A 58,527-nucleotide genomic window follows, 5' to 3' on the forward strand; every position below is an offset into this window, starting at 1 on the left:
GATTCCTATATTGATGGTGATGATGTAGAAATTTTTAACAATGATGATAATGTAGATCAATCATCAAGAGAGAAGATACAATAACAAACTCAAGATGCTCTAAAGGAGCTTACATTAAAGGAGAGGGAAGCCACTCATCCAAGGGAGTTTGACTATGTAACACCCTATACTCGGCTCGGTCGCTGAGGCTGAATACAAAGATGCCACACCACCGTCTAACTAGTTGTACATTACAATGTTCACTATTTTAAAGCCGACATATGTCATTCATAGCGATTGTATAGGTTTCATGACATACATGCATCAATCATCATTCAATTATGCTGGACATACATCAATGTAACTTACCATGTTAAAAATTCAAAGTTAATCACGTAGATATTGATATTGACCCTAGGGAATCGATATTTTCTATAAGTGGTATCGATACCACCTGGAAAATCGATACCGAAGTTGCATTTTCTTTCTCGCACAAAAATCATATTGACGAAAATTATCGATACCTATCATAGAGTATCGATAAATTTACCCTGAGTATTAATACTTGAGCAAAGGTATCAATATCAAATCTCTATCCTGACTTCCTTGCATGTTTCAAGACACAGAGGTATCATTTTTAAAAAAAAAATCTAATTATCTATACCCCTGGTACGAACCTTCAAAATACAACATGCAAAAGTATTTAGTCCATTCCACTTCAGTTTCTAAACATCATGCATCAAATGCTTCAACAAATAATCATCCAAACGGCTAAATTTAATAGTTTCAAACGTCAGAAAGGTGCCTGATAAAGAAACATCATGCCATCATCAATTTTCATAAACCTAAGCATATTTATAACTCATAAACCTCATAAAAAAAACCAGCAAAATGTTCAGAACTAACTTGGATATAAATAGGTCTACCACATTGCCTTATTCCCCAAAACGTAAATAAATAAGGAACACCTACGAAATACTAGCAAGTCTTCCTTAGATTACTCCCTCGGAAAACCACACCGCCTACACTGAAATGTCATTAATCTACATATGATGAAAAGAGCAGGTGAGCTTAAAAAAGGACAGTGAATGATTAGAATAACCACTATGCAAACATGTCATCATGTATCCATCACAAAACAATATATATACAATTACAATATTCTTATGTCTAGTGCCATATAATACCTATTCATGCATAGTCTGTTAGTTCACTTACATAGCATTTACTTACTCATTCAAGCAAATATCACATAACACATACTCCATTAATCATGTAGCACATTTCACATAATTGTGTTAGATCAATTACATTCCTTAACTTAGAATTACTAAACCCATGTTCATGTTGTTACGAATATATTCACGGCAACTTGGTAATTTGTTAACTACTGTACATACATACTTACTAAATTAACCAATCTCTTGAACGTTTCTCAATGCCAATTCAAACAATTAATCAATCTTCATAAGCACATATAAGATTAAGTGAGGTAACAATATATTTATATATTGAAACAATTTAATCACAATAATCTTGCTAGTTATGCAAGGCTAATGTATCATTTAATACCGTCGCTAATTTAACCTTTAGCAACCTTAGAAGATCAAACATGCACCAATTAAATATTGTGTCAATTAATTAAAATTTCAATATGTTGAATAATTAATTCATTCGTTACCCTACATTTTATAATGCAAGTACAACATAAGCATGATTTTATTTAATTGAACAACTTACCAATGCCTATAACAATACAAACATGATTTTAACAATTTAAGTGAATATAATGGAATCAAGCTAACATGAATTAAATCTAATCCATTTTAATTAGAACAAGAACAAAAACACAAAAAATATTCATATTCATGATTACAATATAAACAAGAAATTTAAAGAGAAGGGAACTAGGAAGCAAATCCAGGATTTCTCTGAAGCTAGACTAGTGCACTCCTCTTCTTCTCCACTTATTCTGTTGAACCAAGGCCTCCACGAACAATTGAATGCTTCTATTCTAAGATTGATGAAATCTCTTTTTCAAGAGGGAAATCGGAAAGGGAATGGACAAGAAAAAGGGAAAACAAAGAAGGGAAATGAAAAGAGAAAATGAGTGAGTGAGTGAGAGATGTGTGGGAATGAATGGTCCGTTGAATGACAAGGGAAGAGGGGTATTTATAGGTGTGAATGGGTGCTAAAATTAGCAAATAAATTTCAACCATTAACTCTCCCTTGGCTGGCCACACATGGTGCAAAGTTTGAATGTTTCAACTTTGTTATAGTTAGCTTAGGGTGAAAAGATAAAAGGCACAGAAAGTGGAGAGGTTTGAATAGCATTTAAGAGAAGCTCATGGACTATTTTGCAAGTAAGTAAATCAGCTAAAATCAATTGATTGGGTCAGCCATAGGGATGGTTTTGGGCTGCCAATGTACTTGGTGGATCAGTCTTCTCTACTTAGCATACTGGGCCACTTTCTCCTTCAAGTTTTATATTAATTTTTAATCCAATTAATTTTGGATAAAAATTAAATATAAAGTAAATAAAATAATCATTATTTGGACCATCCTTGGCAGGAAAATTTTAATTATCCTTTCTCTTGGTGCACTTGATGCAAAAATTACCCCAACGGTTCAACCCTTTCGAGGTGTCTGCTAAGCCAATTTTCACCTTTTGTGCAAAACGGTCGAAAATAAACCAAATTTGTTAAAATTTGTTATAAAAATAAATAAAATTCAATATGTTAATAATTTAAGTGGAAATTAATTATTTTATAATTAAAGCATGAATTTCGACAAAAATTACTACGAACCTACATGAATTAGAGCTCAAAAGGTGCTGAAAAAATCTATATATTTTTGTGTTTCTACACCCTCAAACTTAATTCATTGCTCCTCCCGAGTAATGCAAAAACTCAAAAAAGAGATCGCTGGAAATCACAATTGAAAAATATCTTTAGAATACATTTCCCCCACAATTATAAGTTTACTGTAATTAGGCTCAAGAACAAGAAATTTGAAATTATGCAACTCAAGTATACATATTGTTAAAATTATTCTCAATCGTTATCATGATATCAAGAATAGACTAGATGCTTTCTCAATAAAGATATGCTAATTCTTACCAATTAATTTTTATTCCCTTATTGAAGACTAAACAAAATCACTAAGTTTCACTTATGTCTTCATATGTTGAACTTAGCAATTTCTCTCCACTAATGTAGGCAACATAGAAATCTGAATCGAAATGTCTTTTAAATAGGTTGTAATGTGGTTGGGATAGGGGTAGGTAAAAGATAGATAAATTTAAGTTAAAAACCCTAGACACAACTTGCATTGGACCTTCAGAATAAGTACCTTCAATACACCAACTCATTTTACTTTCAAATGCTCTTTTTTTACATCTATTTCTTTCGAGTACATATGCTCTCTTTTTTCACGAGCATTTTACTGTATGTACTACAATTTTTTTCATTAAGGTTGGCTTGAAAGGCTCAAACGGTCCAAACAAAAGTTTGCCTAAGTCATTTTAAAAATTCCATGCTTCCTAGGATTTCGTCTTAAGAAATTACTAAGTCAATTCTAGAGACTTAAACTTTCATACATGTCTAGCTCTCCTAAAGAATTAAAAATTTTATCGTATTACTTACAAACTTCATTAAGAGTAACATTATGTCATAGTTCAGCTAACATAGCAATTATTGAGATAATAGAACTTTATATATATTAGAAGTTAGCATAATTAACAAAAATTCAAATTTGTGAACAAAATATAACTTAATCATAATTATAAGAATAATGTATCTTTGAAAAAAAACAATTTTTATTTTTGGGCCCCTTACTTAAGATGAACAATGTCCCCATTGTTAAAAATAATAGAGAGAATGAAAATATAGAAGTCAATAGATACTGTACACCAGGTAGGACCCTAGCAAAAGGAGGAGAGTCAAGTTTGACTACTTAAATACCAAGCTTTTCCAAGGCATATCCAATCCTGGACATGTACATACCTGTTGCCGCACTTCTTATTTTGCAATTTGTTCCATTTTATTGATTATTTTCACCTCTTATTTTATTATGCAAGAAATAAAATCCTAAAAGAACCTAATCCTAAAAACTTTAAATATCCTAAGAAAGAAAATAAAATAAAGTAAAGATCCCCCCCTTTTTATTTATTTGTAGATCCCTCAGAATTTGACTCAATTTTTGCTCCATCATCCTTGTTTTTGCTTGAATCGCCTCGTTCCCTCTTCGATATTGGACTCCATGGTTCAAATATAAAATCAAAAAACTCAAGCACAAAAATAAAAAGGTCATGGAATATTTTTGTAAAATCACTTCTCATTGAGTCATCCCATATTTTTGAATATCTCTTGGAAACTTGTTGCTGCCACTGCATATGTTGCATTAGGTCCATCAACATTTACAGCTCATCATGAAGATTCGAACAAGGCAAATGAGTTCTGAATGTTGAGGTCACCATGTCAGGTTCGATCATTTGTTCAGTTGGTTTTGCCTTATTAGGGATTTCAGTGGATTGCATTGGTTCAATCTCTATGGGGTATTCTTCTTCTTCTTCGAGAGCCTCGCTCAATTCAACTCATTGCTACAGAACAGAATCTCCAACTACTCGGTAGAGGTCCCAATCTGTGATTGTGCCTTGGCTATAATTTGTTTTCTTCACGTTTGCAAGGATTTTAGCTTTGAAGCACAAATTCTTATCGTAAAGGGAAAGTATGCTGGTCCTGAACATCTAGCGGTACAATTTCGAATTTCCATTAGAATGATTTTTCCCACATCAATGGTCTTTGCCGTTAAAATTGAGTAACAAGACCATTCGCTTTAATGAAATTGTGGTCCCATGTGAAATTGGCATAAAGCTAAACTGAATGAAATAAAACCATACTTTCACTAGTGGTGTCAAATATTCTTTGCGACAAGTGTGAGTTCCATGCTTTGACATAGGCCACACATGGTGCAAAGTTTGAATGTTTCAACTTTGTTATATTTAGCTTAGGGCAAAAAGATAAAGGCACAGAAAGTGGAAGGGTTTGAATAGCATTTAGGAGAAGCTCAAAGACTATTTTGCAAGTAGGAAAATCAGCTAAAATCAGCTGACTGGATCAACCATAGGGACGGTTTTGGGCTGCCAATTTGCTTGGTGGATCAGTCTTTTATATTTAGCATACTGGGCCACTTTCTCCTTCAGGTTTTATATTAGTTTTTAACCCAATTATTTTGGATAAAAAATAAATATAAAGTAAATAAAATAATCATTATTTGGACAGTCATTGGCTGGAAAAAATTAATTTGTCTTGCTCCTGGTGCACTTGATGCAAAAATTACCCTAACCGATCAAGCTTTTCGAGGTTTCTGCCTAGCCAATTTTCACCTTTTGTATAAAATTTTCGAAAATAAACCAAATTTCTTAAAGTTTATTATAAAAATAAATAAAAATAAATATGTTAATAATTTAAGTGCAAATTAATTATTTTATAATTAAAATATGAATTTCGACAAAAATTACTACGAAACTACATGAATTAGAGCTCAAAAGGTGCTAAAAATATATATATTTTTGTGTTTCCACCAACAACAATGGTTTTTTAATTCATTTATGTCATCTCAGATTGCCCAGCAATGATGACCTGCCACCCCAGGCTACCCGATGACGATGGCTTTATCAAGTCTAGTGCATACCTCTTCATATCTTTTATCGAGCTATTCATTGCTGATTTTTTCCTTCCCTATTCTTTTTAATGTTCTCGTGTCATCTTTAGCTACGAATTCACATAAACATGCAAATTTGAAATTTTAAGTAACCTTTATATTTTATTCAATTTAGTCCCTAAAACCGTAACAACTATATCTTCACATTTAAGCTTCATTTTTTAAACCATTTTCAATTACACCCTTATAAAGTCCCCCAAACTAAGTAATTACAAAAATTTCAAGTTAATTTAAATTAGTTTTCATTTTAGTCCCTAAACTTAAAACTAACAAATATCACTTTACAATTTAGTCATTATTTCATCTCTAAGCTTATAAACTAGCATATCAACACTAAAAGCTTCAAAATTCATCAATCGTAACTTTTATAAACTTTACCAGTTTCGTGAAATTGTCCCTGGGATAGCTAAATCAAGCTCATGGGATTCTAAAATCATAAAAATTACAAGAAAATGAGCAAATTGAACTAACCAATTGAAGCTTTGAAAATTAGAAGCCCTAATCGTGTGTTCTCACTTCTTCTCTAATTTTCGGTTGAGAAATATGAAAACAATGCTGTGTTCTCTTTCTCCCCACTGTCTTTCTTTTATTTTATGTTTTACATTTCAATTTAATTTTTAAATTAAAATTTTCATACAAAATGCATAAAACCCATGCCACCACCATCCACTATTATTTACCTAGTGGTTTATTTTCCATTTAGGTCTCTAATACAAGTTTTACTTACAATTTAGTCCCTATACCTTAATTAACTAATAGTTCACCAAAATTATTATACCAAAACTCAATATATTTCTAATTTAGACTCGTAATTATTAAATAAAATATTCACAGATCCAGTTTACAAAATTGTAGTCTCAAAATCGCATTTTCTGACACCACTAACTTTCGGAATTGCCATAATCCTTCATTTCTATCGCTTGTGCTATAGGCTATAATGCACAATGATTTCGCTTACCCATTTTCTCTGGTCTCCTAGAAGATGGATTTTTACCACATTGCCAGCAAAACATAAGCATACTACTTTACAAATTATTATAATTGTAGACTAACGCATGGCAAATTGATTCTAGAAAAATCATGCGTGGAGATTCACACTTGGCGAGCTTTTACATACGGATTTACACATAAAGTCTTGCCTACACGGACTTGACCTTGGCGAGTACATACTTGTAGACCTTTACATGTGAAACTATATTCACAGATTTATATATGTGAGTTCTTGTGAACTCATTCTTAAATAATAGTGACTATCAGACTTTTTGTTTGGCGCATAGTCACTGCAGACTCTCAATTTAAATATAGTCATCGGTGGACTCTTAGTAAAAGAAGATCTTTGTAAAATTTGACTTGTGAAAATATTTTATATGAACTCTTATGTCTTGAACATAAGGACGAGCCCATACGATCAATTACTTGGATAATAGCCATATTGACTCTTGTGAAAGATAGCCTTCTTGAATTCTTAAGCTTGAAACATGAATATATGATTAATAGACTGTCATAGCTTGGATTATAAAGATAAATTTAGTAGACTATCATACATATAGGTTCATATAGAAGATTCATGGATATGAACTCATATATACGAACTCGTAGAAGATGATTCATAGATATGGTGGACTCATGTATGTGGATTCATAGAAGAAATTTCATAAATGTGGTAGATTCATACATACGGATATATGTGAATTCATCTAACGAACTTCACATGGTGAGATTTCACATATAACTTTGGTGTAAAACTTAAAGAACAAGTTCGACGGACTTTCATAACCTACATATGTCATGCCATGGACTTGCTTACACATATAAGGCTTTAAGCCTTAGACTCCGTAGAGTCTCATACTTAAGAGAACCCGCGTAGGGTCATCATATATATGTGCGCATATATCTATGTACAATCCAACCGAGCCTCCGTAAAACCAAATATCATGCGTATACGTTCTCCGTACAATCCACCCGAACCTCCACAAAACCAATAACATGTGGCGAAGAATGCACAACATTTCATTTCCTATTTTCATCTGCTAATATGTCCCTCATACTCCACATGTGCCACATCCCAAATCTAGCGGGTCCAAGGTTAAGGTGTGTTGTAGTGAAATAATTTATTTGTTGAGGTGTATTCCACTATATTACTACTTTTGGCAAATACATGTGGGTGTATAGTAATCCTTGTATAAGTAACTAAAGGTTCTATTTCAGATTATTCTGCTATTTGAGAAAAATATTATGTTAAGTAAAAAAGGGAATTATGGTATGAGTTAATGCTAGAGGTATAGTATGCCTTTTTTTCTAAAGTACTATGCTAGTTAGGTTGTAAAGTAACTTGGTTAGGAACCAACTAGATAGACTAGTCTGATATCTATAATGCAGGATTCTCATTTATGTTTCTCTCGAAACTTGTAGGCCATTAAGCAAGACAAATTTTGAAATATGTGACAATTGTTAAATTCCTCTAAGTAGGATTGGCCATATTTATATGTTTGAGAAGAGTTCTGTAAACATGTTCTTCCCTCTTTAATATGATAATCTCTGATTCTTTTTCTTTAGTCCAATGGCATCTTTTCCTCCTTAAGTTGGAAGCTAAGTTTCTTGGTTTAATTAGTGGTCATTCCAACTTCAGGTAAGTATTACAGCTGTGAATGTATGTTTATGGTGTAGCCTTCGATAATTTGTAGGTCGAATTGGTAGATCATGGTACATGAAATTATGTATAAGTCCATAAGGAGGAACCTTCTGTGAAAGTCCATCAGGACAGTAAACATGTGATTTGGTATGATGTCTTTATGGCATATTCTATGTGGCCCTTGTGGTATGCACTAGTAAGTTTGTTTGATACTACTATGATAGGGTTCTAAAACATCTAAGGTTAATTCAGTTGACTTAGATAAAGGAAGTTTTGAAAAGAAGTGTGTATCTGTATGTTACATAGGGTATCTGCCACGGTAATCTGTTAGTTTTAAAACTGGGCATATTTGTAGTTATGAAAGACATAAGAAATTTCCAAATTGAATTTGTTTCCATTATAGTGCTGAAATCAGAGTATTCGATATCCGTCTTATCTGAAAAATGTCATGTCTTCTTCTGACATCTCATAGAATTCGAGTCTTCATTATTTTGGGTATCCTGGGTTTTATAATAAAGTGGTAAAGAATTCATCTAAATGATCGGTGTAATACATTACTAGTATAATATGGTATGGTATCGAACAAGGTATGACTTAAGTAGTAGATTGATGGTATTCAAATCTACTTAAGTATCCACCAAGTGTGAATGTATCCTCCAGTGATTAATGTCTATGAACAACTATTCTGGAATAAGTGTGTGTGTGTATGTGAAGAGATAGTCTGTGAGCTCTGAAGGTATATTATTTGAAAAAGTATATTTGCAGTTAAGTGAAAAAAGAGATTGATGAAATGTCTGAAAGGATCCTATGTTGGTCAGTTAAGAAAGAATTGGTAAGTTAAGTGTATGGTAGTTGGCGAGTAAGAGTAAGTCGAAACTATAATAGTATCTGCTTGATACAAAAGTAAGTGGGTATGAAGGATAGCTGACACATAGAATTTCTTCAGATATTATAAAAGTATTTACCAAGGTATTCTATTTTAACTCTCACTAAGTTCTTTTAAACTTACAAGTGTTATGTTTATGTTTCAAGTAGTGTGGTACAAGATTGCGCCAAGTAGGACAATGTTAGGAACACACCAAGTAAGCGACGGACCAGGTTATTATGCATACAATGGAAAAATGGCGTATTGTAGTATCATATCCTAAGTACCAGACTTTAGTAAATGTTTGTACTAAGATGTAAATGGGTAAGATGTACTATTTTATTTCTAAAAATACTTTTCCATTTTTTCCTTGATATTAAGTTGTTAAATGATTTAAGAATGAAAAGATTATTTGAAGTAAAGAGTATTTGTCAACCATTTTTAAATCTTATTATGTATTGTCTATGTAACATTTGAGATCCGGACTCGGTGAATTAGGTCGGTTGAAGGCGTTACAACATATCATTCATATTTTTGAATTACACATAACAAGTATTCAACTAAACAAACTAATAATAACACAACACAAATCATAACAAGCATATCACCTATTGGAACCTTTTCAATAACCATTACAATAATTACTTTACTAGTGAAAGTTTATCAAAATAACGAACTGAAACATACAATCAAACATGCATCTGTAAATCATCACTTTGCGTACTTCAACCGTAAAATAAATAATCCACAATAATTCAACTCATCAATAGTGAACATGAAGTCGAACATACTACAACAACATAATACTGATATATGTATAAAACAATCACAAAGGGTTTGAATTTAGAAACTCGCCAGCAAAACACCTAAAAGTTGGTACCGGTTACACCTACTTAGCTTTCCCTTATCACCTGAGCCTTCTCCTTATCGATTAGTAGCTTACTGAATTCTCAATTTCATAAGCTAATATCCTAGTTTCTCCCCACATGCAAACCGCTCCAAAATCTCTCTCTTACAAAAAAACCCATAGAAGAAGATAGAAGGAAGAAATTGAATACAAAAATCAGAGAATGCTTTCAGAAGAATGACATCAATCTCCTTAATAACCTTACTATTCTCAATCAACGAAACCACTTCATCAGTATCAAAATTAATGTTTCCCCATCATAATGTTTTCTACTAAAGAAGGTATTCGATTCTAAAAGAATGAGGCTAACAATTGAAATCTAACTATTTGCCAAACAATCCATCAATTCACTAGTTAAACTAGAACTCGCTTAAACCAAAAGTTTTTCTAATTTAATACCCATAATTTTTGTGACACATAACCTTTAACATTTCTGAGCGTGACACTAATGATGTATTCAATTTAGTGTAGGGAGACGACAAAGGCTCCACCTTGAGGAAAACAATATTCAACGTGGGTGTTGCGACATTGATGTCATGGAAGTTGCAACACCGAGTCCTTTTTCCTCAAGAGTGCAAAACTTTAATAAGATATAAACTTAGAGTGGACTGTCGATAGAGTCGTGACAATGAGGGTATGGTGTCATGACATTGAGCTTCCAAGTCTCAATATCACTTAAGGTTGTTGAAGTGGAGAAATCATAGGCACCAATAAAGATGTCACGACATCGAGAACCCTTAAAGCCACACTTGTGCCACTTTCAGGGTATCACGACAATAAAGCCTGGATGACGCGACACCGCTGCTTGACGGGGTGAAAATTGCTAGAGGGGTAGTCTTGTAACCTCCCTAACTCGGCCTATATGTCATGGTCAAATTTTCAAGGCTACATTAACCTCGAAAATGGCCTAAATTATACTTTCGTAATTTCAAATGTATTATAAAACCATTGGCTTTTCCATTCAAAACTAGTGAAATCAAATGTTTATCTTAATTTCACAAAATCATGATTATTTTAGAAAAATTGATAGATTTAGCATTTCATTTCTAAAATTTTAATCATTATTCAAAACTAATTTGGATTCTATTAAAAACTCGTTTTTCAAAGATTGCAAATGAAAAAGTGTTTGTTTGAAAGATTTTATTTAAAAACTAAGTTTATGCATAAAAATTATAAATATCAATTTAAGCAATTTTAAAAACACTAAAATCATGCAATAAAATAATTCCAAAATAAAGTCTCATGCCACAGTCCAAATAAAAATTAATACAGTCCTAAAATTTTTTTTTAAATACTTTAATAGCAAAAACATCTAAGTAGCTCCTCCGATAGCCATCCACATCCTCACCTTGAGGATTATCTGAAATTAAATCAGAAAATTAAAGATTGAGCTAATAAGCGTAGTGTGAGTCATAACTCCAATAAAAAGTAAAATACGGTAAATATAGCATTCAAGCCAGTGAATATACAAAATATACAAAATAATACATAATTCACTGTTTAAGTCATACATGAACATGTTGATGTGATATTTTCAGAAAAGTTTGTACCCAACTCCATTACACACCATAATAAGAGTTCCCCAGAACTCATTCAGCCAATAACACACCAGTTTATGGACAAGCCACCAATATTGCAGATAAACCAGCAGTATTGTGGACAAGCCACCATAATTGCAGACAAGGTACCAGTATTGTGGACAAGCCACTAGAATTGCAGACAAGTTGTTAGTATTATGGACAAGCCACCAGTGCTGCAAACAAGCAGCCAATAATGTGGACAAGCCACCAGTGTTGCAGACAAGATGCCAGTACTTCTTTCTTACATAATCATCCCAACCTCAATGCAGTATGACATGTTTAATAATAAAAAAATAGTACATTAGGCATGAGTTGAAGATGTGATCAGTGATAAAAATAATAGGCATGAATTATGATGCGTTCAATTTTTAGTATCAAAAAACATGTTTTTATCATGTAATCAATTTTAACAGAAACAGTGTCATGCCTTCAACATGAAGTCAGATTTATCGGTCTGAGTGAATATGATTTATCATGATATCAATATCAATAACAGAACAGTGGAATGCTTTAACATTGCAAAACATTTGAAACATTACCGAATCATATAAAAACATACATAAGTATTTGGCTTGAATGCTATATTTATTTTTCACCAAGAACACTTATACTATCGATTAGTCATAATTATAACAAGAGTTTACACTAACTTTATTATTGAATAAACATTTATTCTAGTTATGGATGAAACATACACAGTTCTTAAATGGTTAGAACTCACACATTGCATAAAAGCTCCACGGTACTTGATCTAATCCTCCACACTCCTATGTTCCATATCTAATCAGATCTTACCTTGATCCAATCATAAATTGGTGGTAAATACACCAAAAACACGTGTCAGTTTCAGCTTAACAACCCAATGAGGTCTTCTTATGAAATTGAATGAAAATTAACTTACTCTATCACCCTTTCAATGAAGATCAATTAATCATTTTGCTTTAATGCAAATTCGAGTTATCCAGATTAAGACCTTCAATGAAACCACAATTTATATGAGATGAACACATAAGATTTGCCTCTAACAAAGAAAGATAAAGAATTGAGATTCGATTGGATGATTCATCACTTACGCTTTACCGTTTAGATCAAAAAATTAAAATTCAACGAAGATCTTGAGCAGAGGGAAGAATATTAGCTATGGAGAAACAAAAGTGAAGAAAATATAAGTATAAAAAAATAATATATCAACTTGGAAAAGGAAGAAAGAATAAAAGAGATTTAGTTACAACCAAATGAAAAGAAGAGAGGAAGAGAAAAAAAGAAAACTAGGTGGTGACGGCGCGACAGAGGTCCAATAGTGGTGCGATGTTGATAAAGAAAGAAAAAGAGGGGAAGAACGGTTGTGCAATGGTGGTTCATTGGTGGTGCAACGGTTTCTAATGGTAGTTAAAGTGGCGCCAAAAAAAATAGTGGCACAAGTGGTGGAGAAGAGAAAAACGAAGAGAAGAGAGAAAAGATGAAAGAAAACAAAATGGGAGACTTTTTTTGCTATTAAGGATGACAAGGATAGTCGAGAAGGAAAATTGGAAATGAGGAAAACAAAGGGAAGAAAAGAAAACGAAGGGAACAAATGGAGTAAAAAGAGGAGTAAGTAAGGGAGGGAGGAAGAATCTTGAATGTATGGATACATTTTTGGGCGGCAAAAGGGTTGGCCATGGAGGTGTGTCGAATCTATAATAAAACACTCAATCTTGTTTAAAAATTAGCGACAAGTAATTAAAATAAGGCACGAAAACTCTACCCTCTTTAAAAAAAAATTGTTTTCAAAATTTTTCTGATCCAAACAGAGGAGGTTATTATTGACAATCGAGTCCTCTAGCACCAAGGTAGCCTCCTTAGTGTCATGATTTCGTTACAAAACTTTTACCTGCGGAATCCGCTTTTTCTTCATACATTTAATTTCACGCTCCAAGATTTGGACTGGCTCCTCCACAAAAGATAAATCTGGTCTCACCTCTATCTCCTCAATTGGAACCAAATGAGATGGGTTAGATCAGTACAGTGTCAACATAGAGACATGGAATACGTCATGGATGCGGTCCAGCTCAAGAGGTAACTCTAACTAATAAGCCACTGATCTACTCCTCTTAAGGATCCTATAAGGCCCAACAAACCTTGGGCTCAGCATGCCCTTTCGACCAAATCTCAGAACCTTTTTCCAAGGTAACACTTTTAGAAATACTTGATCCCCGACACTGAACCATATGCCCTTTCTCTTCTGTCGATTCGATGTCACTTCTATCTTGTATCAGCTTAACTATACCACTTGTCTTCTAAACCAGTTTTAGACCTAACATCTTCTCACCCAACTCGGTCCAACAGAAAGCTGTTTAGCACCTTTGACTATACAATGCCTTATATGGTGCCATCTGTATGCTCAATTGAAAGCTGATATTATACACAAACTCTGCTAATGGCAAATGCTACTCCCAACTACCTCAGAAGTCAATAACACAACTCCTCAGCATATCCTTAACGATTTGAATAACCCACTCAGATTTCTCATTAGTCTACGGATGAAAAGCCATACTAAAATCTAGTCGAGTACTAGTGTCTCATGCAGCTTCTTCTAGAATCGAGACGTAAAATGAGGATCTTGATCTAAAATAATCGATACTGGTAACTCATGTAGTCTCACTATCTCAGAAATATAAAGCCCTGCTAACTTCTACAAAGAATAGTCTATACGAACAGGTAAGAAGTGAGCTATCTTAGTCAGTTTATCCACTATCACCTAGACTGAATCTTGTTAGCGAGTAGTAGGTGTTAAGTTTAACCCGCTAACAAAGTCAATAGTCACTCGCTCCCATTTCTACTAAGGAATATTAATTGGTTGTAACAAGCCAGGGGGAACTAGTGCTCAAATTTTACTTGCTAACATGTCAGACACTTAGCCACATAATAAGTTACCTTGCGCTTCAGACCCGATCACCAAGAAAGTTCTCTCAAATCATGGTACATCTTATTTCCTCTAGGATGTATAGCGTAAGGGCTACTATGCACTTCCCAACGAATAGAATGTTTCAGATCCTTGTCGTCTGACACAGAATACCTCTCACATAAACACAAAACACCATTAGAATTGATCCAAAAATCTGTAATCTTACCCTTCTCAATTTGCTTGATCCAAGGCAAAAAAGACACATCCAAAGCCTGCCTTATCTTAATCTCATCAACCAAAGTAGGCTTTGCTTGCAACTTTGTGACTAAGCCACCATCCTCATGCAAAATCAACTTAGCCAACATCACTCTCAGATTAGTCATCAACGTCCTACTCAGTACATCTGCCACAACGTTAACTTTCCCCGAATGGTGCTCAATGGTACAATCATAATCCTTAAACAAATCAATCCATCTTCGCTTCTTTAAGTTTAACTTTTTTGGGAGAAAAGATACTTAAAACTCTTGTGGTCCGTGTAAATGGTACAATTCTCACCATATAGATAGTGTCTCCAAATGTTTAGCGCAAAAAACCATAGCTACCAGCTCGAGATCATGAGTCGGGTAATTGCACTCATGCAACTTAAGTTGCCTCGATGCATAGGCCACGACCTTATCGTCTTGCATCAGTACACAACCAAACCAGTATGGAATGCATCATTATAAACCACATAATCTTTTCTAGACTTGAACTGAATTAGAATCGGTGTTGGAGTCAACACAGACTTAAGCTTCTCAAAACTAACTTGTTGATCATTTGTCCACTTAAAAGGAGCACTCTTACTCAACAACTTAGTCATAGGGGCCGCAATGAAAGAAAATCCCTCCACAAACCTCTGATAATAACTGGCTAACCTAAGAAAACTTCGAATCTCAGAAATATTCTTAGGCTACTTTCAATTTAGAATAGCCTCAATATTTTTAGGATCAACAAAAATACCTTCAGCAGAGACACATGACCCAAAAACATCACTTTTCTGAGATAGAATTCACACTTATTAAGCTTAGCATAAAGCTTCTTCTTATTGAGGATCTGTAGAACAACCCTCAAATATTCATCGTGCTAAAATTTAGACTTGGAGTAAATCAAGATGTCGTTGATAAAGACAACGACAAATTGGTCAAGATAAGGTTGAAATACCCACCATAAAAGTAGCCAGAGCATTTTTAAGACCAAAGGACATTATCAGGAACTCGTAATGATCAAACTGAGTCTGAAATGTGATCTTAGCCACATCAAGTTCCTTCACCTTCAACTGATATTAATCAAACCTTAGATCAATCTTGAAGAATACTGTAGCACCTCTGAATTGATTGAACAAGTCATCAATCCTAGGTAAAGGATACTTGTTTTTTACAGTTAGTTTATTCAATTGCCAGTTATCAATACAAAGCCTCATCAATCCATCCTTCTTCTTGACAAACAAGAATGGAGCTTCCTAAGGCAAAACACTCAATCTCATGAAACCACGATAAGGATTGATGGTTGATTGGTGGTGCAACGGTGGCTAATGGTGGTTAAAGTGGCAGAATAAACAAAATATGATGGCACAAGTGGTAGAGAAGAGAAAAAGTGAGAGGAGAGAAAAGATGAAAGAAAATAAAATGGTTGACTTCTTTTGCTACTAGGGACGACAAGGATAGTCAAAGGAAAGGAAAATTGGAAATGAGGGAAACAATGGGAATAAAAGGAAAGAAAGGGAACAAAGAGAGTAAAAAGGGGAATAAGGAAGGAAGGAAAGAGAAAGAAAAGAAAGGAAGAATCTAGAGTGTATGGCAACATTTGTGGGCGGCAAAAGGGTTGACCAATAGGGGTGTGTCAAATTTAAAATAAAATGCAAGAGAGGGGACTTGAACTTAGGTCTAAAGAATAACCACATAAGTTCTTAACCACTAGGCTCACACTCGATATTGTTTAAAAACTAACAACAACTAATTAAAAATAAGGCGTGACAAGTCTTTTTTCTAACACCAACCTAAGTCAACTTGCATTTTAAGGGAAATTTTGTCAATGTTATGGTTGAATTTCTCAATTGTTAAAAGACCTTTTTAGCTGCCAACTTAAAGGAGTCAACTTTCTTTCATCTTTTTAGCTTAGTTGTTAGTTTTTTTCTCCACTTTTAGGTTTAGGTCATTTAGTTTTCTGAGCTTAGTTGGTGTGGTTGTTAGTTTAGTTAGTTTTTATTATAGCTTGTCACTTTCTTTTTTTGCAATTTAGTACTCAAATTAACTTTGTATTTGGATTCCAATTCAAATCCTTCAATATATTTCAATTTTATTTACTTTCAATAGAGTAAAAATCTTAACTTTAGTTGTGCTTCTACCTCCATTGTTATTGTCATCATCCTCTTTAAAAGACCCATCAAAAAATTCTTAAGCTTTCTTTAACCTTACTCTTGTGTTTATCTTAATAAACTATTTAAGTATGTGTTTGACTATTATTTGTATGATAATGATGAGTGTAACTAAACCTATTATGTTTGGTTGATGGGAATGTTTCTTGGTTAGTTTTTTGCACAGGGACTAAATCGTAAAAATGAAACTAAATTGAATAAACTTCAAAAATTAGAATTGACAAGTTCAGGTGAATATTTAGGTAGGTGAGACTGAGAGAAGAGCCTATCGAGGACCAATTTGGTTGTCCTGAGTTAATTTGGTGAGGTCGAGAGATAAATCAGACTAAATCGTCTAATTTGGTAAAATGGTGACCGAAAGGTGAAATTGAAACCAATTAGAAGTTCAAGCCATTTCGATCCTTAATTTGAAAACTATTTAGCAATGTAGAAGTCAACCAATTGCTTAGTTGTGCAATTTTAATTAATTTGCAATTTAGTCTTTTTAGTATTAGGTAGTCAATTAGTGTAGTTACCCTTTGAATATGATTTATCGTAATATGATACTTAGCGAGTAGTTAGCTAGACTTCCTATTTGCATGTTTGTTTCACATTAATCACCTTGTCTATGAACTCTCTTGGGTTCGATCCTTGGAATACTCAAAGTGTTCCATTATCACACTTAAAAAATATTATAACTGACATGTCACACTTGTAGTACGCCACTAGATTTTTTAGTGTATTTGTGTTGATTCATAGCCTCAGTACACATCGGGATACAGTCAATTACCGCTATTATACACATCAAAAGCTCTATAATAATAGTACTTAATTTTCAAGTTATTTTTTAAATTATTTTTCATTGCGTTTGGCTTCTGATCAATGGGATATAGAATTATATTAGATCATTTAATTCCTAATTTATGTGATTTAGATATAAGAAATATTTATATATATTATTAAGTAGCATATGTTATTCCAACTATTGATAAAACAACTAGAAAAATATAAAAACCAAAAGTTACATTAAGGTTTAAACTTTTGTGTTATCAAGGAAAAATAAGGTTTAAAATTTTAACAGTTTAGACAATTTTTTATAGCTAATAAAAGTTTAACTTTGAAATATAATACTTAAAACATTTTATTAATCATGTATTTTAGAATTTAAAGTAACATATATATTTTTAATAATTTTTTTATTTTATTATTTAGTGTTATATCTTCTCAAAGTTTGATATGAATTCAAAATATAAAGCATTTAATAAAAAATATTGAATGTCAAGTTATACTTTTTTTGTAAGCATAAAATTTTCCATTATGTAAATATGTTGTAATACCTTAGATTTTTTCAGTATCAGAAAAACTAAATTTAGGTTGCAATTGTGTACCAAACTATTTTAGAAAGTCAAATCGAGAGGTTTTCGAGAATAAGAGTCGGTTTAAGTCGTGAGTCATTAATTAGTATAATAATTGTGCCTTAATTAGTGGTAACTAGTTGAATGAGAGATTAAGACTAGATTGTAAAGTTTGAAATTTTTTTATGGAAATTGAGTAAATAAGAAAAAATTAGATTTGAGTAATAGAGGGTTTTAAAGGGATAATTTTACCAAGGGCCCATTAGTAAATGGACTTTTTGTTGAATTTCGAAGGGGTGAACAGTTAGGGGAGATTATTTTCCAAGAACACAATATTTCTCTTCAATTTTCTCTTAAAATTCTCTCAAAGCTCTCAACAATTTTCTAAGGTTTTCATTCTTTCCAATCAATCTTGAAAGTTCAATTTATTTTCTAGTAAAATCAATAATGTTTTTAATATCAAAACATGATTTCTCATTTTCATTTTATTTTCTCCTCTCTTTTTGCAAGAATATGGAATTGGTGAGAGAATGAATTAGTGATTATTATTGGATTTGATTTCTTAAAATCTAGTAACATAATGATGAGTCTAACATTAATCTATTATTTTCTACTCTTGAAAATGGATTTCCAATGATTTTTTTTCATTTTTTCTCAAACTATTTCTATTTATGGGGCAAGTGAGAGGAATATGAGATTTCTTTAAATTATTTTTTTTTAGATTAGATTAGATTTAGGTTGTTAATAAATTTAGAATTTTTTTTTAGAATGCTAGAAATTATATTTGACTGGGGTTGTGAATTTAATTCCAGAAGTTGCCATAGATGAGTGCTTAAGAAGAACTGTGAAGGAGATGAGTTTCCAACAGTGAATTTGGTGTTTTTAGGTTAGTTTTGAGTTCATAAGTATGAATCTAATATTAGATTTGAGTTACAGTAAGGTTTAGTTGGAGTTCTCAAGTGTGGGCGTTAAAATAGGAAATTGTATTGCTTGGTCGCATTACATTTTTTTTTTTGAAATTTAGAGGTTTTGATTGTTTTTTTCTTGTTTTTCTAACTTGATTTATTACGTTGATGTTGGTTTTTAAGCAAAGGAAATTCTTTAGATCTTGAAGGCGAAGGACAAAAAGAAAGTTTCCGAAGCTTGAGTGACTTTTTATTTGTGTTATGATCTAAATTGAGCTATTTTAATTTGATTTTTGCTATGAATATGTTGTTATAATTTTTAGAGTAATGCATGAGAATTTGAAAAAAAGTTGAAGCATGAATTGTGTTGGTTAGATATGGTAAGTGCCTATGGTTGAAAGTTTATTATCTTTGAAATATGTTAGTATTTATTTGATTTATGATAAGGAATGTTAGGTATGTTAATTGACCCATTAAACAATTTTGGATGGCTTCTAAGTATAGATGACATGCTATAAGATATATCTTAAACTCTTGTGTTATGGGTTAACCTTGTGTTAATTGACCCATTAAACAATTTTGGATGGCTTCTAAGTATAGATGACATGCTATAAGATATATGTTAAACTCTTGTGTTATGGGTTAACCTTGTGTACTTGGGAGATTCATTTTTGTGGCACTTTGTGCAACCTCTGGAATAGATTGGATTAATTTGTGTTAAACACATATAGAAGATTCGTTATTGTGTACCTAAATATGTGTTTATGCATTGTTTTGTCAGGGAATCGATTGGATAACTGTGTATACATTTACAAGTCTAATTTTGAATAATTGGGCACTAAAATATGTTAAAAGGAACAAAATTGTGTTTTAACAATCATGTGATACGATTTTGGACATGTTTATGTTATGTTGAAAAATAGATATATAATTGAGCCTTGTTGCATTAATGGAGTTTTTGGATGCTATGTTGCCATTTGGAAATGTTGTTGAGAGTTTATTATATTGAATTCATTTATAATATATGCTGTTGAAATTCATTTTAGAGTAGTTTAAATGCTTTGCAATTTAGTTATAACATATGGTAATTTTGAAAATGTTTTACACTGAGCATTGTTTGTTTAGCATGTAGATTTGTTTTTCGTACGCAGGTTGTTGATGTTTTGATATCTTGGGGCTCAAGTAATGTTGGGTAGGCGAACTTCAACTATTCTCAATGATTTTGTACTAAGTTCATACTTTTGTTCTAGGTTGTGTATGTATTAGGACCCTATTGTGACTTTTATTTAATGTTAGTTAATTGCTAGATTTTTTTTTATGATGGTTTTAATGTGTTAGTAGTTGAATGTTATGTTGGTATTATGTTATTGCTTAAATTGAACTTTGGCACTAAATTTGATGTTTAGTAATTTGTTATAATGAATGCAAATTTACTTAGGTAGTTAAATTTTGAGTATATGTGTTTATGAGCATGATTTTAAATGTTTTAGACTTAATTTGATCGTCAAATGTGAATGTGTATGTGTAGTTCTTATGCATAATATGCTAAGTTTTGATATGCTTTGGATATTTTTGAGTTTCTAGGATAAGGTATTGGAACCTTATACCTAGATATTAATTTAATTTAGTTTTTTATAATCTAATTTAATTATTTTAATTTAATTTTAATTCAAAAAGGTCATGTGTCAAAAATGATAGGTTAAGAAAATTTTTAAACGATTATGATAACAAAGTATAATTTAAATACCGCTTATGAAAAAATTAGGTGCCAACTTATGAAAAAATATAATTTAAATACATTTTATGGTTTAAGCTTTTTATTTAAATGAAATGAAGTAAGCTTAAATAATTCATTTTCTTAATCCTAATTTCACTTTTTTTTGGAGCTTTGTATAGGATTATAAACAATCAAGCCATTTTGTCTAAATTGGATTGATTCAATTGGTCGAATGGAAAATTAGTTGGGATATCAGCATGGATAGAAGAAAAAAATCGATTGATCTACGAATAAGAACGAAGCTGTTGAACTAAGTTAAAAAATTAATTGAATCGAATTTTATAATTTTTAATAATTTATTTCATACAAATTGATAATGGATTTTTTTAAGAAAATTAAAAAATTGTGTTTTATTTTTCAAATATAAATGAACACATATGACGAAATATATAATGCATATTTCCCTTGGAAAAAAAAGGTTTAAATCCCAGTCTCAAATATAGTGAAAGTAAAACATTTGGAGGAAGGGTTTCAGCAAAGGCAAAAACTTAAGTTTCTTAAAAGAGCTATGATTAGCATAATAAGCCTTGTAATATTTTTCTCATTGTCGAAACCATTTTTTAGTTTGAATTTGAAAAAACGGGAATCAACTTTGAAAATGGGAATGGGAGTCGCCACCGATCTTTTGTTAAGGTGTGACCGGTTCACCATTAAAAATAAATTCGGTCTGCGAAATATGAGAAAGTAAGTTCGGGAGTCAGTTACGCACGAGGAAGGGTTAGCACCCTCGTAACGACCAAAATTGGTACCGAATTGATTGTTTAATGTCTTAGTGTCGAAATTTTGAAAAGATTTTAAGATACGATCCTTTGGTGAGAAAACTTTAATGATAAGACGCACTCATTTCGAAGGGATAAATTGTCACACTCAGTGAGTTAGGGTGCGAACATTCAATCTTCGAAATTAGATTTGTTCCTTTTTAGAAAATCATGTGTTTTTAGAAGGATACTTGACTATTTAAGTCAATCGAGAAATCCGAATCCAGTAAGTAGGGTTCACTTTCTCGAAATTCTTAAACATCAAACAATGCCTTTATTTTAAAAATGAGATAACAAAACGTTGTATCCAGTAAGTTAGGATCTAACATTTTGAAATCCTAAATGCTTAGTTTTAAAATTGCATGGTTTTAATAAAATAAGCACATAGCTATTTAAATTCATCGAGAAAAATTGTAACCCAGTAAGTTAGGGCACAATTCTCTCGAGAATTATGAATGCTAGGCCTTTTTAATGTAAAATTGAATAGTAAAAATGAAAAATTTTAAAAGAAATATATATAATGTACATGATACATGATAATTCAAACTTAGACCACAAAATAGCCAATTAAGCAGTAAACAAATATAAATAAAGTAGCAACAATAAATTTTCTCACATGATATATGAACTTAAAATAAACTTGACATGGAACAACAACAACATTATAAAATAATATTTTGAAATAAATTTATAGCAAATAATATACATTTATTTATTTCACATAAATAATATGCCATATAAATATATTATATGTGAAAATGTAGATATTATGCGTATACTAAAAAATAAACTACATGATAATAAAATAAATTTAAAATACATATGAAAATTCATTAAAAGGGTTTGAAGACATTAATTTATTTTCCTTTTAAAATAATATTTGGTAACCTATACATGTAAGAAAAATAGCATTATATAAAAAGTATTATCACATAACTATTTGATATGCAAAAGATTAAAAGGTAAATACAAAAACATTAAAATATATAAGTTATATCCAATCAATAAAATATGTATTGATAAATGATAAATTAAATACTAATATACTAAAATTGAAAGAACGCATAGTGAATAAAAAGCTAACGTATGATAACTTTAAATAATATAATTAATAATTTAAATAATAATACTATATTTTAAATTATACTAATAATAAGCTTAAAAAAAATATTAAATTTAAATATTAAAATTATGTTAAAAATAACTATGTCAAAATAATAATTAAATATATCTAAAAATTAATATATAAAAAAATAAATTTCAACTAGAATAAAAAATGAACTAAATCATTAATCGATTCAAATTTAAGGGACCAAAACGGCAATTAAACGCAAAAATAAATAATCAAAACCAAACACAGGAAACGACACCGTTTAAATATGGATCAAAATGGAATCGAAACCAAATGTGTGGTACAAATTAAAAAATTGAATAAAAATCCAATTGAAACAACACAAAAGACAGAGGGACTCGTCGCGCAAAAATCCCATCAGACCCAAAATGCGCGGATCCTTCCCTCGGGTCGGGTCACCGCGCGGGTCGCAAGCCTCTAAACGGCGTCGTATGGAGGCTCTATTTAAACCAAATTCTCTTTAAAGAAAAACATTTGTAACCCTAAAAATAAAATAAAAACCAAAATTTCTCTGCTAGGGTTTCGACCCTAGCCTTATACACTGTTCCTCCGCCTTGATTCCACAGCGAATGGTGGTCGGAGCCTCACCACACAAGGCTTTTTGGCTTCTTTTCGCGCGGATTCAAAGGCGTCACCAGGTATATGTTTTAACCCCCTCTTTTTTCTTTTATTATTCGCGTATGTATACAAAAAAAGAAGAACGAATCGAAAATGGAAAAAATGGAAAAGCAAGACGAACATTCCGATTTACCTCAAACTTTTTTTGTTTTGTATTTCAATGTCTGTGTGTGTTTACAATGCATATTTGGCTTTTATATAGCCAGAAAAATGAAGAAATAATTACAAAAGAAATACTTTTCACTCCCTTTTGTTTGCTGCTATTTTCTGTCCGTATTTTCTTGTTTGCTTGTGTGCGAATGCGATTAAATGCAGCTTGTGCGTGGCGATGTGGGAAGGCCGTGCGGAGGTGTGCGTGAATGGGAGAAGCAATACTGGAAGTCGCTAGGGTTTCACCGATTTTATGTTGGGCAGCCGTGATTGGGCTAGGGTCTAGGCAAATTGGGTTTAAATTTTAATGGGCCTTAGTGGGTTAGCATTTAAGCATTTGGGCCACTGTATTGAGTTGATTTTGGACTGTATTATTTTTTTTTGTTTATTTTGTTATTTATACGAGCCCGGGTAAATTGTGCTATTACACTCATCATTATGAGATTGTCTGCCACCCTCATTGGGTTTACATTTAAGGTGATATAGAATTATTGGAAATTTAATTATATATTATTGTATCAAAAATGTGAACATAAAAGATGTGAGACCAAACCAACCTAGCGAATGGTTAGTGGTTGTGGAATTTTCAAGACATTGATATCTCCCCTACCCTATCCCCTACTGAAACAACAAATAATTTAAGACAATTGGAAAAAAAAAAAAAAGTAAACACCAAAGCGATCTTTCAAATATAATTAATTCTGCAAATAATGAAAAAAAGATAAATATATTTAAAAAAGTAAATATATTAGGTGTAGTTCCTATCATGACTTTCCAAGAAAAGGATGTCCTATCACATAAAGGAATCCTCTTTCGTATGTTCGTTTTCTTTATTTTTTTCCCGTAATTACTTTGAGATTATTTACCATACAAAATATGTATTAGAACTATTTTCTACATATAAGATAGCAATAAGAAATTATGAGTTGAAACACGTTTAAATTATAATTATCTTTTAATTTAAAGGTTTTAAGATATTTATAAGTAGTTAATTTGAAAATGATAAAAAATCTTTTACCTTAATTATTTGTTTTTTTTTTGCCAATAAAGTGAGTAATTTATTTGTATATGATTTTACATTAATATTTGCTCTAATTATACTATTACTCTTTACACATCTAATATATATACTAAAGTAATGTATTACTTTAGAAAAATAATAAACTTAGGTGGCAGACTGGCAGGCTTCAATATTTGACTAATAACACTACATTAATATGGCAAATGAACTTGAATGTATTAATATTTTATGGATCTCATTAAGTGGGGTGGTTTAGTGTGAAAATGGGAAAAAATTATATATCAAAGTGTTTGAATATTATATACTCATTATTATATATTAAAAAAACCAATCCTTTGGATACAATTCTTTTGATATTTGTATTAAAAATAGTAATTTAAGAAATTTTAAATAACTTCATATTCTTTTGCATTGGGTTTGCAAAACATATTTATTTTACTTTCACCCTAAAAAACTTAAATAAAACCAAAATCTACAAATTGTCAAGATTTTAAAAGTTATAAAAATTATATTATTGTATTATTTTTATTTTTAATTATAATATTTTTAAATGGTTACAAATTTTGTAATAAATTTTAATAAATAAATAAAATATATTTTAATTGATACATACAATCAAACTCAAGCATTGCACAAGATAAAACTAATTTATAATTTAATTTTCTATTTCTAATATCAAGAATTTAATCTTATATTTTTACTTTGATAATTGAAGTTGAATTAATAATAGCTTCTGAGAAATTTAGTTAGACATTTTTAAATTAAAAAAATCACCTGACTAATATTATGCATTAAAATGGTCAAATAAATAAAAATATTAAATTTGTGGTTGCAAGATTGTTGAACACTATTTCAGAGAAATAGTGTTTCCTTACTAAAATTTTCATCTGACTTTAAATTATCATGCGAAATATTTGTTCATTTAAAAAATCATAATTTAAATCCACATAATTCATTTGATGGCTTTTATGTATCGAATTTTAATTTAATGTATAATAATTTTTTACCTCCAATTTTATAAAAATACTCATTTTAGCCTTTTATTTTTTTTCCATGCTTTAGCCCTTAAATTAACGTTTTGTCAAATTATTTCAAAATGGATGAACAAATTAATGTTTTTTAACTTTATTGACATGACATACACTTGAATTGTCATGTGGATGACACGTTAACATTTAATTAGTCTTTTAAACTTTTTAAAAATATTTTTAAAAATTAAAATCATTAAAAAGTATAAAATATAAAAATGTTTTTAATATTTTAAAAAATTAATTAAATGTTGATATGTCATCCATGTGTATTCCATGTCAACAAAGTTAACAAATGTTAACTTTTCATCCATTTTGAGGTGATTCGATAAAATACAAATTCAATGATTAAAAATAAATAGAGAGATAAAATGATATTTTATAAAGTTAAATGGTCAAAAAATTCATTATTCCTTTTAATTATTAAATAAAAGAGTAAAACTAAAATCTTGTAATTAAAGAAAAATGGAATACATTTCAATTGTGAAGAGCGGAGAACCTAATTAAATCATAATATTATTTAAATAATCTTGATATAATAATTTATTTATCCTCCAATTTTATAAAAAATGTCCTTTTAGTTTTCTATTTAAATTTTTTTTGCCTTTTAGTTATTAAACTTGTATTGTTTGTTAAATCATCTCAAAGCATGGATGAAAAATTAACGTCGATTAACTTTGTTGACACGATATCTATATAGCAATTCACATGTATGTCGCGTTAGCGATTAATTAATTTTTTAAATTAAAAGATATTAAAAATATTTTTATACGTTTTAAAATAATTTTAATAATTTTTTATTTTAAAATTTTTAAAAATTAATTAATTATCGATGTGGCATCCACATGACAATTCATGTGTATGTCACATTAGAAAGTTAATAGACATCAAACTTTCAATCTATTTTTAGGTGATTTTATAAATAACACAAATTAAAAAATTAAAAAAAATTTAAATAAAAGTTAAAACAATTTTTTTATAAAATTATAGGGAGAAATAAATCATTATGCCTATTTTATTTCCTGTTAAAGCATATTTTCTAACATTTTTTTTTCCTATTCCATTAGCGAAGAATAGCATGAAGAACAAAGTTCGGCCAGAGCAAAAGATTCTTTCATTCAATCATTTGATTCTTAATCTATTAATTCCATACAATTTTCAGATACTATTGACCACCGCTCCTCGAGAATTGTGGTCAGAGAAATGTTTATTAACCAAAAAAAAAATCAACAAATTCATTAAACATTTTAAGGGAAAGTTAGGAATTTTTTATAAAATTATACAAAAATATAATTATGAAAATGATACTATTTTTAGATTAATTATGAAAATAGGTTATTTTCTACTGTAAAGTTAGTGTTACCTGACTAATTAGCGACATCACCTAATCATCATGTAATCTTCAGTTTTAAAAAATTATTTTTTAGTGATGCTACATGACACATTGACGACATCAGACTGATGTGTGATAAATCAGAATGTTTAGGGACTTGATATAAAACTTTCCCTTTTTAGATTGGTTGTTGTAAGAGAAAAACCTTTAGGGTGCCGCCGACACTAAATATGTTTTAGAGGATAATTACTTCATAAACCCTTCCTTATTTATTATTTTCTTTTTAAGGTACTTCCATTTTAACTTTTAAATTTTTACTTTATATTTAACCAAAAAATAATTAATCCACTGCAAAGGGTGAGCATATATACATTAAAAGCTCACATATATAGTTTAAATGCCATATATTCTATATTTGAAGTCTCCACAAAATTGAAGTAGGGGTGTTCAGTCGGTTAACCGACCCGAAATTCTTGTAACCTAATTAACCGACCTCCCAAATTTTTTAACCGTTAACCGAACCGAATTTTTTTAAAAAAAATTAACCGAACCGAAATTTTTTTCGGTTAATAAGGTCGGTTAACCAAATTAACCGAAAAATATGTGTTGATCATTTTTGGTTAAAAATTACCCGACCTACCCGACTTACCCGACTTACCCGACTTACCCGAATTACCCGAAAATTACCCGAATTACCCGAAAATTACCCAAATTACCCGAATTACCCAAATTAAATCACTACATAATTAAAAACATTACATAAATATTTGAATCACTACATAATTAAAAATATTACATAAGTCTTTGAATCACTACATAATTAAAAATATTACATAAGTCTTGAATTAACACATAATTGAAATGTATGTTTTTAACATTCTCCATTTATATCCATTTCATCTTTCCAAAATATATCCATTTCATCTCTCCAAAATATCTCCATTTGCATTAAACCTAAAAAAAAAAACATGAGCAAAAATTTAGCATATAATAGAAATATACACATTTAAAAAAAACTCAAATAATATAAACAAACAAATAAACATTGAATCAATTAAATAAGTAAGAGTGATATGGTAAAAAAATTGAAACTATTAAAATAAAACAATAAACATACCATTTTCAATCTTGTCAAGCTCTTGGATTTGTTCATCAATCTTTTTTATGTCTTTTTGTGATGATGATCTTCGAATCCAATCTTGAGTACACACAAGAGCTTGTACAATTTTAGGAGTTAAAGAACTCCTATATTGATCAAGCACACATCCTCCGGTACTAAATGCAGACTCTGAAGCAACCGTAGAAACCGGTATAGCTAACACATCTCTGGCAATTTTTGAAAGAGTGGGAAATCTAGGGCTGTTCACTTTCCACCACAATAAAATATCAAAATCTTCAACAAATTCTTCATTAGCCTCAGCTAGATATTTATCCAACTCAGATGTTTTATCCTCACCACAAATTTCCAACTCACGCTTTTTATACAAAGCTTGCATTCGCCTTTTCATTTTTTGTTGTGGTTCACCAATAGAAACATGTGTTGACACACTCGATTGGCTACAAGTACCATGAAGTGGAGGCTTATACTCATCAAACAATTCATACAAAGATTCCTTCAACTTTTGCATCATTTCACAAGCTTTTTCAGAACTAGACATTTCACTAAGTGCAAATTCAAGATACTTTAGTTTTTGTCTAGGATCTAAAACACAAGCAACAAACATAAGCAAATTCATCTTATCAATATCACCCCAATACTTATCATACTTCTCTTTCATCTTGATGGCCATAACATTGAAATCAATATTACTATTTAACCGAGCATCTCGTAAAGAATATCAATTTGAAAGCTCATCAAAAAATTATTGGACGTGACATATGAAGTGCCGGATATACATAAAGTGACTTCATAAAAGTGTTCCAAGAAATCCTCAAGTTTCTAACATTATCCCAATCATCCACACTAGGCCAACCCTCTCCCTTTCAAGTTCAAATTTAAAATTTGTATCTTGCTCCTCAAATCTCTCAAAAGCTCTTTCAAAGTTCGAAAGCGGTGTCTAACATTAAGTAGGTCGAGTTCCACCTAGTACAAACATCAAGACACAACATCTTCTTACACTCTATCTTTTCCACCACAACACACTCCTTAAACTTTTGTAATCTAGTGGAGATTGTCTCACATATCTAATGACCCCTAACACGTTCAACATTTATTCATTTCCTTTAAGCCTTCAACAACAATCAAATTCACAATGTGTGCCATGCATCTCATATGAAGATATTTACCATTTTGAACTAAACCCCCTCGAGGGTTAAATTTCTTTCTCAAATAACCAATAGCAACATCATTTTAACTTGCATTATCAACGATGTGATAAACAACTTATCAATCCCCCAATTCAACAAGCATTTCTCAATCACCATCCCAATGGACTCACCCTTATGACTAGAAATTGGACAAAAGTTTAAAATCTTTTTATTCAATTTCCAATCGTTATCAATAAAGTGAGCAGTGAGACACAAATAATTAACTCTTTGCAAAGATGTCCATGTGTCAGTAGTTAAGCAAACTCTAGAACAAGAACTTCTCAAAAGTTGTTTTATCTGGACCCTTTCATCTAGATACAATTGATAAACATCCCTAGTCATAGTAGTTCGTGAAGGAATATGAAACCTAGGACATGCCACAAACATAAATTTCTTAAAACCTTCACTTTCAACAAACTTGAAAGGTAATTCATCAATCAGAATCATTTGTGCTAATCCTTTCCTACATGCTTCTTGATCAAATCTCCAAGTTGAAAGATTCCTTCCCCCTTCAACTCCTTTCTAGGTAAAACTAGTTGTCCTTGACTAGTGTCAACAACATTACTAGGATTTTCTTACATGAACCAATATGATATTTCAATGACCCGTACCATTTTTTTTCATATCACAACAAAATTCCTTTTCACAATAATTACATTTAGCCTTACTTGCACCCTCACTATTAATAAACTTAGTAAAGTGAGACCAAACTTCTGACCTTTGAGGAGGGGCTTTTCTTTTCCCGGTAGTCCCCTTTGTTTGGATTGAAGCTCCAACTCCTAAATTTTCAGAATCTATCGAAGTAGGAGGTGTAACACTACCCTCAATAGATGTTGGTTCGGTTGACATTCTGCAAGATCAAGAGCAGCATATACAAGTTTAGTTTAACCCATTACAAAATTAAGGTTTAGATGAATAATCAAAGCAGGTTTACAACTTGTTCAGCAGAGCTGCAAAAGTAATTATTGAGTGAGCAGAAATTGCAATTTAACCAAGATCCATGCTGTTTTTCATTGCAATGTTCTGAGATTAATGTAATCAGTATGTTATGGTCTGTCACTTCAGAATTGTTGTATTAGTATCATGCAGTACATTAATTATTGTACTGCTAAGTTAGTTTTCTTAAAATCGTTTCAGACTTGTTGTCCTAGTATCGTGCTAGTACATTAATTATTGTATAGTTGAATTTTTAGAAAGAGTGAAGTAGAATGTCTCAATTTTCAACAAAAGTTACCTGATCAAATCGATTATGTTGTCCAGAAATACAAAATTTACAGTAAAAAGTTTCTTCTAATGTTAAGCAAAGGATGACGGTATATTAAGCATATATAATTTTTTTTATAAATAAAAATTTAAGCATTTGTAGATGAAGAAGATGGTATATTAAGGAGTGTGGAATGTTGGATTCAATTAATTAGGTTGAAAGTGGACCTCATCATTTACATTTTCGTGACAATGCCAAATAATGGACCTCGTCTTTAAGTATTATATATTTTAAGTCTTATATCAATATGTGTTTTTCTTTTCGGCCTAAAACTAGAAGCAGGTTCGGCCTTGCCAGCATAGGGCTTTGAGTTAAAGGAAACTGAATAATCAAGGAATAAATTTGATCGAACCATTAGCAAAAATTCATGTAGAAGAAGCTTATAAAATAAAAAATAAATAAGAAAATGAAATAAGTTGCAAATTAATTAAAAAATTAGGTTATAAAATTATGTTGAAAATGCACAAAATATAAATCCAAACATTTCAATTTAGTTAAAATTTAATTTAATCTGGAATCTGGGAAAGCAAACGTGAAATGAATTCAAATCCACAACATTGTGGATTAATAGTTACTAAAAGATTAGAGTTATCCGATGCTTAATATACCAAATCTAATTAATATATAAAATTTTCCATGTGAAGGATACCTTTAAGTCAATGTGATACATTAAACAAGCCAACAACAGCCAACTGATCATTTTTTTCTTACATTAATTACAATATACATTAATTACAATATATTCAATAATTTAAATTTTAATATTTATTTATTTTAGGATCATGACTATTAAAAAAATTAACTCATTAATGATCACAGAAAATTATATTTAGTGGCTTTCTCAATGTCCTTGAAAAGGAAGGGCTTTCTAAGCTAAGTAATTAAAACAATTAGCTATATTTATTGGGTTAAAAAAAATGCTGAAGGAATTTAATTCAATTCATCGAAAAATTTAAAATCAAAAAAAGATATACCCACAAAGAGACAAAAAAGATAAACTAAAAAATTATTTATTCAATTCGTGGAGCCTGGAGGTTTAATGGAAAGCAGCCAACATTTGGTTATTTCAAAAGCGCAGGGAGACAAAATGGAGAAAGACAAATTTTAGGTAAGGTTTCTAAATTTTTCATTGTATACTTGTATTTGCAAGATGATTTGTGCACTGGATGTTTAAATTTTTTCATGTATGTTTACCATTTTTACTGTTTAGGGTTTTTTTTTTTTACATAGTTGCTTGTAAATGATTAATTACATAATATATATACCCTAAGTGTTCATATGTACAAAAGAAGACAGCAATCATGGATAGCATTGGTTAAGATGAAGTTAGAAGAAAGCAAACCTGGCACTCGGCGACTCCAGCGACTCCCGATTCTTCTGTCGAGTGTTGACTGAGCTTGAGAATGTCGGGTGTTGGGTGTTGGGTGTTAAGACTGAGGCTGAGATTCAAGGCTACCAGCTACGGCCTACGGGTGTTGGGACTGACGGATTGTGTGTGTGAGTCGTGAGAGTGAGACTGTGAGAGTGAGAGTGAGTGAAAGTGAAAGTGAAAAATGAAAATTGTGAAATTAGGGAGAAGAGAGGTGTTGTTTGCTACTGCCTGCTGAGATGAGAAATGGACCAAATGGTAATGGACCTATTTGGTAAGCCTAAGACAAAATTGGGCTGGATTTAAATTGGGCTAGGTTTTAAATTGGGAGGGAGTAGGCCTAGGGTGTAAATTCGGTTTACCCGAATTTTTTCGGTTAACCGACCCATGTCGAACCATTTAACCGTTAACCGAACAAACAAAAAAACCTTAACCGACCCCCGACCCAATTTTTTCGGTTAATCGACCGATTAACCGAACTCGGTCGGTTAACCAAAAAAATTCAGTTTTAACCGACTAATGCACACCCCTAAATTGAAGTACCTTAAAAAGAAAATAAAGAGCAATGAAAGGTTTATGAAGCATTTATCTTCTAAAACATATTTGGTGCCACTTTACAACAACCAATCTAAAAGAGGAAAGTTTCATATTAGGTCCCTAGACGTTTTGGCTTATCACACTTCAATTCAGTGTCGCCAATATGTCAGACGATACCAATAAAAATTGTTTTTTTAAACATAATGATTACATGATTATTGGGAAAAAAATGTTGTGCGGCCAATTAATCAGGCAACAACAAACTTTACTCTAGAAAATAACCTACTTTCTTAATTAATCTAAAAATAGTAACATTTTCATAATTATTTATTTTTATATTATTTTTATAAAAATCCCTGAAAATTAAGTAGCTCTAGGAAAATTATTCTTTTCATTTTCTAGATAATGTTGTTTTTTTTGTATATGAAAGAAAGTGAAAGGAATTTTATTTTCTCTCTTTCTTTCTTTTTTTTTTTGGTGACAAATACAAGATATAAAACAAAGAAAACTAGACCCTCAAAGGAGGATCTTCAAATAGTCTTAAGCCTGGCTTTCTATCACAAATCATTTTGATAAGACTATCAGCCACTGTGTTTTGCTCCTGAGGAATATGTTGAATCTTCCACTATTTAACCTTTGTCAGGAACTGATGAATTCTTCTGAGCAGAGTTGAGTTCGAGATTCTAAAGACACCTTCCTAAATGGTATTAATAGCCTCGAGACTATCTATTTGGATTAAGATCCTTTCAAATCTTCTATCTAAGATAAGTTTTATCCCATCCAAGATGCCCCAAAGTTTAGCCTTTGTCACTGTACAATTTCTCAAGTATCTATTAAACCCCATGATCCATCTACCATTTTGATCTCGTACTAAGCCTCCTGCTACAGAAAATCCTTCATCATGTCTCTCTGAACCATCCGTATTTAAGCACACCCAACATTCTTCCATAAATGAATTATCAAATGACCTATGGCCTTTAAGTGTCGAGGTCATAAACGCAGAGGTATATTGTCTTGCCCAGGTAAGAGAAACTTTAAGAACATTAGCAATGCTCCATGAAATACCTTGAAAGGTAACCAGGTTGCAATTTTTCTAAATATGCCAAGAGATGATTCCGAAAAGACATTGCTAATCAATCCTAACTAAAATGCATATGAAAGTTACCAGTTATCCATTCCTGGAAGGATCTGATGTAGAAGCTAAAGAGTGTTTCATCTAGAACAATTTTATCCCAAATGCTTCTAGCAGCAAGACAATCTCTGAGGACGTGTAGAACCTCTTCAGACTCACATCCACAAAAACCACATGCACTGTCACTCCCAATCCCTCGCCTAACCCTTTCAACATTCGCAAGCAAACATTGCTTAAGGGTAAGCCAAAGGAAAAAAACAGATCCAATGTGGACTTTTGAACTTCCAAAGTAACTCCCAAGTTGGCTCCTTTGGATTCAAGGAACCCTCACGTACTTTCTCATATTCGTTCCTAAGGGAGAAAGAGCCAGTTGAAAAAACCCCCCAAATGATTTTATCAAGGCCAGAAGCTAAGTGAGGCGGTAGAACACTAACGATCGTACTAATGACCTCTTTTGAAACCCAAAAATGAAAAAGGTATAAATTCCATGAACCATCCATAGTAGTAATTTCTTTAAGAGAACAATTCATGTTAATATTAGAATTAGTAAGAATTTGTTTAATCAAAGTCCCACAGTTCGAAATCCAAGGGTCTCCGTTAACAGTTAATAGAGTTTCCGTTTCCAACAGACCATAATAAGTTATCACGAATGAGAGGCTATACCTTGGATAGAGATCTCTATAGAAAAAACATCTTCCCCTTGAAATATTTTTAAGTAGACCACTTACAACCCCATAATTTGACCGAAGAACTCAAACTTAGAGTGCTGTAGAATTTGAAACAATGCTAAAGTCGATCTTCATCATAAAAGACGTGTTGTGATCCTTCAAATGCCTCAGGCCAAGACCACCATACAATTTTGGCTGACATATTGAGCCCCAATTAAACAAAGCCATCTTATTAGCACCATTATGTGACCCCCAAACGAACTTTATAATAATGCATTCAATCTCATCACACAACCCTTTAGGAACCATCATAGTCTGTATAAAATAACTTATGCCAAAGTCACCCTTCTAGCTAAAGAAAGTTGTCTGGCATCCCAACTGGACAATTTACTACGCACCTTGTTGACCACAAAATGAAGAGAATTATTAGTGACCTTTTTGTGAAAAAACGGAACCCCCAAATAAGAACCCAAGTCGCGTACTTCCTAAAAGCCAAAAAACCTACTTATATGTCTCCCTAACTCCAATCAATGCCTTTGGAAAAGAAAATATTTATTTTCTACATATTGATCCGGTGACCCAAAAATTTACAAAATTCCTCAAGGATACCTTGATCACCTAGGCTTGGGCTTCATCAGCCTAATCGAATATAATCAAATCATCTGTGAAGAAAAGACGCGATAACGATGGGCCAATACGAGAAAGATAAATGGGGACCCAATTACCATAGTCAATGGCAGAGCAAATATTATGGCCTACCATTCCATGAAGAGAATAAACAAGTAGGGAGATAATTGACACCCTTGTTGAACACCCCTTACAGGTCAAAATTTCAGAGTAGGGACCCTATTCCATAAAACTTGCATAGTGGAACTGGAAATAGCATTCATAATAACATAACGTAAGAAATTAGGAATACCTACGGCCTGAAGAGAGGCACCAATGAATTTCTACCGCACACGATCATATGCCTTCTCAAGGTCAATTTTGATTGCCATCCACATTCTATTCTTCTACTTGCTCCTCATAAAGTGAATAACCTCTTTTGTTATGATAATACTATCGGTAATATTCCATCCTGATACAAACCCAGTTTGCTTGAAAGCTATGATTCTTGGAAAAAGCACTTTGAATCGATTCATAATGATCTTCACAACCAATTTATAGAGGACATAATACAGACTGATTGGTCAAAATTAAGAGAATTCTTCTAGATTTTAATTCTTAGGGATAAACACTGTAAGTGAGTTATTCAAGTCTATTTTAGTACTTTCCCTGTCAAAGATGCCTTTTACCCAACTACAAACTAAGGGCCCCACATGCTCCCACTAACTTTGATAAAATAAAGCATGACAACCGTCACTTCTAGGGACTTTTAAGGGATTCATATCAAAAAGTGTCTTTTTGATTTCCTTATCATCAATTGGATTATTTAGAAAAGCAGTGTCGGTGTCATTGAGACATGGAAATCCATTAGGAGGTAGTCTTTTCATAGGACCAAGATTTTCACCATAAAGATTCAAAAAGAACTTGGCCACTTCCATCTTCAATTGGTTTTCATCCAAAAACCATTCACCCATAGTATTTTTCAAGGCAGTTATTCTGTTTTGCTTTCTTCTTCTCAAAGTGCGAGTGTGAAAAAGCTTGGTATTGTGTCCCCTAACACCAACCGATCACAACGAGCTTTTTGATGCAATAAGATTTCCTCATGACGCAACACATTTTCTAGTTCCTCACGCACTTCCATCTCAGCCTGATTAAGATAGTCTGAGTTCACATTGTTAAGTGCTGTCTCAATATTCTTAAGCTTCCGAGTAAGTTTCTTCTTACGGGTAATTATGTGCCCATACACCTCTTTATTCCATTCTTTCACCTGCTCAGTAAATTCAGAGTGGGCACTCGACATGTGATAACTCTTGAAAAGAATTATATTTTAGGTTTCTAGGTGGAATTAATTGTTTGTAATTAAGTAAATACATCGCATTTTTAGGATAAATTTAGAACATTGCATAACAAAGCTTGGATTGTGCTATAATTAGCATCATTTATTACTTTTATTACTTGGAGAAGGAAAAATTGTGGTTGTGGTTGGATACAGGTGCCGGTAGAAGAAGAGGATGAAGGGGATGCAGAACGAAAATAAGAGAAGTGAAACATTACCGTGGCAAATGGTGAGATTGATGGTCAACACAATTTCTATGGGAATTCTAGGAAGATGACTCATCACTCTATCCATGTCACACTCAACCAGCTGGACGTGTACCAGAAAAACCATCCTAAAAAAGAGGAGAAACAAATGTATGCTGAGAGGGACGGATCCACCTAATAAAAGAAGCAAAGAGAAGAAGAAAAAGAAAGAGAGGGAATTAGCGTGAGAAAGAGACTGGTGACAACAATTTTCTCTCTGCGAAAAGATGAACTCTATTGGAGAATTCTAGAGAAAGAAAGGGTAGCAGCTTAGAAGAGAGTAGAACACAAACGTGAGGAATGGAAAGAGAAATCTATCCTAGATTCACAAGCAATCTGAAGATAAATGAGAAGCTGGAGTGTGGCGAGGATTCCTACAGTTTTGCCTTTATTTTCTAGATTGACATTTCTGTGATTCAAAAAATTATTTGACAAATGTTGATGAATGATTTTTTTTTATGTTTACTTTTCCACCCATGAACTAAATCTTTTCTAGGTTAGAGTTTTTTGGGTGAAAGTTTTATCATCTTTTGTACCTGTGATTTGAGATTGTCTATATAATTGTTTCATTCGATTTAAAATATTTTAAATGCATGCATGCAAACTCTAGACATAGTTGGATGTAGGTTGTGTTCTTAGGTATATTTAATTATGAAAATGTTAAGTATACTGGATCTTGAATCGTTTGATACAAGTGAATACTCGACAGAATATTTTATTTGTAGCACTCTAAACATAAATGTTGCGAGTTGTATAGAAAGGAATGTTCATTGCAGTTATCAATCCCAAGTTCTGTAGACGTACATGAACTTAGATTTTTAGCTTAAAATGTAGCTATCGAAAGAGGCAGGTCACAGTAGCGAATCTCTAGGTAGTAGGTAGACAATATTTTGCCACGATATTATTTTGATATGAACATTTCACTTGAATAATTCCAACCTTATTCATTCAACAAAAAAATACTCTTGATATTCTCTGTGATTTTCCACATCATTTTATTTTCCATATCAATTCTTTGTTTGTTATCATTTAATTTCAGTAATTCATTATTCAAACTTCTTATTCACTCTGAGATTAATCCATGATATTTTGGTATAGTTAACAGGATCATAATAACGTACTCAATTTCTTACCAGTTTCTGATCCCCGTGGAGATGATACTTACTTATCACTTTAATACTTGAATGACGTTTACACTTGCACAATTGCATTAGTTATTTTACACACAACAAGTTTTTGGTGCCGTTGCCGGAGATCGACAACATTAGTGAAAAGTTGATTTGCTATTATTCATGTTATTTTTGTTAGAGCAGATAAATTTTATTTTATTTTTCAAGTTTGTATTAGTGCTTAAGAAGAAGTATTCAAGAGGATATTGAACATCGTTTTGATTCTGAAATTGAAAGGACATTAAAGCTAAGAAGAAAAGATTTAAGAGAAATGGAGAGAATTAGAAATGATCCAATCAAAGAAGAACAAGTACTTCAGAATGAAAGGAATTCTGATATTACTCAAATCATAGATGATAGATACAAGCCCAACAAAAAACATGTAGTGTCTATCTTAGATGATCTAAATCCAAGAATTGTTAGGCCACATATTCAAGCTCAACACTTTGAATTAAAACCAGTAATGTTTCAGATGCTGCAAATGGTAAGGCAGTTTAGTGGTTTACTTACTGGAGATCCAAGATTGCAATTGAGACTTTTTCTTGAAGTCTATGACTCATCCAGGCTGCAGGGTGTCCCTAAAGATGCCTTTAGATTAAAATTATTCCCTTATTCATTGTGAGATTGTGCCAAATCATGGTTGAATGCGTTACTATCAGGTACAGTGGCATCTAGGAATAAATTATGTCAGAGATTTCTGATTAGCTAATGCTCCCAACATAAATGTCAAGCTTAGGAAATCGTAAGATGAAACATTATATGAAGCATAGAAGCGTTTCAAAGAACTAATTAGAAAATGCCCGATACATGGTTTTTAGCATTGGACACAGATGGAAATGTTCTATAATAGATTAAATACTCATACGTGAATGGTGGTGGATATATCTGCTAATGGGACGTTGCTTGACAAATCTTACAATGAAACATTTGAAATTCTGGAAAGAATAGCAAATAATGATTATCAGTACCCCACTACTAGAGTTGGTACTGGTAGAACAGTTGTTAGAGCAATGGAACTTTATGCGGTTACATCTTTAACAGCTCAGGTGTCATCTTTAACAAATATGACTAAAACTCTGAAAAGACCCTCTACAGTGTAGGAGATGAATGTTGCAGAACTAGCATGCATATATTGGGGATTAGATAATGTTTTTGATGAATGCCGATCCAATCCATCCTCTATGTATTACATGGGGAATTTTAATCGTAGTAACAACAATCCCTATTCCAACACATACAATCCATGGTGGGAATAACATCTAAATTTCAGTTGGAGTAATCAGGTAATGGGAAATGCTAACAATGTTAATCGACAGAATGTGGCTGGTGTACACCTGGATACAGTCAATCAATGTCGTGGTAAAATTTACAACAAAGTTCGTCGTCTTCAACATCAACTATGAAAGCTTTATTAAAGGAGTATATGGTTAAGAATGATGCGATTATTCAGAGTCAAGCAACTTCTTTAAGAGCTCCTGAGAATCAACTAGGATAAATTGCCACTACATTAAGTTCTAGACAACAAGGAGTATTGCCTAGTGACACAGAAATTTCACGATCTCAAGGAAAGAAACAGTGTAAGGCCATAACACTCTGGAGTGGCACTCAGCTACTAGGAGTTGTGAATGATGCCTTTATTGTAGAGAAAAGTTCAGAAGTTCTCGAAAGCACAACTTTCAAATCAGTAGTGGAACAAGCTACAAAAGATGGGAGTAAACAGAAGCATACAGAAGCAAATTCATCTGGTGAAGCCAATACTAATGCTACGGCAAATAACCCTTAACAAATGGAAGGAAGGCCACAGCCACCTTTTCCCTAACATTTCCAAAAGTCGAAGCAAGATGCTCAATTTAAGAAACTTTTGGAGGTTTTAAAGAAATTACACATTAATATACCTTTGGTGGAAGCATTAGAACAAATGCCTAACTACATTAAAAATTCATGAAAGATATCTTATCCAAGAAGAGAAGGTTATGGGATTTCAAAACTGTTGCACTTACTGAAGGGTGCACAGCAATGCTAAAGAATAAACTGCCACCAAAATTAAAAAATCTAGAGAATTTCACTATAACCTACTTGATTGGGAACCATTATATAGGCAAAGCATTATATGATTTAGGTACAAGTATCAATCTAATGCCTATGTCTGTTTTCTGGGAACTCGAGATAGGTAAGGCAAGACCTACTACAGTCACACTACAATTAGCTGATAAATCATACGTCCATTCAAAAGGTAAAATTGGAGATGTACTGGTAATAGTTGACAAGTTCATTTTTTCAACAGATTTTATTATTCTGAAATGTGAAGCAGATAAGGAGGTACCCATAATACTTGGACGATCTTTCTTAGCAACTAGTAGAACATTGGTTGGTGTACAAAAAAGTGAATTACCTATAAAAATTAATGATCAGCAGTTGACAACTTGTCTGATGCTTTAAAGTGTGCAGACCTAAATCAAGAATTTCCTGATGTTGAATTTGTTAACATTGTAGTTCAGGAAGAATTTGTAGGACGCATGCACAACAAATCTGGTGCAGACTTTGTTGAATTGAATGAAACAGAATTGACTGAAGAATCTAGATAATTGATGGAAATTCAACAATCTGGAAATGGATTCAGGCGGTTCTTTGAATTATTAGACTTATCAGGTTGATTTTCAACCCTCCTTGATAGTTAATAGAAGATCCACCTATGCTAGATTTGAAGTCATTACCAATGCATTTGAAGTACACTTATTTGGGAGATAACAATACACTGCCTGTGGTTATCTCTACCGAGCTTACAACAGACTAGGAGATGCAGTTACTAGAAGTCTTAAAAAAAATCTAAAAAATCTTTAGGATGGTCAATTACGGATATCAAAGGAATTAGCCCAGCAATCTGCATGCGCAAAATAATACTTGAAGATTTTCATGGCAAATCTATTGAACAACAAAGGAGACTAGATCATCTTATGAAGGAAGTAGTTAAAAATGAGATTATTAAATGGTTGGATGTTGGAATTATATACCCAATTTCATATAGCTCTTGGGTGAGCCATGTTCAGTGTGTACCCAAGAAAGGAGGGGTCACCGTAGTCAGCAATGATAACAACGAGCTCATTTCCACATGAACTGTCATAGGTTGGAGAGTTTGTATAGATTATCGAAAGCTCAACAAAGTAATGAAGAATGACCATTTCCCTCTGCCTTTTATAGATTAGATGTTGGACAAATTAGTAGGGAAATCCTTCTAATATTTTTTAGATGGCTACTCAAGGTACAACCAAATTTTCATATCTCCTACTGATCAAGAAAAGACTACATTCACCTGTCCTTATGGAACATTTTCTTTCAGAAGAATGTCATTTGGGTTATGTAATGCCCCAACAACAATCTAGCATTGCATGATGGAAATATTTTTTGACATGGTGGAGAAATTCCTTAAAGTAATCATGGATGATTTCTCGGTGTTTAGCAACACTTTTGAAGACTGCTTAAAAATTTTAAAGTTAGTACTGTGCCGATGTCAAAAAACAAATCTTGTACTGAATTGGGAAAAATGTCACTTCATGGTTTGTGAAGGCATTATTTTGAGCCATAAGATTTCATAGTAAGAAATTACCGTCGACAAAGAAAAAATAGAAGTCATTTAAAAGTTGCCACCACCTACTTCAGTAAAAGGAATCAGAAGCTTCCTTGTTCATGTTGGATTTTACCGTCGCTTTATCAAGGATTTTTCTAAGATATCTAAACCTCTATGTCAATTGTTGGAACAAAAAAAATCATTTCATTTTGATGAGTTATGCTCAAAAGTGTTTGAAGAGTTAAATGAGCAATTAATTACAACACCTATAGTCACTGCACCAGACTGGACTTTACCGTTCGAACTGATGTGTGATGCAAGTAACTTTGTTGTAGGAACAATTCTGGGGCAAAAGAAAAGCCAAGATGTTTCATGCTATATATTATGTCAGTCATAAGTTGATAGATTCACAACTCAATTATACCACCACAGAGAAAGAATTGATAGGTATTTACTATTGGAAAAATAGAGCTTATTTAGTGGGCACCAAAGTTATAGTTTGTACAGACCATTCTGCCATTAAATACTTGGTGACGAAAAAAGAGGCCAAGCAAATACTCATTAGATTGATATTGTTACTGCAGGAATTTGATTTGGAGATCAAAGATAGGCAAGACATTAAAAATCAAGTGATTGATCACTTGTCACGACTGGAAGCAATGACTAATTATAGTGATAGTCAAATGATTAAAGACGAATTCCCTGATAAGTAGTTATTGTTGGCTAGGGCATTGTCATGGTATGTTGATATCGTTAACTTTCTAGTCAGTAGGTTGCTGCCACCTGCGCTCAATCATCAAGGACAAAGGAAATTCCTTCATGATGTCAAGCAATATTACTGGGATGAGTCATTTCTATTCAAGCAGTGTGCAGATCAAATAATTTAAAGATGTATTATGGATGATGAAATTCAAAGTATCCTATATCACTGTCATTCTGCACCTTATAGCAAACATTTTGGAAGCATATGAACTACTACAAAGGTTCTCCAATCTGGTTTTTATTGGCCCACGCTGTTTAAAGATGCTCATGAGTTTTGTCAAAGCTGTGACCGCTATCAAAGAACTGGTAACTTATGAAAGAGACACGAAATTTCGCTACAAAATATTGTAGAGGTGGAATTATTTGATGTACAGGGAATTGATTTCATGGGTCCATTTCCGCCATCTTGAGGCAAGATATACATTCTTGTCGCTGTGGATTATGTCTCCAAATGGATTGAAGCTATGAATTTACCTATAAATGATGCCAAATCAGTTCTAAGATTCTTGCATACAAATATTTTTACCAGGATTGGTACCTCTTGTGCCTTAATTAGTGATGAAGGTTCAATTTTTTATTGCAAGTTATTTGCCAACGCTCTAAAAAGATATGGGGTTAAACATAAAATTGCCACGACATACCGCCCACAAATAAATGGACAAGCTAAAATTTCGAACAGAAAATTCTAGAGAAAGTTGACAATCTCAACCGCAAGGATTGGCCAGCAAGGTGGGATGAAGCCTTGTGGGCTTATCGCACAACTTTTAAGACACCATTGGGAATGTCACCTTTCAAGCTTGTCTATGGTAAACCATGTCATTTTCCAGTTGAGCTAAAACACAAAGCATTTTGGGTAATCAAGAAACTAAACATGGCCTAGGGTGCTACTGCCACTCATCGCTTACTGGAGCTTAATGAGATGGATGAATTTCGAGCTCAAGCTTATGAGAATGTCAGACTGTACAAAGAAAAGACAAAGCAATGACATGACAAGAAAATTTTCCACAACAATTTGTACCTAGACAACAAGTCTTGCTCTTCAATTCCAGACTTAAACTATTTCCTGGCAAATTAAAGTCGAGATGGTCTGGACCATTCAAAGTCAACGGTCCACGCTTGAAAGATTATTTTGGAGCTACTATAATGCGCGAAAAAAATTTATTTTTCTTCGAAATACTTAATATTGTTCTCTTGCAGAAATTTTCTTCGTTTATTTTATTTTAACTTTTTCTTATTTGTTACCCAATAAATTTATTTAACTGTTTAGGAAAAAACGCTCCAAGATTTTGGCTTTTTTTTCTTGTTTTATTTGCTTTTGGTGTCCATCTTTGTTCGTTTTAAAAGAATAATTGGACGATGAGTGTTGTATTTTTGTGTCCCTATTTTTGTGGGGTTTTCAAAAACTTAAAAAGTGGGTTTTTTGAGGCAAGGACGGTGCTATTGTGTGGAAAGTACAAAAGCAAACACCTGGCTTTGGGGGTGACAGAGGGAACAGTGTTCTTCCTGATCGGTGATTTCTGTTGCTTTCTGTGCATGCTCTCTTTCCCTGCATGTTTTTAAGTTTCTTGCTTGAATTTGTCGTACTTTACATGATTTCTTGGTTCTATGTTTTTTAATTTTCTTACGTTTTCTTTACTACATTGGATGCATACGTCTTTTTGATTTTCCTTAATCGTCCTTTTTACATAGAATTTTTTACTCAGTAAATTTTCTCATGTTTTGTTTCTTTTGTACGTAGTTTTTTAGGGTTTTTTTTAGTTTTTTTATCTTTCTTTTCTCTTTTATTTTCTCTTTTGTTGGTAAAACGGTTTTCTGTTTCCTTCTCATAAATTTTCGTATCACTAAGGGCTACTTGCTTTCTCATCGAGGTTTTGCTGTACTAAGGGGGCTGCAACTCAAGTTTCTTGCCTGATTCCATTAGGCTTGAAGGACGGTCTCCTTTAACAATCTTTAAGTTTTCATAAATACTGGCGTTTCTTACTGTTTTTAACTTTCCTATTATCTACTTATTGTTTATTTTTTCTAGAGTTGTTTGTTTTCTTTTATGTTTCCTTGTGGTTTCCTTTTAGCCTTTGGTTTCTTTGGATTAAGTGGGACTGCTTTTGCTCTAGGCTGTGGTGTTTTTGCTACTTTCCTCTCTAATTTCACGCATGGCTAAGGATATCAATAAGTTATTGGAAAGGCTAAACTTCTCAGAAGAAGAATCAAAATGAGTGATTAGAACAAACAGGAGGAGTCTACCAAACCTACAGGGTCACGAGGCGAAGGCAGTGGGAAATATAATGTCTGGGGAAAAATTAATAGAGAAGCCATGTATCGTGTTCTAAAATCATTATGGTTTACCAAGGAAGAAGTCAATTTTGTGGCTTTAAATGAGAGGTTGATACTTGTGAAATTTGGGAATATTGACGACAGAACAAGAATCCTGAACCTGACTCTATGGCTTTTTGACCAATGCCTGTTCGCGATGCTACCATTTGTTAAAGGTCAAGAGACGGACGACTATGCATTTAATATTGCTCTATTTTTTTTATTAGGATATACAACATCCCTTTTGAGCAAATGGATAGATAGGTAGCAATTGATGTTAGAGAGGCGATAGGGGAGGTTGTGGCAATTGACTGGCGGGATAGGAAGGAGGTTGGACTGAATACATAAGGATTAGGGTTAAATTTTTTGTTTTAAGACCCCTTCAACGAGTTGTTCACTTGGTTGGAAATGAGGGGACCGAAACTATATGTGCCATCAAGTATGAAAGGCTTCCCATTTTTTGCTACATATTCGGTCTCATTAGACATACTACATAGAGATGTATTAGAAAAGAGGAACATCTTGAAACAAGTAACCTAAGTTTTCAATTTGGCAGCTGGCTAAGAGCTCAATTAGGGGGGTCAACCCAAAATAGAGGTAACTAGCGAAATGAGATTGAAATCTTGGAGAAAAAAACAAATTGAGATTGAAATCTTGGAGAAAAAACTCAAGAGAGGAGAATAATGGAAACAAAGCTGGGAACGAGGATGGAAATAATATAAAAAGTCTAAAGGGAAAAGAAAAAGTCAGAGTATGGAAAGAAGAGTCAGAATGTTGCTCTCCTATAGAAAAGCGTCCAATTCGATCAGGACGTGATGGAGGAGGCAAAATGAAGTGTAAACGAAAAAGAACAAAAGGAAGTAATTGGGAGAACAACAAGTAGAGTCCTGGTAAAATGGTTTAAAGGAAATAAATGGACAGTCTTTCACCATCTAAGGCGGTGGTTAGTGATCAACCCCGCGAAGAGCAATGAAGCTTTTTTGCTAGAACTGTCATGGGCTTGGGAACCCTGCAATAGTTTGGGAACTCAAGCAACTCATTGTTGCGAATAACCCTAATAATGTCTTTTTATGTGAGATAAAAATGCATTTTATGAACTTTACCCATGTTCATAATATTTGTAGGATGTCAGGTTGTTTGGCTATGAATTCAGAAGGTCGACTTGGTGGTTTGGTGTTGATGTGACTATACAAAATTATTCCAGTCACCATAGTGATTCCCTTGTTAAAATGAAAGGGCAAAACAATTTTTGGTTCACGTGGTTTTATGGCCATGCTGATCCAAACCTAAGAAATCACTCTTGGGATATCCTTAGAATAGTAGGAAGATCGGTTAGGGAAGATTGGATCATCGGTGGAGACTTTAATGCTATCATCAACGATGCAGAAAAAGCTAGGGGTAGAAGGAAATCCAGGGTGTTAATGGACGAATTTACAGATGTAATAGAGGAGCTAACTCTCATTGACAGCAAAATTGACAAGGGCTAGTTTACGTGGGTTAATAATCAAGAAGGTAGTAATATGATAAAAGAGAGGTTGGATAGATTCTTAATCTCTGCTAATGCTATTGATAATTTCCCCTTTCCTGTGACAAACATGGTGAGACAAGCAAGCTCTGATCACAATGTTATATTTTTGGACACTATGGGTCGAAAACCTAGAGAGGACTTTCAAGACTCGAAACTGTTCTTTAAATTTGATGCGTGCTGGGTGAAAGAGAAAGAAGCTAAGGATATCATTAAACAAGTTTGGAGCAGTAATGTGACTAACATCATCTAGAAATTTGAGAAGGTACGTGAGGTGCTTGGCCCTTAGCAAAATTGGCGGCACAGAAGCATGAAAAATTGTATTCGTCAGTTGGTTGCTCAGATTGATAAGCTCATTGATGGACCTTATATGGATTTTACTTCCGATATGTTGAAAATTTCTCATATCAAGCTAGGGCATCTTTATGCTAAAGAGGAGAGCTATTGGGCTTAAAGATCGCGCATTCGTTGGCTTAAAGAGGGCAATAGAAATACACGCTTTTTCCATGTTTGGGCCACTACCAGGTTAAAGAAGAATAAAATTGAGGGGCTAAAGGATTTAAATGTTATTTGGGTGAGGGATACGAATAACAATTATAGGGTTGCTTGGGAATATTTTCACAATCTTTTTAAACCGGAGGCTTCCAATCATGATGTTAATTACTTGAATTACACTCAAAGGTGTGTCACTCAGAATGTTAACAACATTCTGACTAGGCAAATTATGGATGACAAGATCCTTGAAGCCTTCAATCAAATAGACCCCCTTAAAGCTCCTGGTATTGATGGACTTTCGGGTACTTTTTTAAAAGAAAATTGGGATGTGATGGGTAAAGACGTTCTAACTCTTTGTCATGATATTTTAGACAAAAATAAGGACATTTCTAATCTTAATGGTACGAAGATCGTCCTCATTCCTAATATAAAGGACCCTATTGATATTACTAACTTTCGACCTATTAGCTTGTGCAAGGTGATCTACAAAATTATTTTTAAGGTTTTAGCAAATCGACTAAAGGTCGCTCGTCCCTTTTATATCAATCAAAATCAAAGTGCTTTGTCTCGGATTGCATGATTCATAATAGCATCCTTATTGCTCATGAGTTGATTCACTATTTACAGAGTTCAAAAAATGGCCCGAACAAAGGTTTTTTCATCAAGCTCGACATGATTAAGGCTTATGACCGCATCTAGTGGAATTTTCTCGGGAAGGCAATGAAAAAAATAGGCTTTGATGACAGCTGGATTGAAAAATCATGCATTGTGTTAGTCGGTGAGGTACGTGGTTAAGTGCAACACGGTCCTTTCGAAGGTTTTTACTCCCAAGCGGGGTCTTCATCAAGGGGACCCCCTCTCCCCTTATCTCTTTTTATTTTGCATGGAGACTTTATCAAGAATGCTTATACATACTCAATATACTGGTCATATTTGAGGTATTCGTGATAGCCAAAGTGACCCTTGTATTAACCATTTGTTTTTTACCGATGATGCCCTTCTTTTTTGCAGGAATAAAAGAAATGAAGTCAATGCCATTATGAAAATATCGACTTATGCTTTGTCAATTTTTCTTGCTCCTAGGGATACTTTAGAGGACATGTAATCAAGAATACGTCAAATATAGTGGGCATGCAAAGAGAAATGGAGAGGTTGGGCAATGCTTGCATGAGACAAAATTTGCTTACCTAAAGGCATGGGAAGGCTTAGCTTTAGAGACCTACGTCTTTTGAACTTGGCTCTTCTTGGTAGAAAAGTTTAGAGGCTTCTCACCTTTAAAGACACGTTATGCTATCGAGTGCTTAGCTCAAAATACTTCCCTAATGGCTATCTCTTCCACCCTAAAAAATTTGATAAATTGTATTACACTTGGTTTAGCATCTTTACGGAAGCAAAGGCTCTTGAAAGTGCTTCGGTTGGCAGGTTGGGGATGGGAACAACATTAATATTTGTGAAGATAATTTGGGTTTTGAAGGGTTAAACAATGAGTCCCTATGCGTGTATGCTTCGATAATTCTCAAAAGTAAAGTTCATGATTTATAGATTAATATCCCTCTGAGCTAGAACAAGGATAGGGTCTGTGAGCTTTATGGCACTCTTGTAGGGGATCAAATCTATAATTTACCTATTATTTCCAATGGCCCGAATGACAGAATGATATGGCTCCATAATCTCCATGGCTCCTATAGTTCTAAGTTTGTCTATTTGTGGCTTCTTCTCAAACAAGTTGGCGTTGGTCCGCATAGAATTTTTTTGGAAGACAATTTGGAAGCTCAAAACCCTTCATAAAATTTGGGTTTTGCATGGAGAATGGGTCATGATCTACTTCCTATGAATGCCAAAATTTCCTCCATTCGATAGAACTTTAGGAGGGACTACCTTAGGTGTGGTGCAATTGTAGAAACTTTCATTCAAGCACTTAAAGACTATCCTACTGCTCGTGCCATCCTTACCCTTGGGGGTTTAGATGGTAGACTCCTCGACAAAGATTACCTCTAATGTGTAGACTGGCTTGAAGATGTTATGCGTATCTTGGACAAAAAATTTGTTGAAGACTTTATAACGACACTTTGGAACAGTTGGAATAACTGCAACAATTTTGTCTTTTGGGGGAAGAAAGATGAAGCTTGTGTCGTTTGGGATAGCGCTAGAACGTTTTGCCGTGATTTCTGAATCCATAATTTTGTTAATAAGCTGGTTCTTCCATTAACTCCTGCTGCTCAGAAATGAGAGAAGCCACCATGTAGGACTGTGAAGATAAATATCGATGCTACTATCTTCAACAACAAAACAGGCTTTGGTGTAATTATCCGTGACTGCGATGGTTTTGTTTTTGGTGGAGGAGGTGGCTTCAAATATGAGTTAATGACGACAGAATGGGCAAAGTTATATACTTTTGAGGAGGGCCTTAAGCTTGCACGTTCTCTTAATATTGATAACGCCATTTTCGAAACTGATTGTGCCAGTTTTGTGAATAGATTAAAGAAACACAAAGAGGATATTATAATTATTGGCCATCACAATAAGGAGATATATAAAACATTGGAGATGTTTACTACTGCAGATGTTAAGTGGGCCAATTGAAGTTACAAAAATGTTGCGGATTTATTTGCAAATATGCTATTTTAAATAATTGTAACATGTTTGGTATGGATTATCCTAGGGACATCCATGATATTGTAATTCATGATTCTTTTAACTGAGTTTTGAAATTTTGGTCTTTTTGTCAAAAACAAACTATTTATTTTCTTTTGTTACAGCTTTCTTTTTGGGCCAAAGTACATATAAATTGAAGCCATTAGCCCAATTATTTCAATTTTCATAAATTTACGCTAAATACATTTTATTTTCCAGCTAAATGCCAATTGTGTTACCTTCTCAAACCATGATTAAGGCCAACCTTATCACACACATCACAACTTCTTCTCTCCCACGTTTTAACCTAACCGATTCAGTTTCTTCCCACAGTTTCATCCCATTTCATTTTTTGCTTTTACTCTTTATTTCATTCATAACCGCAATAAAATCTAGCCTTTTCCATTTTCAAGCTTTTTATATTTTCTTCAATGGCTTCCCAAACAGCTTCTGCTTCAACCTCTGCCTCTCCACACACTTTCTTCAGTAAACTTGCTGAAGATAAATACCATTAAAATATTTCCAAAAGACCATTTTGTATGGAAAAAATAGTCCTTTTTCAAGATGCTCCTTTCATGGGGTATACAGAGGACATCTCATCAGTTGTCAAAAAGTATTGATAGGAAATCTTCTGTCTCTATCCTAACGATGCCTTCCTAAAGGTAGTGAAAGATTTTTATGCCCACATTACTTCTGGTGACAATGCATTTATATACATGTGTGGCGCATCAGTTTTATTTTATGAGGACTCCATCAATGCCCAATATGGATTGTCTGAAGGTCCTGGCGAGCATGCTGACTTTGTGAAGACAATGACCCCAGAGCACTTAATCTAGGTTCTCATTGATGTTTGTGTGGAAGGTACACAATGGTCAATTTCAAGAAATGACTGTTACACCGTCGACAAAGTCCTATTGAAGCATCAATGCAAGATTTGGTACCATTTCTTGAAAACCTGTCTCATCCCTTCTACACATAATGCTACAATATCAAAGGAGCGATTATTGCTTCTGCAATCCATAATGGTGGGCCGAAAGATTAATGCTGGAAACATTATCTTTTGTGAGATTCATCGTTGTGCCCAAAAGAATCCTATCACCTTAAATTTCCCCTCATTGATCACTACACTCTGCCAAATAGTCAAGGTTCCCCAGTCACCAAATGAAGACCACCTTTTAAACAAAAGGGCTATTACTACGCACATTGCGCAGAAACTGGATGGTGAGGAAATGCCAAGTCAAACTAGCACACCTCCATCTTCTCCTCCTAGGACTGCTTCTGTTGTCCCCTCGACTTCTCACACTGATTTTGAGCGACGAATGATTAAAGCTTTAAAGGGTTTGAAACAACAGTTTTGTGTGTTGGAAAAAAAAACATCATAAAATGCTTACCACTGGCTTTGGCAAAACTCAAGAGGAAATGGCTATCTTTTGGAAATATGTTCGCCAACATGATATTTCCATTTGTAAATCCCTGCAAAAGAACTTCTTACGCCTAATGCCACCATTTTATGTTTTTCCTAAGGAACTGCTATTGAATCCTGAAGTAGAAAATGAAAAACCTACTACTACTCCCACGCACAACCAAGAATTAGAGAAAGATGAAGCCAGGACAGAATTTGTCCACATTGAATCTGATGATGATGGAATGGATACCACTCAGACTACTGCACTTGCACCACAATCCAAGGCCCCTATGACTGCCTAGGAACATGCAATTCATCAACTTATTGATGAAATCACAAATTCAGATACAGACGATGATGAGGAAGAGGTGCCCATCAACCAATTTAAGAGAAAAAGATTCAAGAAGGCTGCTGGTAAAACCATTCAAGTTGATAGTGATGACTCGGATAGGCCACAACGTTACAAATGAGCTACAAGGAAATGTATACAACCTAAGTAAAGTAACATTCTTTCCATCCAAGCTTTGATTTTGATAATTTTTGTCATTTTAGTTCATATATGTTCATTGTATTCGTGTAGCTTTTATTCATTTAATTCTTTCATGTTCATGCATTGAGGACAATGCATCCTTTAGGTTTGGGAGTGTGTTGTGCATATAGATTGCACTATTAATTGTTTGTACAGTCCTTTTACCATAACAGTCAATTTCCATTCAACTGCCTGATTATGTGGATGTATTATTATCAATGATGTTCAATGAGTATAATAACTCTTCTTTGTAAACTTAGAAAATATTGTGATAGTTGTTATGCATGTTTAGCATAGGACAATTGTTGAAAATGAATTTCTAAAAGTAGAATAATTTAAATGAAAATGCAATTAGGCTATAGTAGCATTCTTTGAATAAATTTAGGACTTCTTGACTTAAATTCAATATAGTAATAATGTATAATTTATATCATGGTAAAATAATTTGAATGCTCTAATGTTTGAACCTATTGAGTAGGTCAGTAATACTTTGTTTGCTTCATTATATTGGTGACTAAAAAATGAGTTCAGATATGAGTGTTTGTCTAAAAAAATAGTGTAAATATTTTAGGGACACTCCACTAAATTTTGAGGTTAAATTGCTACGAAGGTAGTTGTTTTCTCCATCCATCTTTTTAGTTAAAAGCTTTTGTTTCATGAGTGATTTATATTCAAATTGTGAGATGATATAATACGTGGCAGTCTAGTGTATGCTCCATTGAGGTTGTCAAGTATAAAATTATGTGATAATATGGATTCCCTAGAAAAATTTTGGGCTGCAAATTGAATAAATATAAAAAAATTTGAGTTTAGGAAAGAGATAACCTAGGTATATTCAGAAGAAATCTGCTATAGTTTTAATTGTTGAAATATTTAAGAACTTTTACCTTTAGGAAACATTTTCTGCAATTCATTTGCTAAACAATTTTACAAGAATTGTAATCAATTTTTCTTTGTTTCAGTAGAAGATTGCTGAGAATAGAGGTACACAATATGCTCATTATGATTTGGCAGTATAATTGGTGACTGATTGTTTTGGCAATTCCTTGCATTCATGCACAGTCATACATTGTTTCAAGCAATAATTCAGGTTTGAGGGTGTGATAACTCTTGAAAAGAGTTATATTTTAGGCCTCTAAATGGAATTATTTGTTTGTAATTAAGTAAATACATCTGCATTTTTAGGATAAATTTAGAACATTGCATAACAAAGCTTGGATTGAGCTATAATGGTCTTCATTTATTACTTTTATTACTTAGGGAAGGAAAAGTTGTGGTTGTCATTGGACACAGGTGCAAGTAGAAGAAGAGGATGAAGAGGATACAGATGGAAAATAAGGGAAGTGAAACATTGTCGTGGCAAATGGTGAGATTGATGGTCATCACAATTGTCATGGTAATTCCAGGAAGATGACTCAGCACTCTATCCACGGCACTCTAAGCCAGTTGAACGTGTACCAAAAAAACCACCATGAGAAAGAGGACAAATAAATGTGTGTTGAGAAGAACGAATCCACCTAATAAAAGAATGAGAGAGAAGAAGAAAAAGAATTAGAGGGAATTAGCGTGAGAAAGAGACTTGTGACAACAATTTTCTCTCTGCGAAAAGAAGAACTCCATTGGAGAATTCCAGAGAAAGAAAGGGTAGCAGCTTAGAAGAGAGCAGAACACTAACATGAGGAAGGGGAAGAGAAATCTATCCTGGATTCATGAGCAATCTGAAGATAAAAGAGAAGCAGGAGTACACCGAAGATTCCTATAGTTCTGCCTTTATTTTCTAGATTGACATTTCTGTGATTCAAAAAATTATTTGACAAATGTTGATGAATGATTTTATTTTGATGTTTACTTTTCCACCCATGAACTAAATCTTTTTTAGGTTAGAGTTTTTTGGGTGAAAGTTTTATCATCTTTAGTACCCATGATTTGAGATTATCTATATAACTGTTTCATTCGTTTTAAAATATTTTAAATACATGCATGCAAGCTCTAGACATAGTTGAATGTAGGTTGTGTTCTTAGGTGCATTTAATTCTAAAAAGGTTAAGTATACAGTAGTGAATCTCTAGGCAATAGGTAGACAATATTTTGGTATGAACATTTCACCTGAATAATTCCAACCCTATTCATTCAACAACAGAAATACTCTTGATATTCTCTGTGATTTACCTTATCATTTTATTTGCCATATCAATTCTTTGTTTGTTATATTTAATTGCAATAATTCATTATTCAAGCTTCTTATTCACTCTGAGATTAATCCCTGATATTTTGGTATAGTTAACAGGATTATAATAACGTACTCAATTTCTTATCAGTTTCCGATCCCTGTGGAGACGATACTTACTTATCACTTTATTACTTGAATGACGTGTACACTTGCACAATTGTATTAATTATTTTACACATAACAAATGTTATCAGAAACTCTATATTTACTTTTGACAAATTTTGAGAAAGCCGGATGCTCAACCCAACCCGCTAAGAACTTGAAAGGACGTCTTTTGGACAAATGAGTCTCCGGCAACAAGGACAAGTATAAAGGTCTATGATCAGATGTAAGACACAACAAGTGAGTCAACATTGAGTTTGGGAAGGTGAAATTTCATGCAATATTACAAATGGCCTTGTCCAAACATTCCACCATTCCCCCTCTCTGCCAAGTGAACTTCGATCTCTTGAAACCCAAATCATGCAACTAAGCCGACTCCATAAAATCTCCAAAAAGAGAACACATTTTCCCTACAGTTTGCCCTCCTCTCTTCTCATTAGAGGAAAGAATAGCGTTAAAGTCAACAACTGCCATTTATAAAGAATCGTCCATCAGAATCATACTATGCAAAGCCCCTAGGGATGTCTTCTTTTACGACTATCAGGGCTACCATAAACAAAGGTGGTGAAAAAAGACTGTTTGAAGTTACTCCCAAAAACCTTAACAAGGACAAATTGAGAATGACTTTTGATAATCTCAACACAAAAAGAATCCCTCAAAACAATCCAAATACCACCCGAAAACCCTATTACTTCCACACAATTAGAACGTTGAAACCCGAGCTTCGAGATAATTGAATCGGCTTTTTCACCACTAGCCCTCATTTCTAAAAGGCCAATTAAACTCGGTCTGTGTTAACGGTTATATTCACGAAAAACATGGAGAAACTTCAAATTAGCACAACCCTGACAATTCCAAGATAAAATAGTAAAATTTATAAATAAAATTAAAAAAGTGGAGAAATAACCGACCACTAAGGCAAAACAGATGTAAGGTCACCACCATCTTGAATGCCAGACTTAGCTGTTGAGAAAACCATTTCATCACTGAAGAGCTTAACCATAGAATTCATGGCTTCCCTCTCGTCCACAAATAGTCTTATTCAACGCCTTTCCCGGTCGTCCATGTCCACTTTTAATCCCAAAACCTTACCCTTTAGAAGAAATACGAGGGCTTTCACAGGCCACACTGTTCCCTCATTGGCTCTTTTTAAAATTTAATTGTGGGTCACTGTTCTCTTTAAAAATCACAGCAGAATCCAATAAATTGGGATTTAAAGTCACAACGGATTCTAAAGAACCTTCGAACATTGGATTAAAATGCAAGATGGGAGTTCCATCAAGTTTTACCAAGCCTGCTCTAGGAGTTCCGGCTGCTCCAAACCCACCGCTTTAGGTTCAACAATTAAATCATGCTCCTGCTCCAAGCCCGCATCTTTTTGTCCAAAAACTAAATCTCTTTTTTGCTCCAAGCCCGCTGCTTTCTGTCCAGCCCACTCCAGGTGTTGCTGGCCCTTCGCCTGATCTGGCCCAGCATCCAGGCCCCCTAGCGCTGCAGACCTCACCAAGCCCTATTTACTAATGTCTGTCCCAGGCTAGTAGGCCTCACCGACTTTTTGGCCCGTTATTGCTTCTCTGGTCCAGCAACAACTTTCCCATGTTTTCCTTCTCCACCGACCCAGCTTTCGATCCCCTCAAAATTGTCTTTTAAGTTTTTAGCAAAATCCCTCCATAGGAAATTAATTCCCAAACTTTCGGATTCTTCACCCTCAAATCTCGTTAAATCAATTTCCAGCGCAGTAAATTTGAAAGTCGTTTGAAATTTTTCCGGGATCTTAGCTTAATGATTCCTATTCCTAGCTTGATTGCGTCGTGATTTACGTTTAACAACCATCTAAGGGTCGAAGGCTTTCCCTGTCTTTGCTGGAGCAGAGCCATTCACCGCCGAATCAGAGGCTACCCCTTGACTGCTAATTGTGATCTTACCTGTCAAAGAAAAAGGACAAACATTTTTCAAATGTCCATATCTACCACAAGAAAAACAAACCACAGGTAGAGCCTCAAACTCTACTCTTTGTATCCTGCCATTAATCAGAACGTGTGAGGTTAACGATTTCTCTAAGTCAATGAACACCGCCATCCTAGCGAACTGATCCCTCGTCCCACTACCTGTTTTAATGTCCATTTTGGCCACTTTCCTGACCAACCCTCCGGTTTCCTCTAATACTCATTTCCTGTACAGAAATCCTGGTAATCCCAGGAATCGGATCTAGGCCAGAACCACACTAGGGAAAGGCCTCAACGGATTAAAATCAATCGTCCACGGCTGAACTGTGAGATAGTGGCCAAAAACCACCCAAGGTCCTTGTGTCAAAACCATCTCGTAATCATCTGTCTTGAAAACGAACCAAGTAGTATTCATTTTCCACATCCATTAATCGAAAGGGCTTAGATGGTTTCCAAAGACTCGAAATTCAGTTGAAAAATACACCATATCCAATATTACCCCCCAACAATTTTACCACCACCGTGGTTTCCATGTCTTTGACCAAAATTTTCTTGATTCTATCAGAGAAACCAATGGCAGGGATACCATAAACAGTGGATCTAAGGATGTCTCCATCTTCAAAATCGAAGTTCCCATCAAAAGTCTCGCTCGGGTTCATGGAGGAGACCAAAGATCTAGAACTTTTTCCCCCAAGCAATTTATCCTTCCACGAAGCACCAGTCACCAGGGCCATGTCCACCAGACTATTTTTTTGGTGGTACGGTCTTCGTTAGAACCATCGCCGTCACTCAGACAATCACCAGACTATTATGACTCTTTTTTACTTTTTTAAATTTGTATAAATTTAGCAAACTATTAAAATTATTTTCTCCTTTTTGAATTATTAAGACTCTTCACTTTTAAAAATTTATATTAAATTAATAATTTTATCAAATCAATTTATACTTGTTTTTTATATAATTTTAATTTAATTTAATTATTTATATTATTTAAGTAAGGTTATAATTAAAAATTATCTATGCAAATAATTTACTTTCCTTTCCACACATTAATCAGACAAGAAATAAAATTTGTTTATCTTTCTTTTATTATTAATTATCCAAATATAGGATTAAATAAGAATATTACTATTGATTATTTATTAATAATTTTTATTTAAATTTAATCAGTTAAGTTAATAGAATATGATGAAAAAAATAAAAGATCTGATAAAGTATATTGATTTCTCCAAAATTTATCGAACAATCTACAGGACGTGCTTTTGCTGCCACATCAATGAAAATGCACTCTGTAGAACGCGTTTTCAGAAGAGAGAATAAAAACATTCTCGGTAGGGCGTGTTTTCCTTCCAATAGTAACTTTTCCAACGGCTACAAGGATTCCAACAACCATAAAATTTCCTATATAAATCCCTCCAAACTTTATTCTTTTCAACCAAATACTAAATACTCATTCTTCCATCTTATGTTCTCAATCCTCAATTTTTAGTTTTCAATTTTTGATCCTCGATTATTATTATTTATTATTCTCTTCGATTTTATTTTATTCGTTATAATTTTTAAAAGGCAAATCAGCTTATTCGTTTGGATGACAAGCATATTTTCAGTATTCAATTACAAATGGTAAGAAAATTTATTAAATTATTTAATTTTAAATAGTTAATTATTATATTGTTTAGATTATTATTTTTTTATGTTTTACTCAGCTCGAGGATCGGATTTTGGAGACGTACATAAACAATCTAAGAGAAGGTGTACTGGATGTCATTTATGGACACCTGCGAGATGCATGATTTTTATACGTGGCTTGCATGCTCGAGGGTGTAATACCCCCTACCCATATTCGTTGCTGAAATAGGGTATGAGGCATTACCAAATTTTGCCGAATAAATTTTTTGCAAAATCCCAAAGTTTTTTTTAAAAAATTAAATATAACCCCTTTTACAAGTATCTAATCTTCCCTGCAATTTTAAACGGAGACCAATCCAACACAACCAATCAATTTCAACACATTTTCAAGATAGATTTAACGTATTCATAATATAACCTCATCACATACCAAAACCAAAATTTGTTAGCCATACCAATGGCTAACCATACATTCATTTCACATTAACATTTACTTTACTAGCTTATACATGCCATTGATTTCCAAAATAAAGTTTCTTTATATACCGAGATCTTGAGGTTGATAGTGTGATATGTCTCTGACCGAATCTGACCTCCGAGCTCTTAACACTACAAAACAGGGGAAAAAGAAACAGCGTAAGCACTTTGTGCTTAGTAAGTTCATGTAACAAGAATTATACTTGTAACACCCCTAACCCGTATCCGTCGCCGAATTAGGGTTACGAGGCATTACCGAACAAACACAACCATTTTAAAAAAAAAACCAAATTGATCACAAACATGAAGATTAAATCATTTTCGCATAGCTATTTATAATTTACAATCAAAATCTAACCAACATCGTACTCAAACCTATACATGCCATAAGATCAAGTTCAAATATTTAACAAAATACCAAAAGAAGTCGATAGTGTGATAGACTATGCTGTTGATCCCTGAGCTCGTAACGCGTCTCCAAAATCTATAAAAACAAATGGACAAAAATAATCAAAGTAAGCTTTTATAGCTTAGTAAGTCTATAGCATATCTAAAATACATATAAAAGAATCACATAATTCTTTAAGTAAATTTATTGAAATCACAAATATCAAATATAATTACTAACCAAACATTGCTATATTAAGTCATTTTGTTTAAATCTAAAAGAATGTATATCTAACTAATATACATAAGCGGACAAAGGTATATACATTATATGCATATAATCAAGTTACTAACATAATCATTAACGCATATCTGATTTCTAGAGTACTTATTGTTCGCACTTCCTCGGATCCATTTATATATAGTTGTTCAATTACATATACCAAAAGCAAAATTTTATACTTATCAACTATAAGTGCGAATGCACATATTCACTTATACCCACCTATGCCGAATGCATACATATATATATATATCCACCTATGCGAATGCATACATATACACACTTAAATATCAAACGATTTCATGACAACCGATATATATATACATACTCACAAATCACAAAGATTCGAACGATTATATACTCATCAAACATCTTGAAACAATGTTCATATATTTATCCATTTCATATAATTAAAATCATATATATATTTATACCTAATGCTTAGAATCACTTAATTTAAACGGATTCACTGGCACTTCACCTAATAGGCTTATAGTCTAATTCCGTTCACCGGCACTTAGCCTGCTAGGCCTATAGCTTTGATTCATTCATAAGCACTTAGCCCTGCTAGGCTT

The 58,527-nt window shown here is 33.1% G+C and overlaps 1 protein-coding gene and 1 non-coding gene across 2 annotated transcripts; both read right to left on the reverse strand.

The window, feature by feature from the left end:
* Window positions 1-27,828: 27,828 nt before the first annotated feature.
* Window positions 27,829-28,852, reverse strand: LOC128039707 (zinc finger BED domain-containing protein RICESLEEPER 3-like). The gene is made up of 2 exons (XM_052627944.1): window positions 28,158-28,852; window positions 27,829-27,994 (listed from the first exon to the last, which is right to left on the reverse strand). Exons 1-2 carry the CDS (start codon window positions 28,828-28,830, stop codon window positions 27,912-27,914), a joined length of 756 nt encoding a protein of 251 aa, XP_052483904.1. The 5' UTR covers window positions 28,831-28,852; the 3' UTR covers window positions 27,829-27,911.
* A 9,529-nt stretch (window positions 28,853-38,381) lies between these two features.
* LOC128032713 (small nucleolar RNA R71) lies at window positions 38,382-38,487 on the reverse strand. Its single transcript, XR_008189004.1, has one exon. It is a non-coding gene; the product is annotated as a small nucleolar RNA R71 (small nucleolar RNA).
* Window positions 38,488-58,527: the final 20,040 nt, after the last annotated feature.

Source organism: Gossypium raimondii, chromosome 1 (genome assembly GCF_025698545.1).
Source record: "Gossypium raimondii isolate GPD5lz chromosome 1, ASM2569854v1, whole genome shotgun sequence".
NCBI classification, from domain to species: domain Eukaryota; kingdom Viridiplantae; phylum Streptophyta; class Magnoliopsida; order Malvales; family Malvaceae; genus Gossypium; species Gossypium raimondii.

Coding starts and splice junctions, on each gene's coding strand:
- LOC128039707 (XM_052627944.1), bottom strand. CDS start 28,830: ATGGCCATCAAGATGAAAGAGAAGTATGATAAGTATTGGGGTGATATT. Junction 27,995..28,157: donor GCTTGACAAGATTGAAAATG/GTATGTTTATTG, acceptor TTTTTTTTTTAG/GTTTAATGCAAATGGAGATA.